The sequence below is a fragment of the Lactuca virosa genome, chromosome 3, assembly GCF_052849685.1.
Source record: "Lactuca virosa cultivar CGN04683 chromosome 3, Lactuca_virosa_CGN04683_v6, whole genome shotgun sequence".
Taxonomy (NCBI): domain Eukaryota; kingdom Viridiplantae; phylum Streptophyta; class Magnoliopsida; order Asterales; family Asteraceae; genus Lactuca; species Lactuca virosa.
Genome location: NC_136428.1, coordinates 433561722 through 433633307, shown reverse-complemented (window position 1 = coordinate 433633307; position 71586 = coordinate 433561722). Strand labels below are relative to the sequence as shown.

The window sequence follows — 71586 nt, the reverse complement described above, 5'->3', positions numbered from 1 at the left end:
ATGCTTACAAGTCAAAGCAGAACACCAAAAGCCTTACGGAACCCCAAAAAGTCTTAGTGTTCCTGTATGGAAATGGGAAGAACTGTCCATGGATTTTATTACCAAATTTCCAAAGACTGCTAGACAGCATGATAGCATTTGGGTAATCGTCGACCGCCTGACTAAAAGCGCTCATTTTCTTGCCATGCGTGAAACGGCTCCAATGGAGAAATACGCACAAGTATACTTGGATGAAATTGTTGCAATACATTGTGTGCCACTAAAGATCATTTTCGATCGTGATACTTGCTTCACTTCTCACTTTTGGGCGAGTATGCAACGTGAATTGGGATCTCGAGTTGCCCTCAGCACAGCTTATCATCCCCAGACAGATGTTCAGACGGAGAGAACAATCCAAACAGTAGAAGATATGCTTCGTGCATGTGTCTTGGAGTTCGGTGGTAACTGGGATAAATACTTACCTCTTGTCGAATTTTCGTATAATAACAGTTACCACGCTTCAATTAAAATGCCACCATATGAAGCATTATATGGTCGTAAATGACGTACGCCATTATGTTGGCGAGACATAGGACAGAAGATCCTTGAGGCCCTGAAATGATTCAAGACACCACCAACAAGATTCAAATTGTACGAGAAAGAATGAAAGCCGCCCATGATCGACAAAAGTCCTATACGGAAAAGAGGAGGCGACCAATAGCATTCCAGGTGGGTGATTTCGTAATGTTGAAGGTATCCCCATGGAAAGGTGTTAGATGCCGTTTTATGCATCTTATAGGGTAGTTTTCATTATTATTTTAGCATCATATTTTGTACATTTGCATGTCATATATTTAAATAATGTTCAGCTCATGTATTTCGTTAGAATTCCCGTACTGCTCATGTTTTTATGTCGATTTCAGATAGTTCGAGTGGAGCAGTGCTTTGGGAGCAGTTGGATGCGCGTTTGGAGCTTAAAATGGAGCTTGGGACTTATGAAGGATTATGAGGAATGTTTGGAAGATGCTTTGGTCAAGAAACATTGGATTGAATTGATCACACGAAGAAAGAATCTGCAATCTAAAGTTAAAGGATGTTGCTGGTAGCTTTGACCCCCTGTCAGTATTTTGACCATATGTCGAGAACCGTAACTTCGATTGATGCGATTCAAAATGATCTGAAAATTAGACGAAATTTCGGACGTCATAGACACAACCTGCAATCGCAGGTTGTCTCCTTGCGATCGCAGGTGACCCTTTTTGCGATCGCAGGTTGCCTTCGAGGTTCTTTTGTGCCCAAAATTCATCCGGGAGTGAAAACTCAATACCTACGATCGCAGGTTGTGTACATGCGATCGTAGGTTTGCCAAAAACTGTCAAAATAGCATCCTACTTCATTAAAAAGGCACCAGACGCGTTTATTTCAAAACCTGCGATCGCAGGTTGTGTACATGCGATCGCAGGTGCGCCGTTTTTGCTGCTGGACGTATAAATAGACCCTGATAGCATTCCTGTAACCTAAGTTGGCGATTCCAGAGGTTCCAGACGACGAAAATACGATTTTGGAGGTGTTTCTTCTCCGATTTCATCAATTTCTGAAGATCTAAAGACTGTGGATCATCTCCTACGTTTAGTTTAGTAAGATTTAGTAGTTTAATGTTTCTTTTTATTGTTTTAGATCAGATTTTAGCCATGTTTGGCTAAACCCTAGTTTTCAGTTCTGCAAAGACAATTACTTTTCATGTGATTGATCATTAGATCTGGTTTTTGATTTGTGTTTCTATCTAGATCCTTCAGTTTTGTTCTTAATGAATGTTTGATTTTGATTCTTGTTAGTTTGATCACCTAGCTAGGGTTTTATCATTCCAGTTAATCAGTTATAGAATCTGTAATTGTTCTAATTAATTGGTAATAAGTAACAAGTAATAAATCGGTTCCGTGTTTGGGATTTAACTTTATTATAAACTGTAAAAATCATACCTTTACGCTTCCGAGCTTGTGAGAAGTATTGGGTATTGCTGGGAATTTTACAAAGAACTTAATGCAACTTTTCTGATCTTAATTAAGAGCTTGTTTGATTAGACAGTAAAAAGTTAAGGTTAATTGAAGAGCTTGTTTTGGTTAACTAAATAAGGTAAAAGAGAAATTACTAGAGCTTGTTAGTTTTTCTCAGTACCAGCTTAGATAGAACGCATCTCAAATAATCAGATCTGGATCGGTAGCATGATTAGGAAAGTCACAGCAGAGTTGAAACCATTTTTATTATTGATTTTCGTTTACTTTATTATCACTGCATTTCTAGTTATTAGTTTTAATCAAACCCCCCCCCCCCCCTTTTATACTCTGTTTCTTGACTAGATGTGCCTGATGCAAAAAGGCATTGACTTTTAGGCTGTGTCCCTGAGGATTCGACCCTGCTTCCCTATGCTATATTTTTAGTGCAACCAGTAGTGATAAATTTATTTGTTTAATACGTGCGCGATTTGGAAAGAAAGGAAAACTAAGTCCTAGATTTGTTGGTCCTTTCAAAATCATCTAGATGATTGGTAAACAAGCATACCGCTTGGAATTGCCTGAAGATTTGGCAGGTATTCATGATGTCTTCCATATGAGCTATCTGCGCAAATGCTTGAGCATCTATGATGAGACAGTTCCATTATCCGAGGTGAAACTGGATAATAAGTTAACTTATGTAGAAGATCCTAAAGAGATCGTAAACGAAAGAACGACTAAGCTACGTAATAAAGAAGTAGAGTTGGTGCTTGTCAAGTGGAAACACCATCGAGGCCCGAACTATACTTGGGAGAATAAGAATGAGATAAGAGCGAAATATCCCCATTTATTTTAATCGATGTAATTTCGGGGACGAAATTCTCAAAAGGAGGAGGTATTTGTAACATACATGTTTTGAAATCGTGTTTTAAGTAAATAATATTATGAAATATTATGTGATATTGAGTACTGAGTTCTAACAGATATTTTTTACTAGAAATAAGGTAAAACTATGTTTAGAATCACTCGGAAAATATTGGAAGTCTTATGAGATTCCAATTAAAAGTTAAAATATCGAAATTTAACGAAAATATAAAATTTGAAATAAGTAAAATTTTATTACTGAAAGTTGTAGATAATCTCGTTAGAAACATTTAGGCGAAAACCTCATCGAAATCCGAGTTATAACGAAGAAGTTATGATCAATCGAAGATCCGCGACAAAACCGGCACGGCGCCGAATGACCTAAAAAGTGAGTTTTTGATAAACTACTTTTTAGCCTTAGTGATCTAAATGAAAGTCGTAGTATTCGTTAAACCGATAATTTTGATAAAAAGAACGCCAAAATCTGACTTCGTATGAGGAAGTTATGATTTTTCTAAGTTTCAGCTTAGCAGTAGACAGCTAAAAACTCGAATTTTAGATCGAGTGATTTTTAGCCAACACAACCTAAACAAGAATCGAAGGTCTCGTGAATAGTAGTACAACGGTAAAAAGTCTGACGAAAATGGACGTCGGATGAAGATGTTATGAATTTTTAACGGATTTTCATATCCCGATCTGTTAAAAATAATAATATTAAAAATAAAGTCAAAATTAGCCGACGAAGTCTAAACGAAAGTCGTAGAGCATAATTTTCCCTACACGTGCATATAAAGAACGTCAAAAACGGAGCCCGTATGCGTACGTTATGGATTTTAGAAGGATTGGGTGCAATTTTCAAGAAATTCGCATGGATTGGAGCCGGTCACGTGATTCTCGCATGCATACATCGTGCCCGAATCGCGTGTCGCTTGCTGATTCGACCGAGGGTGTGGTCCAATGACCTTCCGACGCGCAACGCTTCTGACTTGCCCCGTGTCCGAAGTGCTGGACCAATCCGAAGCTGGCACGCAACCATCTCGCATCCGAGCCTCGCCCAAGCTGCCATCTGTGCCGAGCCTCGCAGCCACCTGCCCTCTCCCTCTCCCCCTCACTTTGGATCCGAACCTCGGCCCTATATAAGGGGTGCGAGACCTCCCGGTTTTTGTTAGAATTTTTGCCACTTTTCACCCTTAACTTCATATTTCTACTACTTTGACATCCCCCGAAGCCCCGGTATTAATTTTAGCGCCCGAAACACGCCCCGAAGTTCCCGAGAAGCCCGAAAAATTTATCTTTTCGGTTTTGAAGCTCTACCTTCGCAGAGCCTGGTTTTTAAGAAAACTCTCGGTTTTCAACGAAGAAAGCTAATTATAGTAACGAAGTGCTGCCCAAATTACTATTTTAACCCCCGGTTATTTCACGGTAAGTTTAATATATAGGAACAATTGTATGTTATGTGTTATATGTGCTATGTGCTTTTCAGTGTTATTATTCCGAGTTATTTTCTCGTGTTATTTTTATTCGCTATTTTTAATAGCAAAAGAAATACCTTTGACCATGTGATCAGTGAAAGGACTTAGATTCATATTGTTACTAGTATGTAGCCTCTAGCCATGTAGAACATGTCTCCGTAAGAGAATGATTTCTATTCTATGGTATTGGCAGAAGGTTAGACAGGGCTATAAGCCTGAAATCTACCAAAATGTTAATCCGAAGTTGTATGTCTTCTGTGCCATTTAGGCCAAAGCTTTATTGATGTATATCAAGTATGAAAATTGTTATGTCTCATTGATTGTATATCTTTGAATCAAATCAATGATCGATATGGAAAGTTTGTCACATGATTCACATATGCCTTTGTTGTTCCTTGATCCTCTTTGCCTCTGCCATATTGAAGTATATATATGGCATAACGTTATATTGTATCTATTATTGAACTCACTAAGCGTCACCGCTTACCCCTCTCAATGTTTAACTAATTTGCAGGAGATAAGCATCCAGTATAGTTATATACTGATAGAAGATTTTTGAATAGTTTGAAACTATTGTATTGATAGAAGATTTTCGAATAGTTTGAAACTATTGTATTTTGCACTCTCATATGTATAAAACTATAGAATCCTGGGAAGTTATGTAATATATAACACTTTGAAATAGTTGGTTTGTATCCAGTAGTTTGTAATCACTTTATCAATATAAAATATTGTTTTTATGAATATGCATGTAGCATGTTTCGGAGTAACAATTGTCAAGTATGAAAGTTTGGGTCTTTCAGAAATACAAAAGTTTAGACAGTGTGGGCCTTTTAATGAATTAGACGATCAACTGAGTAACTCTGCCCTAAATCCACAACTAGACTAGGAACAGGAATTAAGGCGGAATCACTCACTCTATGTCTGCAAAATCTTAGTTATGCACAACCCTAATGTGTATACCAAGTCATCATAGCTTCCCTGAACGGATCTTTAGTTCTTTTGTGAATGTTGTGGCTTGTTCAGATGAGCGAGTTATTATAATTACTTTTAAATGTTTTCCCCAAGTTTTAATCTTATATAAATATAAATTAAATTTTAAAGTAATTTTATTTTGAAGACGTACCAAAATCTCAAAAGACGGGTCCTTCGATACTCCTTTATGTCAAGTCGTTAGATTCCTCCTTCTCCTCCATCACCTCTCTCTGTTGGGAATCTTTCTTGGCATGTCCCATGTCACCACATGCATGGCATACCTGAACTATACAAGCATCGGTGGTTGAAGTGATGTGCTGAGTTGGAGTTCCGCAGAAGCGAACTCCTTCGTCATTTCTCTCTGTTGGGCATTCCTTCTTGAGGTGTCCAAATTCACCACACTTGAAACAAACCTGTTTTACTTGGGAGATTGGCTGTGTCGACGCCCTGCAGAAACGGGCAGTGTGCCCCTTCCTGCTGCAATTGGTACATTGCATCTCTTGGCAAGTTCCGTTGTAGTGGTAGTTGCATTTGTTGCACTTTGGGAGATGTCCAGCATATCGTTTGACGGGGGTTGTAATGGCAGATGAAATGCCAGATGTTGTGACTTTTGTTGTGACCACAGGAGTAGTCACAGGCTGTCGTCTCTTGTTAAAACTTTGAGTCGACTTTTTCCCCTTTTTCTTTCATTTCTTGTTCTTAGGTTTATGGTCTGTAGTGTCCTTGTCAGCCGACACTCGTTGTTTCCCTTAATTGTTACTGCGATTAGCATAACCGGCACCGTTTCCGCTTCCGCTGGCGTTATTAGCATTGAAATGTGCCATGACGGCTGTCACAGCAGCTGTGACCGCAGCCTGAAAAGTAGCGGAGTCTATTTGCAGAATTGGTGCCTCGTCTGTTGGTTGGTTTCCTCCTTGTGAAGACATGATTATGTTGCATGGCGAAGAATGATCTCGTGAGTAATGATGGTCATCACTAGATGTATCCCATCAACCTAAATGTATTAAACAATTTCATGCTTTGTTGGACTACTCTCAATGTTTCTGTCAACATTTCTGAGATATGTCCATGATAGTAAGTAGAAGTGAGTATTGTACGAACGATATTTGAACTAAGTTATCCTTGTCTCCTAGTGTATCTGGTTCTGACTTTCATAGGGTTCTGGAAAATAATTCATAATGAAAGTCTATATATAAAATAAACTTCATGAATCAGAAGTGGTTATCCTCGAATGAATTTTTGTGAACTGAATATCTGTTACTGGCTGCAAGAAAAGTAATAATCTTAACACATAGTGCGAGTAGTATATTCACTAACTCACTAAGTCAATTAAGGTTATTATTTATTAGTGTGACGCATAGAATGTTTTAGTTTCTCTGGCTGATTCTTCTCTGAAAACTTCTCATAAATCTGTTTCTTGTTCCTCCTTGATTCTTCTGCTGACTGCTATGAGGAAGTGGTTACATCCATCTGGGTTTGTCGTGCGAGAATGGAAATGTCTAAAGAACTTATGAGTTCAAGTGTAACATTATGGGGTGATCCTTTCCAGGTCCTCCTATAATTGCGCAATGTATACAAGTTGTATATAATTTAAGATTAAATAGACCTTCGAATAAGTGATCTTACTCCAAAACCACAACCAAACAAGGAACAGGAAGTGGAGCATAGATCACAAATTCTAAGTCTATAAAATCTCAATTATATAAAACCTTGGAAGTATACATTCCGAAATCATAGACCTACCAGAAGGGTCTTTCAAATTCTCACATATGTTGTTTATAGTGCTTAAAATACTCCTATAGTATTTTAATGTATTGAATTTGGTATGTTTTAAATTTGTTGTTGCCTTATAGTATCATAAAATACTCCCATAGTATTTTAACTTTATGTACTGATCTAGAAATCCCTTGAATAGAGTTAGGTAAGTTTTAAGGCTGTTGCAACACCACATCACTCCCAAACACATGTCGGTCACATCTCAAATGAATATAGTTGATCAGGCTATATTGATTCCAGATGTGATTACATAACTGTCCAGGTTTGACCGCAGTGTTCAACCTTTAAATACTTATGTTCTGTTCTTCTTGTGATACTTGTTCTAGTACGTATAAGCATGTATGTATACTTTTATAAGGTATTGCTATACGCTTTAAAATATATTATTATCCAGAGCACTTCGGCCCCATTTTATTTATAGTTGTATATCTTTTATAGGTTGATATACTTAGTTCACTATAAACAATGCTCTGATACCAATCTGTCACACCCCCAAACCAGAACGGCGGAATCGTTCGAGGGTGGAGGACGTCATGTATAGTATCACAAGACATGTATCATAGTAATCAAAGTAACAAACAACCATTTTATTAATATTAAAGTGATTACAAAGTAGTGATTCACAAAAGATTGAATCCAAAAGTAAATAACAAAACAAGAAATGAAGCTACTATGCTCCATCTTCTGAGTCCCAGTATGCGTACATGTCTACTAGTTACCTGAGAATACAAGTTATTTTGAAAGAGTAGATCAACATTTAAGCTGGTGAGTTCATAAGTATTTTAGTGATGTAAAGTAAATTGAAAGTTCTTTTTAGAAAAGTTCGCATGTTCCTCCAGAACCAAACAAGGAACAAGGAATGAGGACTAAATGAATATAAGTTATATAGAATACAGATCAAACAAACAATCGATTGTGTGAATCTGCCCTAAACCCACAACCAAACAAGGAACAAGGAATGAGGCGGAAGTCACACATCCCATTGTTTGTTAGATCTTTACTGTATATAACCCTGGAGCATTCATTTGGTTCTCACGGAGTTAATTGTAATAGTTCCTTTATATTTGATGAAAACATTCTTTAAGAAAACCTTATTTCTTTTAATAAAAATGGTAACCATAATAGTTCCTTCTATAATCACTTAGTTTATACTAGCTATATATAATCTAATATCGAACTGATAGTTAATTGTGTGAATCTGCCCTAAATCCACAACCAAATAAGGAACAGTGAATGAGGCGGAAAGCACACATCTAAGTATCTATCGGATATTACATATATATAACCCTGATGTATAAACTAAGGTATTATAGAATTAACCACTTAAGGTCCTTTAAGTTGTACTGGTTTAATAAAATGGATTAAACCTTTCACTGTTAAGTTTCTAGTTTAGTTTACTCAATGTTCTATTTGAAAGTATGTTTTTGTACTAGAAAACGATGTATTGAATTTGTATACTATGACCCGATCTATACTTGGTACTCCTTATGATTACTTGGTGTATACAGAATATATATATATATATATATATATATATATATATATATATATATATATATATATATATATATATATATATGTCTTTTATATTAATGATCGGTACTTTGTAGATGTACCCTGTATCATACTCGTGTTTGCTAACCATGGTACGTTGTATTTGTACCTTTGTTAGTGTAAACTCGGTATGTTGTATTACCTCGTGTTTGCTAACCCATGTACGTTGTATTTATACCCTTGTTAGTAACAACTCGGTAAACTATCTTTTGTATATATTTATGTGTTTTATTTATTATTATCCGATACTTTGTAGATGTACCCTTTATAAATAATTCATGTATCATACCCGTGTTTGCTAACCCTGGTACGTTGTATTTGTACCTTTGTTAGTGACAACTCGGTATGCTGTATTACCTCGTGTTTGCTAACCCATGTACGTTGTATTTGTACCCTTGTTAGTACAAACCCGGCATCGTGTTTGCTAACCCTAGTACGTGGTATTCGTACCATTATTAAAACAAACTCGGCATGATGTATTACCTTAAATTTGTTATAGGTAATGAGTTAAAGATACAATCTCTTCCTAGGATACTAGGAATACTTAGTATAAGTGTATAATTCATGATTTGTTGTTCTGTTATAGTTATAGTATGTTCCTCCATGTACTAGTTATAGTATGTTCCTCTCTGTACTAGTTATAGTATGAACTCTCTGTACTAGTTATAGTATGAACTCTCTGTACTAGTTATAGTATGAACTCTTTGTACTAGTTATAGTATGTTCCTCTTTGTACTAGTTATAGTATGAATTCTCTGTACTAGTTATAGTATGAACTCTCTGTACTAGCTATAGTATAAACTCTCTGTACTAGTTATAGTATGAACTCTCTGTACTAGTTATAGTATGTACTGAATTCCAAAATTATACCTATTATAGTTTACTAGTATGTTTGTTTGAATTGTTACTACCTTGAAATAATGACTCATTTATCTACTAAGTTATGATTTCACTTTAAAAAACGGAGTTTTATAAACCATAAAGTAACATAACTTTTTAAAAGAGTTTTTGCAATGAATTGATCACTTAAGAACACATAAGCAATCCTTATAATGATGTTTATCACAAAACATTTACACAATTATCATTGTGTTCAACTTGTATTCCTCCCTTAAAAGCATTTAAAACATTTAAAAGATTGATTATAGGGGTATGAACTCACCTTATGTGGGTTATTCAAACGAATATGCGCGTAAGGATGAGAAGTTCCACGAATGAAGTCCCGAGACACAAACGAGTCCTAAATGACATATATGGCATGTATTGGCATGAATATAGTGTTTATAAGCAACTAACATGCAAGGAAGCACCCTTAGGGACTAGGAAACACTTAGACCAAGTGTTAGAATCACATGTGATTCATCTAAGGGATGTTTATGGCCACCAATTGGTGTTTACGGCCATGGTTTTACGGCCATGGAGATTACGGCCGTAAACTCATGGTAAAATGTGCACAAAAGGGTGATTGAATGATACGAAAGCTTGTGGGACTATGGCTAAACAAGAAGATGAGAAAAACTAACCTTTTGGAAGGTTTTGAGGTGTTTACGGCCACACCAAGTGTGTACGGCCGTAAACACTCCAAATGGTGTCATTTTGGGTCTTAAATCAAAGGGGTTTCAAAGGTTCAAGTGTTCTAATTGATAGCATGTGTCTAGAAGTGTTTAAGGCTCAAGATATGACCAAAACAAGGGTTTACGGCCATAACCAAGAGTTTACGACCGTAAACTCTTGAAGTTTATGAGATTGATGATGTTTCAAGACTATGATCTAGTGTTTAACATGCCTAACTAGATGATAGATGGAATACTCACACTTTTGAGGGCCTTTGAGGAGTTTTCGGCCACCAAGAACAAGTGTGTGTTCTTGGTGTTCTTGGTGAAAGATGAAGATTATGAAGATCTACCTAAAAAGACGATTTTCATGGATGGAATCAAAGGGTGATTCATGATTGAGAAGAATAACAAAAACTAGATGGAAGAATCACTTACGTTTTTGAAGATCGGGGATGAAGAACTCGATGATACTTGAGAGAGAATGGAAGTTTCTTGACTTGGAAGTGTGAATAATGAAGAAAAGTGAAGGAATATGAGACTTATGGGGGGAGTTTACGGCCAACCTTGAGTTTACGGCCGTAAACTCATGTGTTGTGGCCGTGAACTCCTTTTGGTGGTGTTTAAGGCTTGAATGTTGTACAATGACTCTAGCAGGTACTTCCTAACACTCATTCCTTGAATGTACTAGGCTTAGAACACTCAAACAGACTCTAAACAGTGTTAACAGATAGCAGGAGCGAGTCTGACTTAAGGTTGATTGTACTGACTTTACAAGGCAAAAAATTTCGGGTTGTCACATCATCCCCCCATTAGATGGAATTTTGTCCCGAAATTAGCTTTCTTAGCATTACTACTGGGGTTGCGCTCCTCTGATTGGCAGAATACTCACTCGTAGACTTGGCAACTTTGTCCTAGTGTTCATGATAGGATTCATACTGGGTCCATCTATCATTACCTCGTGTATACAAGTCGTATATAATTAAGATTAGTAAGACGGTCGGATGTGCGACTCTACCCCAGGTCCACAACCAAACAAGGAACAGGAGATAGGGCGGAAGCACACATACTAAATCTGCATAATCATAATCATATACCACCCTTGCGTATACACTGAATAGTGATAGGTGGGCTGTATTCGTCCTTAGACTCTGTGCTCGAACTTGGTCTGCTGGACGAGTGGTATTTCGTGACGGTCTGTGGAACATACGGCGGCAAGGCTTCGGAGGGAAAAATACTCTTCGCACGAGTACTTCGGGGTTTAGAATACGAAGGACAAAACTGAGGTCTAGGTCGGATTGTCGTTACGAATGATGAAGGTTTCGTGAATTTGATGGTCGAGGCAATAGAAACATATGAACTTAGTATGGTGAGGACCACGCCAATTCATGACGAATGATAGCAACAGACTCTTTACTGAACAAAGGTTTGGCCGATTTGAAAGAAACGTCTGTTATACGATGATGTACCCCTAGTGTGTTCGACAATGTACTATGTGTATACTTTCTAGTGCTTCGTGTTTTCTCTTTGATGTTAACACTTCTACGTATCGTACTGCGATGAGCGAGTACATACTGTGAAAGTGCTTTGATAATTAATGTCGATACTTTATAATATGATCCTCCTCGGTACCACTATGATCGCTTGTCATATACAAGTTATGAATAATTAAGATGAATTAGACAGAAGTTCCGGTCTCTATTGTTTCCGACCGTGATGTTAGGTTCACCTCCCGTTTCTGACAGAAGTTCCACGAGGAACTGGGCACGCGGATTCACTTTAGCATAGCTTACCATCCGCAGACCGACGGCCAGAGTGAGCGGACCATACAGACCCTCGAGGACATGTTGAGGGCTTGTGTCATTGATTTCGGTGGGAGCTGGGATTCCCACCTACCCCTTACAGAGTTCGCCTATAACAACAGCTATCATTCCAGCATTGGCGCCCCACCTTTTGAGCTGTTGTACGGGCGGAGATGTCGTACCCCGGTCTGTTGGGGTGAGGTTGGTCACAGGGTGATAGGACGGACAAAGGTAGTCTTGCAAACTACCGAGAAGATTCAGCAGATTAGACATCGACTGCAGACCGCTTAGAGTCGGCAGAAGAGTTACGCCGACAGACGCCAATCTGAGTTGGAGTTCTAGGTAGGTGACATGGTAATACTGAAGGTCTCACCCTGGAAGGGTGTGATTCGCTTCAAAAAGAGGGGAAAGTTGGGTCCCCGATACATTGGACCATTTCGGGTTACTACCAGGGTTGGCAAGGTTGCATACAGACTGGATCTTCCGGAGGAGCTCCGTCAGATACACAACACTTTCCACGTTTCCCAGTTGCGGAAGTGTATATTGGACGAGGAGACAGTAGTGTCACTGGATGATGTTCAGGTTGACGAGCGCCTGAACTATGTGGAGCAGCCGGTGGCTATTTCGGAAAGGAAGGTAAAGGTTCTGCACAACAAGGAGGTACCTCTGGTAAAGGTGCAGTGGCGAGATCGGAGGGGGTCTGAGTGGACATGGGAGCCAGAGTCTGAGATGCGGGAGCATTACCCGGATCTGTTTACCATAGCAGACTTCGAGGACGAAGTCTAGGTCAAGTGGGGGAGAATTGTAACATCCCGAGATTTTGCAGGTATTTCCGAATCCTCTCTTCTATTATTATTTTTTTCATTTGTAGTCCCTGGGGTTAGAAGAGTCAACCCATGAGAAGCCTAAGCGTTAAAGTTGCAACTTTGGGATCAAGAGAGCACGCTAAGCGTACATAAGGTACGCTGAGCGTACTAGGTACTAGGCGCGCCCTAGTACGTTGGGCGTACACTTGTGTACGCTGGGCGTACTCACGTCAGGTGGAAACACTAATATTTAGGGTTTGGGTGCAATATAAACAACCTTATGAGCTCATAACCCTCCCTTGCCTCATCCTCCACTGTTTTGAGCCGTTTTCCCCAAACCCTAATCCTTCCCTTGAGCGTGTGAGCTTATAGAGTTTATTTTGAGTAGTTGGAGAAGAAGGTGTTGCATCAAGAAGTTGGAGAAGGAGAGCAAGCTTGTAGATCTGAAGTTGTTTTGTGCCCTAGAAGCTCCAGAAGGTAAAAAGCTTCAAACTTTATGCTTGTATGATATAGATCATGCCTTTTAGCTTTAAGGAACCATTTCTTGTCCCAAAGTCCCCAAGCTGGTGCATGATATGATTTGAACGAAATAAGTTGTCCTTTCAGAACCTTAAAGAGGTCCTAAGTGATAAAAATGATGTCCTAATAGCTAAATGTGTCTCATGCATGGAGTAGGAAGGTCTTAATGGATTAAGACAATGTGTTAAGAACTTTTTGGACATCCAAAGTGATAAAGTTCGATACTTTATGATTCCTAGGCATATTTGGTCAATGGATCTAATGTTTGGGCTTAAGTGCTTAAGCCATTAAGCACTTATTAGAGTTTTGGTGAAACCCAGCGTACGCCCCGCGAAGTTTCTGTACGCCCAACGTACTGAGCTAACCACCCCGATGGTGGTCAATGCAAAATGGAAGTACGCCCAGCGTACCAGAGGAGTACGCCCTGCGTACGCCCTCAGTTGGGCTTTTGACATTTTGGGCTTCGGGATTGGGCCGCTTTTGGACTAGTTGGACTTGGGCCTTGATGGGCTCTCTAGATAAGAGTATTTTGGGCCAGTTTTGGTAGTGTGTCTTTGAAAGAGGCCCAATTTGGGAATTGGGCCTAATTTGGAAAATTGGGCCAATGTTGGGCCTTATATATGTGGACTTGGGGATCATGGATTTAGCATTGGGCCTTGGCCCAAATTAGGGCAAAGGTAAAATGGACTATGATTGGTTGTAGGACTCTTGGTCAAGATTGATATTCCCATTTATTGACTTAATATTCGTTATTTGGATAGTTCGGGATTTTTGGTGAGACAGCGATTCGGGAGCTCGATTCTTCAGTTCAGATCGATATTGTGAGGTGAGTTATCCTCACTATATCAACAGGGTCTAAGGCACCAATGTCGACCCTTATCGGATTTGTATCCGGGTTTATTGCATGATATGCTTATTGATTTACATCCTGGTAGTTAGGATGGTGATATGCTTAGTAACCTGGTTAGGTCTGTATCCTGGTATATAGGATGATGTTATGTTAGTGACAGGTTAGGTCTGTATCCTGGTTATAGGATGTTGCTATGATTGATGATCTGTTAGATCGGTTTGAATGTTATATATGCTAGTATATGATATTATGTGCACATGTTTGTTTGATTGGGGTTTGGGTTGAGGCGGACCTGCTTTGTGCTGAAGGCCAACATACCCTAGGCGGTCCGGATAGACTACAGGCCCAAGAGGGCATGTCAGTCAGACCGAAGGCCCGAAGAACAGTTCGGATAGGCTGTAGGCCCTGCGAGGCGGTCCAGACATGCCGAAGGCTCGGAGAGCGGTCCAGATAGGTTGAAGGCCTGCGAGGCGGTCCAGTCAGGCTGAAGGCTCATTATACATGCTGTTTGCTTATATGTTTATATGATATGGTTATATCTGTATGGCGTTGGTATTTTGGGGGTAACTCACTAAGCCTTCGAGCTTACATTTATCGATTATTGTTTCAGGTACTTCTGACGATCGCGGGAAGGTGAAGGCGTGATCGTACCGCTCCTCACATTTTATAACTATGTTTCTGGGATACTCTGATATAGAAATATTTTGAAAACAAATGTTTAATAACTGTTGGTTCCTAAATGTTTTAAAAAGTTTAAAGTTGGCATGATTTTTATGGACGTTGCACAACTTTACGTGGTATCTGCACTAGGGGAGTTTGGATCTGGAGTTTGGGACCTTATATCCCACTGAAAAGGGCTGAACTTGGAAAGGACTGAAGGAACTTGTCGAGTCCCTTAGCTGACTCGACAAGTCGGGGTAGGGTTTTCCGTTTTTGAGTTTCTGGATGAGTGCAATGAAGGATTAGGGTTTTGGTCCGTTCAGACTTTAGTTTTCTGGACATATGATGAACTTGACGAGTCAATAGGGTGACTCGGCGAGTTGAGGCGGGACTCAGTGGAATGGACTCGGGAGGAATTCGACGAGTTAAAAAGGTAACTCGGCGAGTTAACGAGTCATACAGCTAGCTCGATGAGTTGCTGGATGCATTCAACGAGTTAAGGTCAACATGGACTGTTGACCTTGACTTTGACCAGGGTTGACTGTGGGGGTAATTATGGGATTATGACAAGTTAATCACATGTTGGTTATAGGCAGTTGAGGAGAAGTGGTGCGTGGGATATATCTGATCTTAGCTTGACAGTTCAACACACGAGAGGTAAGTCTTCTCACCATACCAATGGGTCTACAGCACCAAGGCCGGCCTATTTTATGATATGTGGTACACTAGCTGTAGTAGAGATATGGTATGATAGTTAGCTTTATGCTAAGTGGTATGCTAGTGATTATGTAATATTTGCATGGAAGACCCTGGGGTGAGCCCATGGCAGTTGAATATAAGACCATGTGGGGGAGCCCATGGCATTCCTAGGTAAAGACCATGGGCGAGCCCATGTCATGATGGTGTAAGACCCTGGGAGGAGCACACGACCTCCTTATATGTTTATGTATGAGTTATGTAGTATGATAGATACTTCTGTGATATATGATATGCTAGTTGATTATTATGTTATTGCATGGAAGACCCCGGGGGGAGCCCGTGACAGTTGGATATAAGACTATGTGGGGAAGCCCATGGCATTCCTAGGTAAAGACCATGGGGGAGCCCATGGCATGAAGGTATAAGACCCTGGGGGAGCCCACGACATCCTTATATGTTAGTATGCATGTCTTATGTGATATGTGTAGCTTTTATAGCTAATATGATATGTGTTATGTGGATTGTGTGTGGGGTATGCTCTGGGGGACTCACTAAGCATTAGCTTACAGTTTGTGGATTGTTTCAGGTACATCTGAGCCCAAGGGCAAGGGCAAGGCTTGATGGCGCGGCGTGCACTCTCTCATGCATTTTTATGGGACACTCTGATATTTGGAAATGATGTTGTCTTGGATATGAATTTGAAAACAATTGTATTGAGATTTTATGGTTTATATTAAAGTGCTTTGACTATTTAAAAATGAAAATTTTCTTTGAAAAATTGGGTCGTTACAATGCTCAAGATTGACATCCGTCAGTTTGTTGCTACCCAGCGATGTGATACTTTGCTAGAGTTACAGGAGACCGCTAGGCGGCGTGAGTTGGAGATTGAGCTGCAGTTGAGGGAGCAGCGGTAGGCCTCGGCACAGTCACAGCCGGCACCAAAGCGGTCTAAGACTGTTGATTCCAGGTCAGGGGGACAGCAGGGCCGCACTTGTGGCAAGTGCAGGAAGGGTCACTCGGGGGTTTGTAGATCGGGTAGCAGGTGCCGAAAATGCGGCAAGGAGGGGCATTTTGCGATGGATTGTCGCCAGACAGGCCCAGTTCAGGATATGAGGATCTCCTACCACTGTCATCAGGTTGGTCACGTGAAGACCAACTGTCCACACAGGTCGGCGCAGGCTCCAGCTGTAACATCCCGTTTAAATGAAGTAATTAAATAATAAATCAGGAATCCCGGGAAGTAATCTTATTATAATTTTATATTATTATTGTCCAAAATCAAATAATAATTAGTGGGGTGTTGACTTCGAGGTGCCAAATGATATACTTTGATTTCCGAGGATTAAAGAGCAAGTATCGGACTTATTCTGGGAAGGGTTCTTTAAACAAGGGAGAAAATGGTAAATGTTGGGATTTAAATTGAAAGGAACAAAGGAGGAGGGGCTGAAAGTGACTTTATGGGCCAATGTTTGAGAGGGCACGGGATTTATAACCCGTCACTCCCCTCGTCCTAACCCTAAACCTAGCAACGTATTGTAGCCGCCACCCTTATACCTCCATCTCCATTCTCCTCCAGCCGCCATCACATACCAGCCCCACTGCATCCTCCGTCGAGTTCGATACCACTGATGTTGCTGCCGACATGAGTGAAGACCGGATGAGCCAACGTTTCGACTGTGGAGTCGGTCGGAGGAAGCAGGTTGCGGTTGGTTGTTTGCCGGTTGGGGTCCTAATATCCTTCTCCTCCGTTCTTCTATTGCAATGTCGTCACCGGACCACCGCCCCTCCACTGGTGAACTCGGAAATCACCAGCCAAGCATTTCCGCTACACCCACTGCCGACGATGTGACTGTATCTGCTGCCTCAGCCGTCGTTGTTCTGTTGTGGCTGAAGGGGACCGACGATGGGACGTCGGGGGAGATGAGGGTCAAGCTGCTACCGCCATTAGTCGCTGCTGTGATCGCGATTCATCATCAGTCTCGCCCGCCACCAATGGCCGCTTCTGTCGCCGTTTTCTTGTGCTACCGCCTTCGCCACCCACCTCAGTGGGTGTTGGGTTTAGTTTCCAGGCAATATGGGTGTGTGTGTGTGTGTGTGTGTGAGTTTCAGCGTGTCACACAAGCTCGGATGTCTCGGGTTGCTGCTGTCGGAGAAGAATCAAGGAAGAACCACCATAGCCGCCGGCCATGGTGGCTGCCGCCTCAAGACCGCCATGGAGGGTGTGTATGTTGATGTGTGTTTATTAGTGTTGTGTGTGTATTGGAATATGGCATTGTACTGTGTAATCCATCGTAATAGTAAAGAAACCCCTAACCACCACCGTGAAGTGGTGGTTGCCGCCACCAGTCGTCGTGTCGGGTGGCGGTGTGCTTTGCATTGTGGTATCGATTCGTTGGAATGCTTGGAACCCTAATGGGCCTAATGAAACTCTAGTGGGCTTAATGGGGCCCAATAAAGCCCTAATTGACCTAATAAAATCTTAATGGGGCCAATGAGGCCCAAAGTGACCTAAAAGCCCAACCGGTTGACTAATGGGCTAGAATTGGGTAGGAAACCCTAATTTGGGTTTGGAAAATCCTAATGGCTTAAAACCTTAATTTTGAGAATTAATCGGGGCACACACGAGATTATTTAATAACTTGAAATATTAAATAATAATCATTGGCAAACTAACTTAAGGCAATAATGGACTTAATGGATTAAGTCCTTAATGGGTTAAGTAGAAACACTTAACCCTAATTGTCATTTTATGTTGAGCCTTAAGTTGGGCTTTTCCCATTGGGCCTTGGTGATGGGATTACTAATGGGCCATCCAAGAATAATCATATGGATTAGAATATGCTGTTGGGCTTTAGGGTAAGGCCCATATGAGAGTTGGGCCCAATTTGGAAATTTGGGCCATAGATGGGCCACAGTTTGGGCCTTAATGATTACATAATGTTGGGCCTCAGAATAAGACCATGTATAGGCTTGGGCCCAATTTGGAAAATTGGGCCATATGTTGGGCTTTGGCCAATTACTTGACTTTTGGGCCTTTGGTGTGTGAGTTAGACTTTGGACTTGGAACCAATTGTTAATTGGGTATTGTTTGATGTTGACAGTTCGGGAAGCTGTCAACCAGCAACTGGAGTTTTACCTGCAGGACTTCAGCAGTGCCAGGTGAGTTCTCCTCACTATATCAGCAGGGTCTAAGGCACCAATGCCGGCCCTTATCAGATTTGTATTCGAGTTTATTGCATGATATGCTTATTGATTTGCATCCTTGTAATTAGGATGGTGATATATTTAATGACCTGGTAGTTAGAGTGTTGTTATGATGTTATGCTCTGCTAGAATGGTACCCTGGTAGTTAGAGTGTTGTTATGATGTTATGCTTGTTGGATTAGTGTCTAAGTCCATAACTATTATGGTATGTACTTGACCCGATTATGAGCATGGTCCTTTTGGGTTGCCTTCACCATAGCAATATGTAGGATGAATTAAGGAGAGAAAGGTTTAATTATGATTTATTAATATATTATAAGAATAATATATTAAAGGAGAAATCATAATGTTTAATTGATATTAGTCAAGAATTAATTAAGAATTAATTTTGTGGCTAAAAGAGATTAATTAAACTTAAGGGACTTATTATGTAATTATAAGATAATTACATAATTGGGCTATGGATCACCTTGGAATAATAGGTTGGACGAATTCTATGGGGAAGCCCATTAGAAATCGTCCAAGGCATGTTCCAGAAGGGGTCCATGGGCTGCTTAGAGCTTAAGCGGTCAAATTAGGGTTTCCTTGATAGATAACCATAATAGCCTACCTATTTAAGGAGCCCCTAAGCCCCAAAAATGTGGACAACTAATCCTTTAGGGTTTCCAGCCGTTTTGGTGCCTCCTCTCTCTTCCCTCTTCATCCAAGTTGCTTAGTGGTGTTTGTGACTCCATTAGAGGTGCAACACTTGAGGTACTAAGCTTTCTGAAGCCAAGGATTAATTGTTATTGCTATATAACAATCAAAGGTAAGATCTAAACCCTAATTTCAGTTATAGTTTATTAGATCTAGGGTTTATAGCTTTGGATATTCAATTGCACGTTCATTAGACAAACTAGATCCAAAAGCTATTATGGTATGCTTGTATGCTATTATGATCTGTTAGATCGGTATCCTGATAGATAGAATGTTGTATGCTATTATGATCTGTTAGATCGGTATCCTGGTTATAGGATGTTGCTATGATTGGTGATATGTTAGATTGGTATGACTGTTATATATATATATATATATATATATATATATATATATATATATATATATATATATATATATATGCAAGTGTATGATATTTATGTACACATGTTTGTTTGATTTGGGGTTATGTACACATGTTTGTTTGATTTGGGTTTGATTTGATTTGGGCGGTCTGGATAACCTAAAGGCCCTGCAAAGGGATTCAGTCAAACCGAAGGCCCGACGAGCGGTCCGGATAGGCTGTAGGCCCTGCGAGGCGGTCCAGACGTGCCGAAGGCTCGGAGAGCAGTCCAGATAGACTGAAAGCCTGTGAGGCGGTCCAGTCAGGCTGACGACTCATTATGCATGTTGTTAGTATTGGTTATATGATATGATTATGTTTGTATGGCGTTGGTATTTTGGGGTAACTCACTAAGCTCTCGGGCTTATAATTTCAATTTATTGTTTCAGGTACATCAGATGATCGCAGGAAGGCAAAGGCGTGATCGTACAGCTCCTCATATTTTATGGTTTTATAAATTGATTTTGGGGATACTCTGATGTCTAAACTATTTTGAAAACAAACTATAATAACTTGATGGTTTTAGAATGTATTAAAAAGTTTTAATTTGGCTTGAAATTTTTATGGGTGTTACACCAGCGCCGACTACATTGAGGATTACTGACGGGAGTCAGGGTCGAGCAACGCCCCCGAGGGCTTACAGCAGAGGAGGCCAGGGCAGCACCAGGCGTGGTTGCTGGTATGTTTTTATCCCTTATCTTACTAATTATATCTGTTTTATGCTTATATGTTGTACCTGTGATTAGGTACATTTTTAGTGCACTCCTTACCTGCTTTGGTATTATTCGACTCAGGGGAGAGTCGGTCATTTGTTTCTCAGTCTTTCAGTAGGGAGTTCGGGTTGCCAGTGGGAGAGATAGGGTGTCCGTTGCGAGTCTCTATCGCCAACGAACACGGGATTTCCGCTTCTTCGGTCTATCAGGGTTGCGTATTGGAGATCTTCGGGGTATCTTTCCCGATAGAATTGATCCCAATTCCCATGGGGGATGTATGTGTGATTGTGGGTATGGACCGGCTTAGTCGCTTCGATGCCATCATTGACTGTGAGGGTCAACGGGTAGTAGTTCGAAACCCAAGTGGAGGAGAAGTGATTGTTTACAGCGAGGACACCAGATTGGGATTAGGGTTTTGTTCGGCTGCCAGGGCTCGGCAGTACATTCAGCACGGGTGTGCGGGTTATCTAGCGTATGTGGTGGATACGCGGGTCAGGGATCAGACCTCGGTTTTAGAGGTTCCATTAGTCAGGAAGTTTGCGGACGTGTTCCCGGAGGAGTTACCAGGAATTCCTTCAGAGAGGCAGGTCGAGTTCAGGATCGAGCTTGTGCCAGGTGCGGCCCCTATCTCCAAGGCGCCATATCAGTTGGCACCACCAGAGATGCAGGAGCTGTCATCACAGCTGTAGGAACTACTGGACAAGGAGTTTATTCGTCCGAGCAGTTCTCCATGGGGAGCGCCGATTCTCTTCGTCAGGAAGAAGGATGGTTCACACCGGATGTGCATTGACTACCGGGAGTTGAACAAGTTGACGGTGAAGAACCGTTATCCACTCCCGAGGATAGATGATCTTTTTGATCAGTTGCAGGGAGCATCTTGGTTCTCCAAGATAGATCTGAGGTTCGGGTACCATCATGTCAGGGTTAGGGAGGAGGACGTGGAGAAAACTGCTTTCCGAACTCGTTATGGACTATGTGAGGCTCCAGTCTTGACTCTTTCGGAGGGAGTTGAGGATTTTGTGGTGTTCTGTGATGCATCCCTCACGAGACTGGGAGCGGTCCTCATGTAGAGAGGACGGGTGATAGCCTATGCATCACGGCAGTTGAAGCCGCATGATACGAGATACCCTACTCATGATCTGGAGTTGGGAGAAATGGTATTCGCTCTCAAGATTTGGAGACATTACCTCTATGGGGTCTGCTGTACCATATACACGGACCACAAGAGCCTGAGACACATCATGGTTCAGCCGAACCTGAACATGAGACAACTCAGATGGATGGATGTAGTCAAGGACCACGACTGTGAGATCCTTTACCACCCAGGTAAAGCGAACGTGGTTGCAGATGCTCTGAGCCGCAAGTTAGCTGGATCTTCTACTCCTGTGACATGTATGAGGATTTCAGTAGATTCTTCCTTTATGGGCTGATCAGGGAAGCCCAGGAAGAGGGTATGCGTCAGGAGAACTGGAAGCTTGAGAGGATTATGGGTGAGAATACTCGGTTTGTGCAGGATAGTCAGGGATTATTGATCCGTTGCGGTCGGGTCTGGGTTCCGATGTCTGGTGGGGTCAGACAGACTATATTGGAGGAGGCTCATAAGTCTCACTTCTTTATTCACCTGGGGGCTACCAAGATGTATCGGGACTTGCGATTGAGTCACTGGTAGCCGTGCATGAAGCGAGAGATCGCTTGGTATGTTAAAAGGTGTTTGACCTACAGGATGGTCAAGGTCGAGCACCAGAGGCCGCATGGAAAGCTGCAGCCTCTAGAGATTCCCATGTGGAAATGGGAGCAAATCACGATGGACTTCATCACCAAGCTGCCAAGAACGGCAAAGGGGTTCGACGCTATTTGGGTCATCGTGGATCGATTGACCAAGAGTGCTCATTTTCTGCCCATTCGGGAGAGCTCATTGGCCGAGAAGCTGGCCGATGTGTATATACGCGAGATTGTCGCTCAACATGGGGTTCCGGTCTCCATCATTTCAGACTGTGATGTACGGTTCACCTCCCGCATCTGGCAGAAGTTCCACGAGGAACTGGTCATGCGGCTGCACTTCAGCACAACCTATCACCCACAGACGGATGGCCAGAGTGAGCGGACCATACAGACTCTCGAGGATATGCTGAGAGCCTGCGTCATTGACTGCGGTGGGAGCTGGGACTCCTACCTACCCCTTGCAGAGTTCTCCTACAACAACAAATTTCACTCCAGCATTGGTTCGCCGCCTTATGATCTGTTGTATGGACGGAGATGCCGCACCCCAGTCTGTTGGGGCGAGGTTGGTCACAGGGTGATGGGTCGGACTGAGGTAGTCCTGCAGACTACCGAGATGATTCAGCAGATTAGATAGCGACTACAGACCGCACAGATTCGGCAGAAGAGCTATGCCGACCGGTGCCGATCTGAGTTGGAGTTTCAAGTCGGTGACATGGTGCTCTTGAAGGTCTCACTCGGGAAGGATGTGATTCGCTTCAGGAAGAGGGGGAAGTTGGGTCCCCGATACATTGGGTCATTCATGATCGTTGCCAGGGTTGGCAAGGTGGCTTATCGACTAGATCTTCCGGAGGAGCTTAGTCAGGTCCGCAACACTTTCCATGTGTCACAGTTGCGGAAGTGCATATCATATGAGGGGGCAGTGGTATCGTTAGACGATATTTAGGTCGACGAGCGCCTGAATTACGTGGAGAGGCCAGTGGTTGTTCTTGATAGAAAGGTAAAGGTTCTACGGAACAAGGAAGTACCTCCGGTAAAGGTACACTAGGAGCACATGAGGGGATCCGAGTGGACGTGGGAGCCGGAGGAAGAGATGCGGGAGCACTATCCAGGATTGTTCGCCGCAGCAGACTTCGAGGACGAAGTCTAGTTCAAGTGGGGGAGAATTGTAACACCCCGACTCCCAGGTACAAGTTTTAAAGCATTATATACATATTTATGGACCTACTCGACGAGTTGGTTGCCCCTAACTCGTCGTGTAGAGGCGGATTAGCCCGCGTGGATTATTGGATCTACTCGACGAGTCGGAAGACCTGGACTCGACGAGTAGGAGCTGGGAGATGAAACTCTAATTTTTAGGGTTTGCACCCTATTTAAAGGACCTTAAGTCCTTTCCTCCACTCCCTTATCACCCCCTTGACGGCTAGAAGAAACCCTAATCGCTATTAACCTTGTTCTTGACTGTTGTGAGGCTAAAGAGTGATTTTTGGTTCATTTTGTGAAGAAGGTGTGAAGTATAAGAAGCTTAGAGCAAAGAGGAGCTTGTGGATCTGACTCTACTTCTTCTTGGTATCATTTTGAAGGTAACAAGTCGTTACCTTGGCTTATCTTTAGCTAGATCCCTTCATGGTTGGGCTTAAGGCCATCTTTAGCACATTTGGGACTCATTTCGAGTATTGGGGTAAGATTTGAAGTTGCAAATTCAGATTTGGACTCCCCTTGGTCCCTTTAGCCATAAAGTTATGAGATTTGGCAAGCTTGGGTCCTTCCCTTTGAGTTAACCTTTCCCTTAGTCTAGTTTTGGCATTTAGGACCATGCATGCACGTAAAGTTTGCAACTTTACATGGAAAACATGCCCTAGGAGGTTCGATCTGCAATATGGAGCTTTGGGGTGGCTTAAAACATCTGTATAAGAAATGGACTGCATGAACTCGACGAGTCGCATAGACGACTCGGCGAGTCCGATGAAGATTTACCGTGGTTGGGTTTGCATGGACTCGACGAGTCAGTAAGGGGACTCGACGAGTCAGTAAGGGTTTTCCCCAACTTCTGGACACGTATGGACTCGACGAGTTGGTTGGAAACTCGGCGAGTCAGTTAAGGTTTTATGACTTTCTAAGTTATTAAGGAACTCGACGAGTTGCTAGCTGCACTTGACGAGTTGGGTCAACATGGGCTGTTAACTTTAACCGTTGACTTTGACTTTGACAAAGGGTTGACCAGTTTGACTTCTGGGGGTATTTTGGTAATTTGAGAATTTATGGGAGAGGATCATCGGTGGATCTAGGTATTGGACTTGGAGCTGAATTTGGTGGAGTTTGACTTTATCACTTCGAGCTACTTGTGAGGTGAGTTCTCCTCACTATACCAACAGGGTCTAAGGCACCAATGTCGGCCCTTATCAGATTTGTATCCGGGTTTATTGCATGATATGCTTATTGATTTACATCCTGGTGGTTAGGATGGTGATATGCTTAGTGACCTGGTAGGTCGGTATCCTGGTTTATAGGATGGTTACTATGTTAGAGATCTATTAGATCGGTATCCTGGTTATAGGATGGTTGCTATGTTATTGATCAATTAGATTGGTATCCTGGTTATAGGATGGTTGCCATGTTAGTGATCCGTTAGATCTGTATGACTATCTATACTTGCATGCTGGCGTATAGTCAGGCCGAAGGCCCGACGAGCGGTCCGGATAGGATGAAGGCCCTGAGAGGTGGTCCAGACGTGCGGAAGGCTCAGAGAGCGGTCCGGATAGACTGATGGCCTGTGAGGCGATCCGGTCAGACTAATGGCTCATTATGCATGTTGTATTTGTTTATATGTTATGATTATGATCGTATGGCGTTGGTATTTTGGGGGTAACTCACTAAGCCTTCGAGCTTACATTTATCGATTATTGTTTCAGGTACTTCTGATGATCGCGGGAAGGCGAAGGCGTGATCGTGCACCTCCTTATGTTTTATGATTTGATTCTGGGAAACTCTGACTTCGAACTATTTTGAAAACAAGTTTTGTAATAATCATTGGTTTTGAAATGCTTTAAAATTTTTAAATTTGGCATGATTTTTATGGATGTTACATGGATCCATTGTATATTGGCATTTTGCCTGGGGTATTCCATCCCGGGGATGATCGGACCCGACATGCTGTTGTATATGTTATTTTTTATGCGATGGTATTTTAAGGGAAAATCACTAAGCTTTGTGCTTACAGTTTTAATTTATGGTTTCAGGTACTTCAAAGGACCTTGGCAAGGCGAATGCATGATCGTACACATCCTGATTTTATGTTGTTGATCTTGAGAGACTCTAATTTTAAATAATGTTTTGGAAACAATGGTTTTGTAAACACTTTTATTAGTCAGTGAGTTGTTTTGAAAAGTTTAAAATTTGTTGTAATTTTTGGGGATGTTACAGATAATCTAGGGTTTCTAGATTATCCCATGTCAATAAATATGGAGTTGGATAATTACCAACTTGAAATATTATTATGTTCAGATTAGGGTTATCCAGGGCTTCCTTGTACCACTATATAAAGGACCCTAGCCCTTCATATTTCGGCCACTCATACTCTTGGAGAGATAGTCGAAATTTTGCTCCCTCCCTCTCCTCTCTCCATAATCTTCCTCTTGCTAGTTGGGTGTGATTCCATTAGAGGCACGACACTTGGGGTGCTTTCTTCCAAGAGATCAACAAAGGAGAATTCTGGTTGTATACTATAACAACTAAAAGGTATGTAACCCTAAACCCTTTCTTTAGTAATTTCGAAAATTACCTAGGGTTTCTAGGGTTCTTATTTTGATGTTCTTAGTTATAGGTTCAATAGATAAAACATAGATCTTGTTTTAGGTTGCATGCACACTTAAGAGTTTTAAGTTTGTTTTGTTATGCCTAAAACCCACCACCTTCATCTACATCGTTGCTTCCTTCATAATTCTTCATGCTGGTGCTAGTGAAACGCCGACGCTGATGAAAGTCAACGTGACCTAGTTTTACTTCATCAGATTCTAAGGTTCAACCTTACACGTTATTTAAAGCACCATCTGGTATTATTGATGATATTGAAAAGATAAGAAGACGATTCTCATGGGGTAGCTCGATGGATAAGAAAAAAATCAATTAGATTTCATAGGGGTAGGGTCGCTTAAAACACATAATATTGCACTGTTACTAAAATGGTTGTGGCAACTCAGATCTGAAAAATAATCCTTGTGGTGTAAGGTTATATATGGACTACATGATCTTGGAAGCAAATTATGGGGATATCTCGCAAAAAAAACATTACTCAAAGTTTGGCAGAATATCAACAAGGTCATAGTCGACCTAAGTAGCCTTGGAATATACATTACCCAACATGTACTTTCCGATAATAACACATTACTTTCGATCGAAAAATGGTTGGGCTCAAATACACTGCAAGATCAATTCCCCGAGTTGTATTCTCTTGAGACAACTAAATTATATCTTATATATGAAAGGCGCTCCAATTCAAGATTCTTATGGGCATGTAGAACTCAGCCCAACCCCCATCGGCCCAACAGGAGTCGATTGCATCTGTAACATCTCGAGTCCCAGGTATATTATTTAATCAATTTCATTCATTTTGGTAGGGCAAGTCGACGAGTTGGATGCCCCAACTCGCCGAGTAGAGGAGTAATTGGCCGTGTGACTTTAGAGTCTACTCGACGAGTCGAAGGACCCCGACTCGACGAGGAGGAGCTGTGTGAGGAAACCCTAATTTTCCGGGTTTTTTGTCCTATTTAAAGGACCTTAAGCCCTTATTTCCGCCACCATTGTCACCCTACTACATTGTGAGAAACCCTAATCGAGTTGTAACCTTGTGTGAGGGAAAGAGAGGCTAATTTTGTGGGTTTTTGTGCATTCTTGGAAGAGAGTTGAAGAGCGAGAGGCCTTTGACGAGAAGGAGCTTCTGGATCTGGTGTTCACTCATTCTTAGCCACTGTTTGAAGGTAAAAAGTCACCATCTTGCTCATTGTTTAGTTAGATCTCGTTTTAGGGAGTTTAGGATATTTTTCCCCATCCTTCCTTAAGATCTAGAGTGTTATGAGCTTGTCATGGAGTTGAGACTCCAGATCTGGACATATTGAGGTCCCATGAGCGGATGAGCCCAAAGATCCAAGCTTTATCAAGCTTTGGACAAGTTTCCATGCATGAGACCTCATAAGGAGCTTGTTTTGGCATTTTGAGCCATAAATGCCATGCATGAACGTAAAGCTTGCAGCTTTACGTGATAAGTGAGCCTTGGAAGGCTAGATCCAGAGTATAAGACACCATTTCTGCCCAAAATCGTCTGAATGTGAAAAGGGACTGAAGGGACTCAACGAGTCGGTAAGCGGACTCGACGAGTCGGTTAGGGTTTTCCCCGACGAGTCTGGACACATGTAACTCGACGAGTTGATCAGACAACTCGACGAGTTAAGTTGGACTTTCGCGACACTTCTGAGGAAACAAGGGGACTCGACGAGCCACATAGATGCACTCGACGAGTTGGGTCAACAGGGACTGTTGACTCGAGTGTTGACTTCTGTTGAATTTTAGGGTTGGTCAAGGCTTGGATTATGGAGACCATGGAGGGGTAAAATGGTCTTTTACCCATTATGGGAGTTAGAGAGAGGGGTTAGCTTAATGTATTTAGAGTTGTGGTTATAAGTGTTAATTAGAGATGATTATGACATGTAGGCGGGGATTTGACCGTTCGAGGGGCACGAGGTTTATTTGCTTACTTACGAGGTGAGTCTTCTCACTATACTTACCTTGAGTGGTAATTTGTGTGACCGAAGGGTCTTGTATGCTATTATTGAGTATTGTGATATCCTGCATTATGTCTTTGTGATTTATGTTGGGTATTATTCTGATCTTTACTGAGTTAGGACCGGAGGGTCCACCCGAGTTGTGGGACCGGAGGGTTCCACTGAGACACATTGACCGGAGGGTCTTATTCGAGATATAGCCATGAGAGGCTAATGAGATGTGTGTGGTATTTTGGGGAACTCACTAAGCTTCGTGCTTACCGTGTTATGTGATATGTGTTTCAGGTACTTCTCAGGATCGCGGGAAGGCGCCGGCTTGATTGTACACACGAGATGGAGTTATGTTTTAAGGATCCTGGATTTTTATTAAGCAATTATGGATTTGTGTTTTTGATGATTTGACACCTTGGGGTTTTGTGAACTGTGTTAATGAGAATTATGTGATTTTAAAATGAAAAATTTGTTTGAAAATTTACAGTGTTACAGCATCAAACTCAATTATCAGTAATTATAATTTCTTGCAGAGTCATGATAAATTCAGATGCAACCTTAGTCCGGATAGCGAGTTCACTGTGGATATTATACGACGAACAGTTGATGCAAAAATCATGTTGACAGGTGGCGAACCAATTGCCTGATCAAAAGTAGTCCCGTTAAAAGTGTCTTGCTTCATATGGAGTGCAACGATTGGAAGAATTCTCATCTCAGAGACTGCTAAAAATGAGTGTTCACATCACTTCGACTAATTGTTGTTTTTACGATATTGACAAAGAATCGGTGGATCATGTACTTATAAGGTGTGCGTTTGTCCAAACGACATTGGATTGGATCCTCAAATGGTGCGGGATCCCTCAGAGGCAATTCACGAATGTGGTTGAGTTTATTAACTTTGATGTAGGCTGGTGTAACTGCCCAAAAAATACAAGATCCTCTTAGCTATTTTTGATGGATTTATATGGCGGGTATGGTAGACGAGAAATGAGAAAGTTTATAAAAAGGTGGTACATTCCCCTACTATTGTGGTGGATGATGTAATTTCAAATACATGGTATAAACATAAAGAGATTCATGTCAAACGAGTTCTTGAAAAACAAAAATAGATGGGACTAATTGATGTTCTCATTTTATTTGATTGTAAACTGTACTTATAACCTTGTTTCTTCTACCTATCTAGTTCCTTGCTAGCAGGGGGTTTTAATATTTAATTCATCATTTCTAAAATAAAATAAAAAATAGAAATAGAAATATCACATTATCACCTACCACAGTGTATATATGTCCAAAATCCGAAACGGTGTCGTGGTCATTTACCTGTGTTCCGCAAACCAACATTTTTTTCATTTTTATGATTATCCATGAAAGAAATACAAATAAGTATTTAATTTGCTTATATCTCCTCGACTCCTCGGCACCAATTTGGGCCAGATTGTAAAGCGCCAAAAGCCCATCTGATCGGACTCCGTTTATTTTTGTCAATTTATGCCTAAGCCCACCTTCGGACGAATACGCAGTGAACGGAAAAAATCAGGATCCTTTGTTTGTTTGAGTAAAAGACGAAGAGGAAGAAGAAAGAGGAAGAGGAAGAAGAATGATTTACAGGAAATGGAGTTTGATAACGGGTCCAGCTGTTTTGGTTGGCGGCGTTGCAGGCGCTGCTCTTGCCCTAAATTTTATCTTCAAACAAGTAAGTAATCGTAAATCTCTTCTCCTATCAAATGACTACTTCAAACCCTTGATTTTTATACCAATTATCGCATCTCGTTGATTTCTCAAAATTATGTGGTATTTGAATCACGTTAATCTGTTCGTATTTTGCTTGCTTTCAATTTGAAATCTCGATAAGAAATGTTGTTGATTCGTTTTACCTAACCAGAAGGAAACTTAGGGATTTATGTTCTATTGGATCATAACATAATCCAGGTAAACCTAGGTTTTTGATGCCGACCGGTTCAGAGATATTGTGATTGTAAACTTTTGTTTATGATGGAAATCCATGATTATACTCTCCTTCACCTTAGGTTTTGGATCCGAAATGAATTAATTAGCAACTTCCAAGATTCGATTTTTAACATGCCCGTATGAATTTGCATTGGGAAGTTCTAGGTTTAAATGGAAGAACGAATTTCTTAACGTAGAAGGGGGTGTTGGGATACGCATTTAAAGTTTTAAACAGATTATTGCTGATGTATACCCATTCTTACACTTTCTATATTTTCTGCATATGCAGGATCCCTTTGCTAAACCACCAGAAAAGAAGCAAGGCAAGTAGAAGAAGATGTTGAGAGGTGAATTCACATCCTTTAAAATGATGCTATGCTTCCTTTTGTTGAATGTTTATTTTGGTTCTTAATTTGCACATGTGTTCTCAAAATCCGACTCTTTTTCATGAATAAATTTTGATAACTCTTTGTGGGCTGCATATATATGCATGATTAATTTCATTTTTTGCTTTCCCGTTTCATAATCAAAGTATTAGGGTATGTTTGGTTTCACCTATTCCGATTTCTGATGTTATCCAATGGAAATGGAATCGAGATTCCAGTCTATGACATGTTTGGTAGCTAAATGGATGGAATTTAGTTTCGTTGGAAGATTTCTAATTCCATGTTTGATATATCATATGTTTAAATCTTAACGTGATTTTTCCATCATCCATCTTCTCGACTAAGTTGATAACATTATTGTTGCAGAGCATCATATGAAATAACTTTGCTATCGTATATAATAATTCGGTTGTTAAAAAATCATATAAAACAGATTAATTGTCATAATCCACACTTAGCTTGGAATTTGCGTACACTATTTCTCCGTATTAAGATTGTTCCTTGTGGCTCTAACATTGTCTTTATCTTAGAAACCAAGATTGTCTAGATTTGGATTCTATATAAGATTGTTTTTCTGCTTTGCAAGATTGTGATTGTTAGATCGAATCGGGATAGTAGGATTCTACAAAAATCAGTTTTAAAACATAAAAAATATTTTTTTTTTCATTCGTTACTTAACAATAAATAGTTTAAAACATGAAAAATATTTCATTCAACAATAAATAATTCAAATGAGTTTTTCTAGGGTTCATATTTGTTTCACTTAGTTCAAGACAAAATATTTGAATTTAAAAAAAAAAATAGTAATGATCTTATGATCTAATCGTTCGATCTTACCATGGTTTTATCCAAAAACGATCCTGTAGAATCGGAATCAATTTACTGATGGAATCAATTTACTGATGTGGTATCGTAACATCCGATTTTAACAATACTTTTAGAAAAAAAATATACATTGAAGATATTTTGCTTTGGATCGATTGGGGGCATTGCAATACGTAAATAAAATTATAAATAAAAATTTGAAACACTTTTTAATTTTTTCCATTCTATTTTTTCTCAACCAAACACGCCGACAACTTTCTTATAATATCCTTCATTCTCCATTTTTTTTTTATAAATTCCATTATTGTTTAAGAAAATCTTAGGAAAGAAACATTTACTAATACATAAAATATGATCATTACTCATCATGCATTTGGTAAATGATCTTCACACGTTTATCGATGATATGAACTCGAATTAAATGAACTAATTTGAAGTCAAGCATAAGTAGCCCGGCTTGTATTATATAATTATAACCCTACCAACAAACGAACTTAGGAAACCATAGTCAACTACTATATAAACCGTTATATACCTTCATCTTCAGTAACGAAGACATTTCTGGTTTTATCCAAATAAAAACCATTGATAACACCTCACTACTGTCTTTAACCTCTAAGCAACATGTTCATAAGTAAATCATTCCATGAGTCAATTGGGCCGGGCAAACACCAATGCAAACAATCATTTTGAACTTCACCATTTGTATCCGGATGGAAAGCCCGGTAAGGACCCGGGTGCCCATCAGGCCTCAGCAAAGACAAACGGGTCGTATCAAAAAGTTTCAACATCGACCCATTTCCTGACCCGTCCATAATCCGAACCGCCTTCTCAAATTCTTCCAATTCAATCCCTCTCATTACCATATCAATATCTCTCAATTCTATATCACCTTCTTTAAACGGGCTCGTCCGGTTACAATACCCACCTGTGTTCCACTCCCCATTCTCAAAATGATCAGGTGTCGTGGTCCGAAACAATGTGTAAACTTTATGGTCCGATTTCGTAATAAAACTGAGAGTCGTCTGTAAAGCTTTACGGTACGCATAATAAAACCCTAGCTCGGGTACATTCTCTTTTTTACAATTATGACACCCGATAATCTCATTGTTCTCAAAGTAGAATGTCGTTTTCAAAAACCATTTCCCTGCACCGATTTCGATATAGTCAAAGTTATGAAACTCGTTGGCCCATTCAGGGTCCGGCTCGTCGAGTCGGGCTTGTACATCACTTGAGGCATGCCCGTCATTGTCCTCAAAGATTTTGGATTCGATTAAAAAAGGCGACCAAATCACCGAAAGTGTAAACTTATGTGATTTAAAAAACCATCTTCGCGTTCGGTATTCCTCATCGTGGTACACCTCTACTGGTTTCTCTACCTACAAAATTATAATTTTTGTTCCATTGACATCAGTCTCATGTGTTTTTTTTTTTTTTTCTTTTTTAATTAATGAGTTTAATTGGTTAGATACTTCATCTAGACAGCTATATATGTTTATTTATTATTTACTTGATCTTGATACAATAACTTAATTGGTTAAATGGAAGAAACATGGTTTTATCGTATTAAGATATTAACCCTTTACATATTTGTCTTTTTTTTTCCTTCCAACTTACCTTCAATTTAGCTGTTAAATTAAATTTATATTCTAAGTTCGTTTTTAGTGTAAAATAGTCATATTATATTTTAACTCCACGACTCTAAACATACATTATTACCCCTTCAATCATTTTACCTATCAGTTTTAGACAAAGTTGCCTTGTTATACCTGAGAAAGAATGCAGAGAAGCGATTGCACATGGTTGCGGGAGATTGAATCACCGATGAATGCCATTGATTTTTCTCTCATGAAATTAAGAAATATTTTTGGGTCGAAAATGGGTAAATTGCAATTACGTGGCTTCCACCTCCAGTAGATGTAATCCATATCTGGGCGGCCGTTTTTCATACAATTTTGATGATGTTCGATTGTGTTGCAACTATTGTTGGTGTATCGTGGGCCGGTGAGATCTTGAACCCATTTGCCGGTGAAAATATCACACTTTAGCGAACCTAGGCACAGCCAAAACTAAGACAACATTATTCCATTAACCATTTTTCTACATAACAACTAAACTTGTAATTACATCTCCTCCACGCTCTATTTTTAGAGTGGGAAAAAAAATAAAGTTAATAGTGATTCATTAAAACCATACTTTATTTTTCACACCCAAAAAAATATTCCAAATATATTATTTTTCTCTATGTATTTTAGATTTTCGTAAACACCCTTCAATTTACAATGTTTTTACATATTTGTCAGAAATATTTTTGTTACTTTGAAGTTTTATTAATTATATCATCATGTGATATTTATTAAAAAGTATTACAATTTTAAATACATTTGATACAATTATCATATTTAAAAAATCTAACAATATAATTAAATAACTTCAAAATATATAAAGTAAATAAGTGGAACAAATTAAATAAACAATATATATATAAATTCAAACTTGAAAAGTTAATAAAACAAGTAAAACTCGCACTCTATTTAGTGTAAATGAACAATATTGCTTCAAATTTGAAGTAATACCGTTCACAATTATTTATAATATGTAAAATAGAATTCCATTAGAGAACAAATACTAAATTTTATACTCTATTCATAAAGTGACATTGAAGATGCCCTTAGAATAATAATCAACTAACTATCTACAACATTAATTATTTTGTTGTAGCTTATTATTTGATATTAACCTTGAACTTTGAATAACAATTTAAAGCACATCCAAAAAGCCCCTCAAATACAGTATGTTTTATACTTTCACTGAATCATTTGATTTTAAAAAATATATTTTGTAATTTAAGTTTATAATGTGCTATTTTTAACAATGAAAAAGATGCCAACCCCACAGACCCAAGTAGCACGCATTTTAAAAATTATGAGCTTTAACGGACAATCATTATAACCAGATATTAAACATGAGCATTGCCTACCTCTTACAAATTATGGTTATTTTTTAGCATCTTAAGAAAGAAAAAAAAAACAATATTTTTATTTGCAATCATCATATACATGCGTGTAAAGCAAGGGAACTAGACACGTACTAGTATCATTCACCGGAACTTGACCGGAAAGTGTGAAATTAGCCTCCACCACCGACGGTGGCGTCGACGAGCTGTATCCATCGCCAAAAACCACAATCACAGGTCGAATCTGAACATAAGTTGAGAAATAGAGTCGATAAGCAAAACCCATCAGAATCAAACAAACAGCGATCTTAACAAACATCTTCATTTGCTTGTGCTTCACTGGAATTGAGGAATTGTTCATGTCATAACTCATTTCCTTCATCTTGTCAGAATCTCCGGCGAGATCTCTGTGTAAACCATATAAATCCCACCGCCTTTTGTATGTAGTAGAAGTGGATGAATTGAGAAAGAAAGGAAAATGATGGTTTTTGTTAGTGAACTTGTGTGTGTTGTGGGGCATGTTTTATTTTATGTGGTTGGACTTTAGTAATTGTGGCATTTAACATGGAGTGGACCGGTGTAGGGTATGAACTTAACTTCGGTCTTAAACTATCGATATCAAAATGATTGCTATTTGCTAAAAATACATTGCTAAATTTTAATAATTTAACTTTTGTTTTTTCAAATATAAGATGTATGAGATTGTAAAATATTGCTGATTTTAATGTGATATATCTACTTTAATAAATGAAGGTTTTTTTTGTCACATGTCCTCTTCTCCTTTATTTGGACACATGTCATTTTCTAGAATTTTTAAATTTTCTATTTTCCACTTGTCATTTTATTGTATTTTTCATTTTATTAAATTAAAATTTCACATTTAATATGTAAGGTAATATATATGTAAGGTATTTATTAGAAATTGTTTATATATGTAATGTATTCAATACATTAAAGCCTTACTAATTTTAATAATTTAAATTTTTTCGCATTTTTCTTATAAATTCAAACTTTTTCAAATTGTTAAAATTTCATATTTAATTTTTTTAATTAAACCCATATAATACATGGGTCTCACACCTAGTGTTTATTATATGAATAATTTGTTATCATGTCATGGTTGTAAGTCATAGGCGGTCGACCCCTTCCTTGATATCAACGTCCTCGGAGTTGGTATGATTCTTAAAGTCATATGCGGTAGCTATGACGATCAAATAGTTGAAATTCTCCTACTATTAATAGAAGGCTCGTTATATCGAGTTTGGATACAACGCATCTCACATTTCTTGTATTCATTGTAGAGGTGATTAGGTGAATTTGATTGTCATGATCTTATCTCATTTAAGTAGATAATAATCTTTTTTTAACGGCTGGTAAATTTTTATAGAAAAAAATAAGAAGCTAAAGAAAAAACAATCAAAGCAACAACAAAAACAAATCAGTCCAAACCAAAGTCAAAACAATACAAAAGAGTTAACCGAAACTTTTCAAACTCTTCAAAACTAGATCATCAATCCAATCCTTTCATATTAGTTCACCTCCTTTCTTCTTCCTAGCATTAGCATTAATCTTTGGCCCGACCCTAATATTTCGGAGGCCTTGTGCGAAAATCAAAATAAAGCCCCATAAAAATTTCCTTGTACAATATTTGTAACATCCAAATTTTCAAACCAAAATTTTCATTTTTAAATGAGTAAATTACACGAATGGTCTCTATGGTTTGGGGTAATCTGCATCTTTGGTCCCTAAGTCTTTTTTTTTTAACTCGGAAGGTCCCTAAAATGTATTTTTTTTACTCGCTTGGTCCTTACCAGACCTAAAAAGACTAAATTACCCTTCTTTATTTTTTTTCTAATTTGTTTATTCTTTATTTATTAAAAATATTTATTAAATAAGGTGGGTCCCATTCACACCCCTCTCCTTCACCTCGCCCAAAAACCTATACATTGCAACCACAAGAAACTGTGTTTGATTTCTAGTCCGGTCATTTCTCCCTCGCCGGAAAAAGTTGCAGGCGACCCGCCCCTTACATCCATCTTTACCTACCTTTTTTCCTCATTTCCCTTGTTTCCATCACAACTCAAGTAGATGAACAGAAGAGAGAAAATCACCACCACCTGTACATCGGGCTAAATCACCACCACCTCTACTATCGGAAAAAAATAATATCCCATCTGTAACATTCCAAAATTTAAGACCAAAAATTTCATTTTTTTAATATAGTGATTCATAAAACAATTTATAAGAAAACATCATCAAGTAATTTATCTCATAAAAACCATAGATCACGTGTCTCAAAACCATATAATCAAATAGTAACAATGTCAGAGTACAAATCCCAAGAATCTCGTGTGTGGAAAATCATGGGTGTGATGCGCTACTACCATGCCGACTCCTTTCCCTTCGAAGAAGAAGGACCTGAAACAAAAACTAAAAACTGTAAGCACAAAGCTTAGTGAGTTCCCCCATCATACCGCATCCCCTAATCTAATAAATAAGAGCATTTTTGCTACGTGGCAATCTCTTAGCCCCCTCCCCTCGATTTTTCCTGCTTCTATCATCTAACTGATTTTCCGATATTGCCCCTGCTTCCTCTTTTATCTTTCATTCTTGAACTCCTCTGATTCTGCATCTATTTGAAACTAAATCAATTCCGTCAACATGAAATTAAAAGATGAATATCTCCACTTATCGCCACCGCTCCTACTCCACTACTGTTCTTCTTTTCTCTACGAATACCGGTGTCATCATCATTCCTTAAATCTCGCCGATCCTTTATCTTTCTTCGTTATTTCCTCTTTTAAACCCTAATCTTCTTTTTTCCAGTCCATCAATAGTTGTGTTGCGAGGAACCAGTGGCGTCTCTCCAAATAAATGCCACCCAATTGGAATTTCAAATATTGACTTCTTTGGCTTCAAATCGCCCAACATCCGACAGTTTTTCTTATTCAGGTTCGTTTATTGGAGTTTTATCTTAATGTGCAACTTCTAGGTCTCTGTTTGTTGGAGTTTTATCTTAATGTGAATGTTCCATTTTCTTGATTGTAAATTGTTGTGATTTTCTTTAATTGGTTTCTTTATAACAAGTCAGAAATTAATCAGATGGTTCCTCTATTCAACCTCAACTCATGGTTTAGCGAGGAATCATTGAAGCGGTATCTTGTCTTCCATCTCTTTTTTGTTTTGATTTTTAATGTATAATGTAGCACCTGGTTCTTGGTACGTATTCTTTTATTAAATCTTTAAAATATTTTGCATTTTGGCCTTGGACTCGGCGAGTCAAAGGCTCAACTCGCCGAGTAGAAGCGGGAAGGGGCACGGGGTTTAAGTCGTGGACTCGCCGAGTCGGGTCCCGGACTCGGCGAGTAAGCTGCTGTTTGGACAAAAACCCTAATCCAGGAGTGTGCACCCTATTTAAACACTCTAACTCGGCCTCCCTTGTCCCTAACACTTCCAGAGAGCTGTAGAGCGAAACCCTAGCCCCCATATTGTCCTTGTGAGTGATTTTTGGCTTTGTGAAGGAAGTTTGGAGCTTAGAAGAAGAAGGAGGAGGTTGGAGGGTGCAAGGAAGGGAAGTAGATCCGAAATCTACACTATGGGAAGCTTCTATTCAGGTAGAAAAGTTCCTACCTTGATCACTAGTTCTTTAGATTCCCTTTTTGTCCCTAAATTGTGGTTTTCAAGCCCTAAAACCTCAAACTCCATGTGTTTATGCTCTATGTTCTGAAAGGACTTCAGATCTGGACCTTATGGACATTTTAGAAGTGTAAAGTCTCTGTGGTTGAAGTGATTGAGGTCCCTATTGAGTGTTTGACCTCATAAAGAGCTTGGAATTGCCTTTTGGAGCTCATAGGGCCATGCATGCACGTAAAGTTTGCAACTTTACGTGATAAGCATTCCCTAGGAGCTTAGATCTATGGTTTGGAACCGTTGCATGTCGTAGATTTGGTCTGTATGGGAGAAAGGTTGAAGGGACTCGGCGAGTGCCAAAGTGCACTCGGCGAGTTCTATGAAGATGGTCTTAGACTCGACGAGTTGGATGAACAACTCGGCGAGTCCTATGAAGATTGCCTGGAACTCGACGAGTTGTTCTTCAAACTCGGCGAGTCATATGAACTGTGACTGAGTTAAGAGGGGTTTAAGTGTAAAGGGTCCAACCCTTCGTAGCTGCACGTGGAATTAGCAATTTAACGTGTAGCAATAGTCCTAGAAACCCAAATCCTCAAAATGGATGCTCTGGTGAGGATTTAGAAGCGAGTAGGAGATCTGCTCGTAGGGACTCGGCGAGTTGTTCTCAGACTCGGCGAGTCGGATCGCGAGTCAGTCTAATCGTCCCAAGTAGTGAGTTAAGGGTGACTCAGTGAGTGGGAAGAGGGACTTGATGAGTTAGTACTGGGTTAGTAGGAGAGGGACTCGGCGAGTCTGTGCCAGGACTCGGCGAGTCCAGTCAACTGGAAGTTGACTTTGACCAAGGAGTTGACCTTGGACTAGGGGTAGGTCAGTCATTTGACCTAAGGGTATTTATGAGTGTCTAATCTATGTTTGTGGATTCGTAACCGAAGGATTGCCGGTGCAGCAGTCAGACGTCTAGCAAGCAGACTTTCAGCAGCTACTTTTCGAGGTGAGTTACCTTCCAGTAGGGGTGGGTCTAAGGCCACAATGCCGGCCCACCAATGAGGAGTATTTAGAAAATGATTGTATTTGTGATAATTATCTTGGTCTGATTATGTGTTTGGTTATGAGTTATATCTGTATGATATGTTACGTGCATGGTAGGGATAGTTTCCCTGATATTGGTCCTTAGGACCAAGGGGTAGGTCAGTACCCGGATATGCCTGACTGTATGTTTATATATCTTGCTTTTGTATGCTAGTGGTAGGGGGTGGAATAGTCCCCAGTTAGCGGTTGAAAGATACCGATGATGATTACCGGTTGAAAGATACCGATGGTATTGTATGGTATGTGGTATGATGGGGGGACTCACTAAGCTTTGTGCTTACGGTTTCAGTTTTTGGTTTCAGGTACCTCTTCGTCTAAGGGGAAGGAGCCGGCGGCGTAGCATGGCATCACACACACATCTGATTTTCCGCACGGTGTTTTCTGGGATTGTACTCTGATATGATAGTTGTTTATGTTGTGGGTTTCAAACATGATACTTGGTTTTATGAAGTGACGTGTTTATACAATATTTTCTAATGACTGTTTTATGAGCTAACTAATGAAAAATGAAATTTTTGGGCTTGATTTTTGGGATGTTACAAGTTGGTATCAGAGCCCTGGTTTGAGGGATTCGGACACACCCTCGGGGGTGTCTGGACTCAAACTGAGGGGCTAAGAGATTTTTTTAATAAAATGGTTTTCTAAAAATCTAAACGGAAGGATTTTAAGAAAGACAAGGTGTGTGATGCATGCGACCGGCCGGGCTCAAGTAAGTTTTCTCCAAGATACCCATACTTGTTATGTTATGCTATATGGTTTTGATTCAGAGAACTGCATGCTAGAATAGGACTAAGGATCTAGGAAGATGCCTTGTGTGCCTGATATATGATTCTGATAATTGCATGTTAGTTAGGGCTAAGGATCTAGGAGGATGCCTTATATGCCTGTTGTATGAGCTGTATGCTAGGACTATTTAGTCAGCAGTAGGATGGCCTGTATAGGTTATGCCTGATTTGGTTACTCGATGCACGAATGCTGCTTGCTTTGTGCTATGGGGGTTCTGGCTATTTCCAACTAACTAAGGAGCGGATATGTAACAGTGCCTGCAAGTTAGTTAGGGGGAAGTAGTAGGGGCTCCTAATGCAGATGATGGCGGAGGGTAGGTCGGAGAGTGCCCCAGGGGAGCCTAGGATGAGGTCAGTGGAAAGGGTAATCGGTAAAAGGGACTTGGTGAAGTCGAAGCAACCCTTGAGGAAAGTACATGTAGATGTGGAAGGTAGTATGGGCCCGTACTACTGAAAGCAGAGGACCCGTACTCGAATCAAGGAGGGCCTAGATGGAACCAGGGACCTTGGAGAGTGTGTATGATCCTGACATTTATGCGTGTATTTTCAGTATGGTGACCACACGACATGGAGCAGGAGGTTCCGGATCAGGATCGGGATCAGGCTCGGGTGCAGGATCCGAGCAGGTCGATGACGGGCTGCGCGAGTTCATCGCGTCTGAGATCACGAGAGGCATCCTTGAGTTGACCCCTATCATCTTCGGGTCGATCAAGGAGGGGATTGTTGAGCTGATGGAGGATCACCTCCGAGCATTCAGGAGTGATATGGCATCTATCCAGGTGGGTACGCGCACACTGTCCTTTAAGGACTTTCGTGGGAGTGGTGCGTCGGATTTCCATGGGGTGAAAGACCCCATTGCTGCGAGGAGATGGATCGCAGACATTGAGTCTGTGCAGCTGACGAGCTTCTGCCCAGAGGGGTCGAAGGTGAGATATGCAGCAGGATGCTTGCGAGACAGGGCTAGAGATTGGTGGGAGTCTGTTGGTGACTCATTGGGAGCCTCGGCTGTTGAGGCTATGACATGGTCAGACTTTATGACCAGATTCAGGGCGGAGTTTGTGCCAGCTGTGGAGCTTCAGCGGCTGGCCAGGGAGTTCTTAGATATGAGGCAGACTACGGAGACTGTGGCGGAGATCACCGCCAAGTTCTAGGAGAGGGCATTGCTGGTGCCCCAGTATGCGGGAGACGAGGATATGAGGAGGACCCGCTACCACGACATGCTACGAGATGACATTCGGGAGCACGTTAGTTTTTCAGCTTGCCCCACCTTGGATTCCATGATTGCCAGGGCTAGGGAGAGGGAGATCGATCTGGAGCACATCCAGAAGAGGAAGGCAGTGGAGAGTTTGACGACTGGGGCTTCGGGGAAGAAGCCCAAGGGATCTGATGGTAGGCCGAAAGGCCAGGCAGGACGGGACCGCTGTGGGAAATGCGGTCGGTCACACAAGGGAGCTTGTCGCACTGGGCCGGGTTAGGGCTGCTATAAGTGCGGAAAGGTGGGGCATTTTGGCAGGGATTGTACTGCCCCCGCCCCCACGGTACAGATGACAGACCTGATTTGCTTCCACTGCAATCAGAGGGGCCACAAACGGGCCAATTGCCCGAGATTGACAGCAGCATCAGCAGCAGTGCCAGCAGCGGCGCCGGTCTTAGGGACAGCGCGAGTTACAGATGGCCGGAAGGTCAAGCCAGAGGCTCCAGTGGTGCGGAGCCGAGCATTTCAGCTGACCGCCGAGGAGGCACGCGCTGCACCCGATGTGGTGACGGGTATGATTCTTTCCCTCTGATTTATTTTTTATGATGTTTATGTTATTGACATGTGCTCTGTTTAGGATCGTTCCATGTGAACGGCATCCCGGTTCAGGTGTTGTTTGATTCGGGCGCTACCCGATCGTTTGTCTCTCTTGCGCTTAACAAGAAGTTTTATGAGTCTTTGGGCATGTTGGATTGCCCTCTAGAGGTGGAGATTGCGGATGACCGATCAGTGCGAGCATCGACGGTATTCCGAGATTGTGTGCTGAGATTATTCGAGGAGCAGTACCTGGTGGATTTAGTTCCCATACCTTTGCGAGGGAACAAGGTTATTATTGGTATGGATTGGCTAAGCCCCAATGGGGCAGTGATCGACTGCGCGCAGTAGTTGGTGCGGGTCAGGACCCCAAGTGGAGGAGAGCTGGTAATTTCGGGCGAGAGGCCGCAGCGAGGACCAGCATTATGTTCAGCAGCGAGAGCTAGACGTTATCTGCAGCAGGGTTGGGCAGGTTATGTCGCCTATGTTACGGATACCCGGGAGGTGGGTAGGGTGACGGTGGGCGATGTGCCCGTGGTACGAGAGTTTGCGGACGTATTCCCCGAGGAGTTGCCTGGGATACCTCCGGAGCGACAGGTAGAGTTCAGGATCGACCTAGTCCCTGGTGCGGGTTCGATAGCTAAGGCACCGTATCGGTTGGCTCCTCCTGAGATGCAGTAGTTGTCTACACAGCTGCAGGAGCTGTTAGACAAGGGTTTCATTCGACCGAGCAGTTCACCCTGGGGAGCCCCGATTCTGTTTGTGAAGAAGAAGGACGGGTCGCATCGGATGTGTATAGATTATCGGGAGCTGAATAAGGTAACGGTGAAGAACCGCTACCCACTCCCGAGGATTGATGACCTCTTTGACCAGCTACAGGGAGCATGTTGGTTCTCCAAGATTGATTTGCGTTCGGGGTATCATCAGATGAGGGTCAGAGAGGAGGATGTGCAAAAGACTGCGTTTCGGACGCGTTATGGCCACTATGAGTTTGTGGTGATGCCATTCGGGCTCACCAATGCTCCTGCCACATTCATGGACCTCATGAACCGCGTATGTAGACCGATGCTAGACCGGTCTGTGATAGTGTTTATCGACGATATCTTGGTTTACTCCAAGACGCGAGAGCAGCATGAGGAGCATCTGCGGGAGGTTCTGGAGACTTTGAGGAGGGAGAACTTGTATGCTAAGTTCTCCAAGTGTGAGTTCTGGTTGCGCGAGGTGCAGTTTCTTGGGCACCTTGTCAACCAGAACGGGATTTCGGTAGATCCGGCCAAAGTGGAGGCCGTGATGAGTTGGGAGGTTCCGAGGTCTCCATCTGAGATTCGGAGCTTTCTAGGATTGGCAGGCTACTATCGGAGATTCATTCAGGACTTCTCCAAGATAGCAGTTCCGCTCACCCGACTGACTAAGAAGTCGGTGGTGTATCGCTGGGGGCCTGAGCAGCAGGCCGCGTTCGAGGCACTGAGACAGAGATTGTGCGAGGCGCCAATCTTAGCCCTGCCAGAGGGCATGGAGGATTTTGTTGTGTACTACGATGCATCCATCGCAGGTTTGGGCGCGGTATTGATGCAGAGAGGGCATGTCATCGCCTATGCGTCGAGGCAGCTGAAGCCTCACGAGGCGAATTACCCGACTCATGATTTGGAGTTAGGGGCTGTTGTATTCGCCCTCAAGATTTGGCGTCATTACCTATATGGGGTTCGTTGTACGATTTACACGGACCACAAGAGTTTGAGGTATCTCATGGACCAGCCAAATCTGAATATGAGGCAGCGTCGGTGGCTTGATGTGGTAAAGGATTACGATTGTGAGATCCTCTACCATCCGGGGAAGGCCAATGTCGTGGCCGATGCGCTTAGCCGCAAGGCAGTGCCGATCAGGGATATCTGTCTGAGGATGACAGTGGTGACTCCGCTTCTGGAGCGGATCCGGGAGGCTCAGCAGGAGGCTATGAAGGAGGAACATCGGAAGAGTGAGCGGATTGTGGGGCAGGTTTCCTCCTTCGACTATGATAGCCGAGGGTTATTGAATCTTCACCGTAGGGTGTGGGTCCCTTATCATGGAGGCGTGCGCCAGGTCCTGATGGAGGAGGCGCACAAATCCCGGTTCTCCATTCATCCCGGTTCTCCAATCATATCATTAAATTATGCTGTTGGGCTATGGAGAGTTAGTCCATGAATCATTCTTATCAATGTCTTATTCTTTCTAAACTTTCAGTTCAAAGATGCCTCCACGTAAATCAACAAGACGCAACCCTCCCCCACCTACTCCTCAATTTGATACAGCAGCCCTCAATGCTGCTGTAGCTGGGGCTGTGGCAACGGCCATGGCTCAATATCATGCCTCAGGTTCCACTGGAGGAGGAACCCCTGTTCCGACCATACAGATTGATACCCCTGTTCAGTCCATTCAGGTTGAAACTCTTGTGCGCTCGAGGGAGTGCTCATACAAAGATTTCACAAGCTGCAAGCCATTGTCCTTCAAAGGGACTGGAGGAGTCATTGCCCTCTCGCAATGGTTCGAGAAAACTGAATCGGTTTTTGCAATCTGCTCCTGCCCAGAAGGGAGCAAGGTGAAGTTCGCAGCTTGCACCTTTGAAACAAAAGCCCTAACATGGTGGAATAGCCATGTTAAGTCGCTATCTCTTACAGTGGCTAATGATATGGGCTGGGATACCTTGAGAGAACTCATGATTGAGGAATACTGCCCGAGGGGCGAGATCCAAAAGCTGGAGGAAGAACTTTGGCGCCTAACCATGAAGGGCTTCGACATCGTCTCATATACCGCCAGGTTCTGTGAACTGGTGGCCCTCTGTCCCAACATGATTCATACAGAGGGAAAGAAAATCGAGAGATATATATGGGGGTTGGTGCCACCATACCAGGGAAATGTTTTGTCATCACGTCCCACTACATTTGATAGTGCCAAGCGATTGGCACAGCAACTAATTGACCACGGGGTCCGTACCCCGGCTGCAACAACCACCCTGGCCATCTCAGAACCAGCCAGAACCACTGATTCCAAACGAAAGGTTTGGGAGGAAAAGAAAAAGAAAAAGGCTGCCAAGAAGCAACGGATCGTGGCAGTTCATGCTGCGATAGCACTTGCCACTGCTGCTGCTGCTCCGACAAGGCAGTACTCAGGAAGTTTGCCTAAGTGCAATCAGTGCAACTTCCACCATGTTGGAGCCTGTCGTGAAATGCAGTGCTTTAACTGCAACAAGAAGGGGCACACTGCCCGTTTCTGCAAAGCCCCGGCGAAACCAATCACCCAAGTCCCCGGCACTGGAGTGGGCCAAACTTGCTACAACTGTGGCGATGTGGGCCACTACAAAAGGAACTGCCCCAAGGCAGGGAATACCGGAGGAGTAGGAAGAGTTCTGGCTATAGGCCATGAGGAGGCGGTTGCCGACCCCACGGTGGTCACTGGTACGTTTCTCCTCGACAACTCTTATGCATGTATTCTATTTGATAGTGGGGCGGAGAGGAGCTTCGTGAGCCAAAAATTTGCTCATTTACTTAAGCAAAAATCACGAGCACTCAAAGAACCGTTCACAGTAGAAATGGCTAATGGGAAGACAGAGAGCACTAGCTGCATATTCATAGGATGTACCTTAACTTTAGATAGCCATTCATTTTCGATCGATCTCATGCCAGTCTCAATTAAAAGTTTCGACGTCATCATTGGCATGGATTGGTTGAGTCTTCAGCGTGCCGACATCATGTGTTACGAAAAGGCTGTCCGCCTTAATCTTTCGTCTGGCGAAACCCTAGTAATATATGGCGACAAACCCGGCACGAACCTTCGTATCATCTCGAGCATTCAAGCTCGGAAATTCTTGCGAAAGGAATGTCGCGCATTCCTTGCTCATGTGGTCGATGTGAGCCAAGAAACGAAACCTATTCAGAACATTCCAGTAGTAAGCGACTTTCCCGACGTCTTTCCAGAAGAGCTACCAGGATTACCTCCGCAACGACAAGTCGAGTTCAGAATCGACTTAGTTCCAGGGGCTACCCCCGTAGCCAAATCGCCTTATCGACTAGCACCTGCAGAGATGCAAGAACTATCCTGTCAACTTAACGAGCTGCTCAACAAGGGCTTTATAAGACCAAACTTCTCACCCTGGGGAGCTCCAGTCTTGTTTGTCAAGAAGAAAGACGGATCATTTCGTATGTGCATCGACTACAGGGAGCTCAACAAATTGACCGCCAAGAATCGTTATCCTTTACCTCGGATAGACGATCTATTTGACCAACTTCAAGGGGCGAACTTTTTCTCAAAAATCGACTTAAGATCCGGATATCACCAGCTACGAATACTAGGGGAGGATGTTCCGAAGACGGCCTTCCGAACTCGTTATGGGCACTACGAATTCGTAGTGATGCCGTTCGGATTAACAAACGCGCCCGCTGTATTCATGGATTTAATGAATAGGGTGTGTCGTCCTTACTTAGATCAGTTCGTCATCGTCTTCATCGATGACATACTCATCTACTCTCGAAGTAAGGAGGAGCATAGTCAACATCTACTACAAGTCTTAGAAACCCTGCGGGCGGAGAAGCTTTATGCGAAGTTCTCAAAATGCGAATTTTGGATCCGACGAGTCGAATTCTTAGGGCACGTGGTTAGTAAAGAGGGAATACACGTGGACCCATCCAAAATCAAAACCATTGAGAGCTGGTCAGCACCGAAGACGCCTACAGAAATTCGTCAATTTCTAGGCCTCGCTGGCTACTATCGCAGGTTCATTCAGAACTTCTCCCGCATTGCGAAGCCTCTTACAACACTTACCCAGAAGGGCGTATCCTTTGACTGGGAAGAGAAGCAGGAGAGAGCGTTCCAAACGCTCAAACGAGCCTTGTGCACCGCACCAATACTATCCCTTCCCGAAGGAATAGAAGACTTCGTTGTTTATTGCGATGCGTCCAATAAAGGACTCGGATGTGTTCTGATGCAGCGAGGTAAGGTCATCGCTTATGCCTCGAGACAGCTGAAGACACATGAGGTCCACTACACGACCCACGATCTTGAACTAGGAGCAGTAGTGTTCGCTCTGAAGATCTGGAGACACTACCTATACGGTACGAAAAGCACAATCTTTACAGACCACAAGAGCCTGCAACATATATTCGACCAGAAGGAGCTCAACATGAGACAACGACGGTGGGTCGAGCTACTCAGTGACTATGAATGCGAAATTTGTTATCATCCCGGCAAGGCCAATGTAGTAGTTGACGCCCTAAGTCGGAAGGAATATTCTGGTCGTAGAGTCAAATCTTTGACTATGAATATCCATTCACACTTATCCACACAAATCCAGGCGGCTCAGCTCGACGCTTTAAAACCTGAAAATGTGACCAGTGAATCCCTTCGAGGGATGGATAAGAACTTGGAAGTCAAAGGTGGCGGAGCTTATTATCTCATGGACCGGATCTGGACCCCGAAACTTGGTGGTTTCAGAGACTTGGTCATGAACGAGGCGCACAACACTCGTTATTCCGTCCACCCAGGTTCAGATAAGATGTATCTGGATCTTAAAAAGTTATACTGGTGGCCTAACATGAAAGCAGAGATTGCTACCTTCGTAAGTAAAATGCCTTACTTGCGCCAAGGTCAAGGTCGAGTACCAGAAACCCTCAGGTCTTCTACAACAGCCTGAGATTCCGGAATGGAAGTGGGAGCGGATAACTATGGATTTCATAACCAAGTTGCCCAAGACAACGGGTGGACTTGATACCATATGGGTCATCGTCGACAGATTGACCAAGTCCGCGCACTTCCTACCTATCAAGGAGACAGACAAGATGGAGAAGCTTACAAGAACTTACATTAGGGAGATTGTACGACTGCATGGTGTTCCCATATCCATTATCTCGGACAGAGATAGTAGGTTCACTTCTAGGTTCTGGCAGTCGCTACAAAGTTCCTTAGGAACTAGGCTGGACATGAGTACAGCCTACCATCCGCAGACAGACGGGCAAAGTGAGAGGACTATCCAAACCTTGGAGGACATGTTGCGAGCCTGTGTGATCGACTTTGGGAAAGCATGGGATACTCATTTACCCCTTGTGGAATTTTCCTACAACAACAGTTATCACACAAGCATAAAGGCTGCTCCATTCGAGGCCCTCTATGGCCGCAAGTGCAGATCCCCTCTGTGCTGGGCTGAGGTGGGAGATACCCAGTTAGCTAAAGGACGAGTTCCTGAGAGCACTCTCACAGGTCCAAAGATCATACGGGAAACGACGGAGAAGATCGTTCAGATTCCTGAACGACTGAAAGCCTCCAGAGACCGACAGAAAAGCTACGCTGATAAACGAAGGAAACCGTTGGAATTCCAGGTGGGCGACCGTGTTCTATTGAAGGTCTCACCCTGGAAGGGCTTGATACGCTTCGGCAAGCGTGGAAAGCTGAATCCAAGGTACATTGGGCCTTTTGAGATTCTCGCAAGAATCGGCCCTGTAGCTTACAAACTTAACTTACCGCGTGAGCTTAGTAACGTACATTCTACCTTCCACGTATCGAACTTGAAAAAGTGTCTGTCTGACGAGACTCTTGTAATCCCACTCGACGAGATCGAGATCAACGAGAGCCTCAACTTCGTGGAAGAACCAGTAGAGATCATGGATTGGGAGGTCAAGCAAACGAAACAAAGCCGCATCCCGATAGTGAAGGTTCGCTGGAACGCCAAGCGAGGACCTGAATTCACTTAGGAGCGAGAGGATCAGATGAAACTGAAATATCCTCGTCTTTTTACTTAGTTATTTGTAACTACTTAATTGCTTAAATTCTAATTTCGGGACGAAATTCCTTCTAAGGAGCGGATGATGTGACAACCCGAAATTTCTATTATGTGCAACATGACAAGTCAATAGAAGTCAGAACAGTTGCTGTTAATTTTCAGACTTTTTGGAATAAGTTTGAGTATTTTTGGATTTATACTTTAAGAGATATCAGGAGAGAGGATGCCCTAGGGTTTATTGTGCAACAATAAAGTCCCGACACTTTAAAATTTTAGAGTTTACGGCCTAAACCTGGAGTCTACGGCTGTAAACCCTAAAGAGGAGGGGTATATAAGTGGCACTTAGCCATTTTTATCACTTTTCCAACTTTCCAAGAACAAATATCCATTTTCTCTCAAGTATCATCCAAGCTTTCTTCAAGATCTTCGATCTAGTAAGTGTTTCTAGCCCTTTTATGTTAGTATATCACTTAATCGAGTGATTTAACACACTTCTATCCGTTAGATCTTTCCAAAAGTTCAATCTTCAAGTTTCACCAAGAACACCAAGAACACACACTAGTGTTCTTGGCATTTTGGCTCATTTCAAGCTTCTATATTGTAAGTACTTCTATCCTAGAGTATGTTTAAGCTTGCTACACTTCCATATAACATGAAATCACCCAAGAAACACCAAGAACAAGGTGTTTACGGTCCAAGAACATCTTGGACCGTAAACCCTTCTTAAAGGGGCCAAAGTGTCCCTAGTCCCTTCCTAAGCCTAGGTAACTATCTTGGATCCATGCCTTGATGTGTTAAGGACTTGAAAACATCAAAATACCATCATCCATAGGGGTTTACGGCCGTAAACCCATAGGGAAATGGTCCTAGGGCCGTAAACTCCATATAGGAGTGAATTGGTGCCCTAAACACTTCCATAGGCTTAAGCATGAAGAGGGGATACTTCTAATGGCTTGTTAAGCTTCAAAACAACAAATGGTCAAAGGAACATGAGTTTACGGCCGTAAACTCACGTGTTTACGACCGTAAACCCATGGGGTTATAGTCACAAAACCGTAAACTCCAAGGGAGTTTACCCTTGAACCCCAAACTCAATGGCTTGTTCCTACAACACTTAGATGCACTTCTAGGGACTTATAACACTTATATAAGGTGTTTAACTCGTCTTAGGATGTCTTAACTTTGTTAATTTGTTGTTTAAAGACTAATTGAGTACATATATGTGTATTTATATGTTAAATAGGATCATTGTGTGTGTACAAGTCTTCACTTGACACCTAGCAATCCTATCTCTTCAGTTCATCCAAACCACTCACTACAGGTGAGTTCATACCCCTTAATTAACCTTTTAAATGTTTTTAAATGCTTTTATGGGGGGAATACAAGTTGATCTATTATAGTTATTATATCAATCGCATGTGATTAATAACTACCAAACAAGTGGTTTTCTTACTTTTCAAACTGTTTTACTAAACTGTGTTACTTCGAATGTTTTACAAACTCTTTTATAAAACAAATGCTTTTACTTAAACTCTTTTACTCTTATATCATGTCAAATGCATGCCTGTATATGTATAGTTATATAAGAAATGTTTAAAGGACTTAGAACGGCTAGCTCGCCTTGTTTCCTTTTCCTTGTTGGGATGTGGCTTTAGGGTATCGGCTATCCGTCCGAAGGTCGTCTAAATATTAGTTATATATCAAGTATACATATATAGTCATAAAAGTTTCTTTCAGTCAATTCAAATACCCTTGGGTAGCAAGGGTACACATCCTCGTCATATTACTAGTAAGCTACTATAGGTATAGCTTAGGGAGTTCTAATACTATTACTAGAACAATGAAATACAACGAGTCAGTTCATACATGAGTCAATACATGCTAGATAGAGAGAGAACACACATTACAGCTAGTACACAGTACATTACAATACAATACAGAGTGAGGAGAAACAAAACATACAGGCTATACAGAGGGATAACATACAATACAGCTAGCACATTCATTACACATACATTACTACAGTTATGTGAGCCACGTACGGGTCATGGCACTACCTGTCATGACCGTGCATGTATCAAGAATCTCCTTAATTCGGGAGCGTATGAGTTTGCGTATAACTATACTGGATTGACTATCCTACACCTTGTTGCTCGCTACAGTAGGACTTAAATGTCTATGGGTGCCAAATGTCATTTTTCTCCGACATCTTACATTGTCGCGTTCTATAGTCGGTAGCAGGATTACAGGCCGATCACATGGTACTTTAAATTATAAATTGATTTAAGGTAGTTAGTACAACAATAGTTATTCATTATAATACTATAGTACTATTCATTTTCCCATTGCATTCACTTTGTGATTTTCACACAATAGGCAGAATTGCTAAAACTATATTTTGATAAATGATAGTCAGTTTTGGGAAAATACACATTCTTACAAGAGACACATACACATACTAGATGCCTTGGTAGAATGCTACTTTCAGTAGGAAACATAGGGTTTTCTAGGATATTCAAAACTTTTACATACTCACACTACAAATTCTTACAAATACAGACACTAATATACTTATGATCTCACCAGATTTAAAGCTGATAAACTCTTTCAAAATAACTTGTATTCTCAGGTCACCAGTAGATAGGTACAGGTGCCAGGTTTTGAGAAGTTGGAGCTCGTTCAAGACTCCTCTTTTATTTTTGATGTATATTTTGGTGTCTATATAACTTGACAGAACACACATGTATGAAATTATATTATTAATGCAATGGATGATGTTGTTGCTTGTTTACTACTATTCATTGTTGTGATACTGTACATGACGTCCTCCACCCCAGAACGTTTCCGCCGTTCATAGGTTTTGGGGGTGTGACAGTCTGTGACTAACTGTGGGGGTCGAAGGGATCAATTGCACACGAGGATGTCAGTGAATGAGTTATTAAATGATAAATGGCAAGTATCTTCAAGTGGTAACTGGTTGATTAAAGGGAAACCGACTACTTGGCAAAAACGACACATTAAATGCAAGTTTAAGGCAAAAATGGACCTAAAATTGAACTTTGGGCAAATCCGTCAATTTTGTGCAAATTCGAGAGTTTTTGTGCCATTAGCCCATTATTTAACCATTGATAGAAAACCCAAATATGATATCGAGCACGTGGCAATATATTCTAAACAAATAGGCGACTTGGCCATGGGTACAACAACTCCGTCGGTTGTTTTCCAAGACTTTTTTTTTTTTGCATAGCTACATAAGTTATTATTTATTTTTTTTAGAGAAAATTGCAAATTTGGCCAAATACACTAATTACTTTGTGAAAAATTGCAAAAAAAAAAAAAAAAAAATCATAATTGCATTTTTAGCCACTAAAATCGCAGATGGGTATAGTCCATCTGCGATTTCGCCATGCCATCTGCGAACGTACAAGTGACTAAAGCACAAACATGCTTTAGCCACTTGTACGTTCGCATGTGTTTTTTTATTTTTTTTATTTTTATTGTTGCTGTATATATACCCCATTTTACAGCCTAAAATCGCAGATGGACTATGTCCATCTGCGATTTCCTCTCCTTTTGACCTGCGATTTTGTAATTTTTTTTTTAATTTGTTATTTTGACTACGAAATAACCTTATTATATATAAAATTTTTCTAAAAATTATCATTTTTGTTGTTATTTTTTTGGAAAATTTGTTTAAAACTTCTCTAAAGAAATCGTCAATGATATCATCCATGATAGCTCTAAGTAAATCGCAGAGAGAGAAAGTTTCTCCAAGAAAAAAAAGTTAAAAATGAAAAAAAAAAACGTTTTTATACTAGATCCCACAAAATCACAGATGGACTTCACAAAATCGTAGATGGACTTTTCCATCTGCGAACGTACAAGTGCCTAAAACACATCTGTGCTTTAGGCACTTGTACGTTCGCAGATGGAAGGGCAAAATCGTAGATGAGTTTAATCCATCTGCGATTTTAAGGGTTATTTTTGTAATTTAGGTTTTTTTTGGCTATTTTACATAAAGTAATTAACCTATTTGGCTAAATTTGCAATTTTTTTTAAATGTCTTCTAACTAGTATTAAAGATAAAATTACATTAATACCCTCAAAACCTATACCTCGTTCACAGCTCCCCTCGTTCAGATAGAGCAGCCTCCACGCTTCTTCTTCACAAGCACAACTGCAATTTCTCTCCCACCTGCACGGCTGTACGGCTGCACTGCACCGCCGACACTTCTCCTATCTCTGCCTCCAGACCTCCGCTCGCCGGCGCGACCAGCTACGGGCTCTCCTCCGATCTCCTGGTAAGTCACTTTCTTTTTTCTGGTTCGGTTCAAGTGTATGCTTGTCTGATTAGATGAAGCAGCTGAAATTAGTTGTTCGATTAGTGTCTAATCTGTGTGCTTGTTGTTACAGACCTTATATATGATTTCTGTGTTAATATTGTATGATATTGATATATATGTGTTTTATGTTGTTCATTATGTGCAACCCGAGTTGGCAATCTATCAATGATGTCAACTTCTGCTCCTTCATGTGCTTTCAACATCTATTAGTTTATTGTCAAAGTAATTTTACATCAAAAAACTGATTCATATTAACTTTAAAGACAACACATTGACACTACCTGAGAACAAGTAATACAGTTCATATACTGATTTATGAAAGAGAAGCTTAGTACATTTGGAATAATTAGAATAATACAAATTCTTTCTGTTCATAGTACCAAGAAGTTCATGTGTGTAGTGTTTTCAATTGTTTTAATGCAGCAACAGTTTTTTGAGAAAAATAAACTGGTAAACAGCCAAATCTGAATTCTTGCTGGTTGTAAGAATGAACTAAACATTTTTTACAAGTTACAAAAAGCCAAGACAGATTGAAAGAACAACCAAACATTAACAACACTACAAATTTATAATTTACAAGAATTACATCATTAACACATCAATAACAAATGAGTTATGGAGGACAAGAGGATAACAAGCAACATGAGCAATAAGCTAATAAACATTTTTTTTTTTATCAAAAAGTGCTTATTTGGTTAAATAAGCAATCCCAAACACCCCCTTAGTGGTTAGTGGTTGAGTTATATATATATATATTGGTGCTGTTTTTTTCAGCTCAAATGGAGATGATAGGCGATAGCAACATGATCATGATGACACAAAAGAAGAAGAAGAAAAGTAAAGAGAGAAGTTTGAAGCAGGTATGCCCTAGTAGTAATTTGTTTTCAATCATCCTTACATCTTCTTTCACAAGATCTTAATGGGCTGATAATTTGCCTTTTGAAGGGACCTCTAAAGTCAAAGAAAAAGGAAAAACTTAAACCAAGCAACTCCCAGAAGAGAAAGCTGAGGAAACTTGAGGTTTTTGCTCTGGCTTATGTTTTTGATCCATTCGTCCTGCTTTCTAAACTTGTTTCTTGCAAATGTGACTGATTTCTTGTTGTATGCAGGAGGAAAAGGAGAAATCTGCTATGTTATCTAAAAGCTTAGAGACATTAGAGTATGTGAACTTCTGTTTGATACATGACCCATGTGTATGTTTCTATTTTTTGACTGCATTTGTTTTGGTTTAACTTTTCAGTAAATACAAACTTCAAGAGGATGCTTATTCACTCATGTGGTCTTCACGCAATTTGGGCCAGGTTTGGGTTTTGTCCATATCTTAAAAACTTTTTTGATTGGAATTGATTGATTTACTAGAAATTAAATGAATAGAACTTGGAAAAAAAGGAATACAGTGATAAACCTGGCATTCTAGAGACCAATACTCTCCCAGAACTTTCGTCAACTGAATTCAATTCTAAGATCCAAACTTGTCTTTACACTAACCTAAACCACCTAACTATGAGAATGACCAAATTGCCCCTCATTAACTCCTTAAGACCACTGAGATGAGTGAGTGTAATACTTGGTGATTTGTGTTTATTTGTTTTGTAGGTAGAAACTATGCGTGAGAAACGCAGAAGAGAAGTGCAGTTTGCCAAGACAGGTTTGGTACTGCAACACAGTGATTGGCCTTCAAAAAGAAGATGCAGCAAAAGTGATACTTGTGATTCAAGTGTAATTCATTCCTCTAATGAGGATGTCTCTACTCGACCCATGAACACAGATATTGAAATCCCAAATATCAGACCACAACCTTCTCCAGAAGCACCATTTACCAAAGGAGCTGAATCAGACCCTAAGAGTGTTGTTGATCATGAGCATACCGACCCATCTATGACAGAAGATCATGAAGATTCATTGGCAACAATTAGCTGTCATAGAAGCATGGTATGCTTTATTAAAGTTTTTAAAAAGAATCTTGATTTTAAAGTATGAAATCAAGATTTTTTATTATACCTTCTCTTTTTTATGGATATAGTTACAGGAGGTAGATGCAAAGGCAAAGGGTGTGGCTCCTTCACGACCGAAACATGTAGTGGTTGGTGTATGCAGGCCGAAGGAGGTTGAAAGGAATAGGATGGATCTTCCTATAGTGATGATGGAGCAGGAGATTATGGAAGCGATATATGAGAATATCAGTGTCATCATATGTGGAGAAACAGGGTGTGGTAAGACTACACAAGTACCTCAGGTGAGGTGAGGAGCTCTTGTTTGATTCCAGTAGTAGTCTATATCATATATTTTATATTTTATATTTTGATTGTTGTTGTTGCAGTTTTTATATGAAGCTGGATTTGGTTCAAAAAGCAGCGGTATTATTGGCGTTACACAACCGAGGCGTGTGGCTGTGCTTGCAACTGCGAGGCGGGTGGCATTTGAGCTTGGGCTTGGTCTAGGGAAGGAGGTTGGTTTCCAAGTTAGGCATGACAAGAGGATTGGGGACAACTGCTCTATCAAGTTCATGACTGATGGAATATTGCTTCGAGAATTACAGGTTTCCTACCCTTCCTCAACAAAAAAAAAAAAAAACAAAAAAAAGCCAAAGCCTCTATTTAATACGTTGACATGATCTTTTATGTTGCAGAATGATTTTTTGTTGAAGCGATACTCAACCATAATATTGGATGAGGCTCATGAGAGGAGTCTGAATACAGACATACTTACTGGGATGCTATCTCGCATCATAGTCGAACGCCTGGTAACTATTCTCTCTCTTTCTTTACACTTTGCTTTTATACGTTAAATAATTGCTTATTATGAGTCATGATGTTGTGTTTAATGGCAGAAAATACATGAGCAGCAAAAAGCATATGAGGCTTCGACAGGAAAGACAATTAGCCCTGAAAAGAAGATCTTCCCATTGAGACTGATACTGATGAGTGCCACGATGCGGGTTGAGGAGTTTGTGTCTGGGGGTAAAAGTAAAATCTTTGCTAATCCGCCACCTGTAATCCAGGTTCCAAGTCGACAATATCCAGTGACTACACATTTCTCAAAGAGAACAGATGTTGTGGACTACATTGGGCAAGCATATAAAAAGATTTTGTCAATTCACAAGAGACTCCCATCTGGGGGAATACTTGTATTTGTCACTGGACAAAGGGAAGTAGAATACTTGTGTCGTAAGCTGCGTAAAGCATCTCTTCAGATCACCAATAACTCCAACTCCAACTCCAACTCCAACTTAAATTTAAATAACAAAGTTGTTGTCTCTCAAGACTTTGACTTGAAGGAGATCGATGAAGCATTTAAGATGGAGGAACAAACAGATAATGATGAAGGCGATGATTGTGATTTGTCAGATGATGATGATGATGATGAATCTGATGAAGAAAGCGATTTGGATTCTGTTAATGATAACGATGTGTTAGGGGAAAATGAAAATTTTGCTTCACTGAAAGCAGCTTTTGAAGCTTTGTCTGGGAAAAAAACAAGTTGTGAATCTGATCCGAAACAATCAGATTCAGAAAAGGAAAAGGAAAAGAAGGATGATGGGTCCCGTAAGGGTCCTGGTGCATTGACGGTTTTGCCCCTGTATGCGATGCTTCCTGGATCTGCACAGCTTCGTGTGTTTGAAGATATGAAGGAAGGAGAGAGGTTAGTGGTGGTTGCTACTAATGTTGCTGAAACGTCTCTGACAATCCCTGGGATAAAGTATGTGGTAGATACAGGAAGGGAAAAAGTTAAGAATTATAATCCTTCAAATGGGATGGAAACATATGAGGTGCAGTGGATAAGCAAAGCATCTGCAGCTCAGCGTGCTGGAAGAGCTGGAAGAACTGCACCTGGCCACTGTTATCGTCTCTATTCTTCTGCTGTCTTCAACAACATATTCCCTGACTTTTCTACTGCTGAAATCTTAAAAATTCCGGTTGATGGCGTGGTTCTTCTCATGAAATCCATGGGCATTAAAGAGGTATTCTAAATCTACTTTTCATTTTCATTTTTTTTGGTTAAACCATACAGAGACATGTTTGTTACCAACTCATTTGTCCTAAAAAATGTAGAGCATTGAGATTCTTTTTTTATTTAACTTGTTTCAGATTACAAAGTTCCCGTTTCCTACTCCCCCAGAAGCTAAAGCATTGGTTGAAGCAGAGGTTTGTTTAAAGTCTCTTGAAGCCCTGGACTCTGATGGGAAGTTAACGCCTCTAGGAAAAGCTATGTCACATTATCCGATGAGTCCTCGTCATTCGCGAATGCTTCTTACAGTCATTCAAATCCTGAACAACAAGGGAAGAGGTTCATCAACAAGACAAAACTTGATTCTAGGTTATGCACTTGCAGCTGCTGCAGCCTTGAGCTTGTCAAATCCTTTCGTAATGCAGTTTGAAGGAGGAGATGGCAAGTCTAGTGAAAATGTTATCATAAGTAAGGATGATAAAAAGAAGAAAAAGAAACTCAAAGAAGCATCCAAAACATCCCGTGCAAAATTCTCCAACCCTACGAGTGACGCCTTAACTGTAGCTTACGCCCTTCAGTGCTTCGAACAATCAGAAAACCCGTTACAATTCTGCGAGGAGCACTCGTTACACCTTAAAACCATGGAGGAAATGTCAAAGCTGAGAAAGCAGCTTCTCCATTTAGTGTTTAACCAAAAACCATGTGATACTGATACACAATCACAATCGGATCTTTTGTGGAATCACAGTAGTATAGAGGATGTAGAACACGCTTGGATGGTTTCTACTAATCCCAACAATAAGCATCAGCATCAACATCAGCATCCATTGATGTTGAATGAAGAGGAGCTTTTGGGGCAAGCGATATGCGCTGGGTGGGCCGATAGAGTTGCGAGACGTGTGAGAGGGATTTCAGGGTTATCAGAGGAAGATAGGAAAGTGAGTGCAACAAGATACGAAGCTCACAAAGTAAACGAAACAGTCTTCCTTCACAGATGGTCGTCTGTTTCCAGAACTGCCCCTGAGTTTTTGGTTTTCAGTGAGCTTGTGGAGCGTAAGCGGGCGTATATACATGGAGCCACAAGGGTAAAACCGGAATGGCTTGCGAGATTTTCTACCTATCTTTGTAGTTTCTCTGCTCCACTTACAGAGCCTAAGCCATATTACGACCCTCAAACCGACCAAGTCTATAATTGGGTGAATACAAGTTTTGGTGACCACTTATGGCAGCTCCCACTCCACAGTTTGCATGTGAAAGACGAGAGAGTTGAAGTGAGAGTGAGTGTTTTCTGTTATGCTTTGTTGGAGGGTATCGTGTTGCCATGTGTGAAACGGGTGTGTGAGTTTATGGCTGCTGCACCTTCGAGCGTGTTGAAGCCGGAGACTGCAGGGCATAAGAGATTTGGGAAAATTATTTATGAGTTGAAAAAAAGGAACATTCACAGTTGTGGCATGCTAAGGAAGGCCTGGGATGAAAATAGAAGAATACTTTATCAGCCGCTCTTGGATTGGTTTCGGGAGGGATTTGAGTTTGATGATTTATGGGAGGCCATGCAGCGAGAGGTACGTTTAGATCCTCAGGAACGCTTTGCCAAGAGAAAAAAAAGTATGTTGAAGAGATAAGTTTTGTTGTTTAATTATTAGGTATTGATTTATCAGTATAACAGACAATTTTGATAAAATATGTTTCCCAACAACCAGAACCTCATCTTTATCTTTTTCACAATTTTTTTTTTTTTTTTTTTTTTTTTTTTTTTAAATAAATAACTTTAGATGTGAATGATAAAAGGAACAACGAAATATATTCATTCATTGTTCAGATTAGAAGATCAGAAATCTCAACATATATATATATATATATATATATATATATATATATATAAATGACTGTGTAGTCTGTTTGGTAATTACTTTTATACAATTTGTACCTTGATGCATGCATGTGTTATGAACAGGATTCTAAGAATCGATCCAATAACACAAACAATCAAACGATTTTAATATTGTTTGAAAACACTCAATAATACCAAATGATTACAAGAATGATGATAGTTTAGTTGATTCGAGATAACCAATCTCTTAATAGGAATGAATTCCAAATTTCACACAAAAGATAGATACCTCACTCCCTTGCCCACTACCCCCTCTTGTAATATCTGACATAACAAACTAAAACTATAAAATGCCTAAAATGCCCCTAAAGCCCTGACATAACAAACTAAAACTATAAAATGCCCCTAAAGCCCTTGAACTAATAAGATTCTCTTTATTATGTTGATTTCTTATCTTACCCCTTTTTATAAAGTTGTACGTGAGTGAATGCATAACAATATCCCACCCTAAAAGAACCACCTTGTCCTCAAGGTGGATAAAAGTGAAGGTGTAAGGAAGTCATGTGTGTTCCATACACTAAAATAGTAGATATTGTTTATGCATCAATAACAGAACATGCAATATAGTTATAGTAGCTGCATGCCTAACAACCCGTCTTTAAAGATCAATGAAGTACTTAGGTATCTCAAAGCATCCATCCATAACTGCTCCATTCAAGTTCTTCTCACTATCTTTCACCACAACTACCTTTTCTTCTAATGCCTTTGGGAGATGTGGCATAAGGAAATTATTATGAAATAACTTGAGGAGTTCAGCTGACGGGGCTGCTTTTGTATAGCTAGAAAGACCTTTTAGGGTTTTGACCCCGGTTGACTTAAAGATTTGTGTGTGCCTTACTAGAAGCTCAACTACCTTATGGATTTGTATCATTTGCTTGCATACCCTACCAACATCATCATACCCGATTTCATTCCAGTGATCCTCCTTTTCCCTTCTAAAGGGCTCACCTTCACTAAAAATTTCCATAGATAGTGCAACTACACAATAATTTGGTGGGTTGGTTTCAATAACCTTGAACCATACACTTCTCATTCCTCCCCTCACAAGAAAGAAGTCACCCTTTCTGAACTTGACACCATTCTCTTGGTAGAGTTCTTCGTAATCCTGGTTTAGTGAAGCAGTAAATAGCCTTAACAAAAGTTGATTTTCTAGAAACATGATGGTTGTGTTAAGATTCAAGCCAACAACAGCACAACAAAAAGAAGCCACATAGTAATCATTCACTGTGCTATGTATCGACGTTCCTTGTATCAAACTTATTTGTTCCTTGAATCCTTGGCGGGTCCTCAACAGCTTTAGACTTGATGTTCGACTTTTAAATGGATCATTCACTGTGCTATGTATCGACGTTCCTTGCATCAAACTTAGTTGTTTTAGCTATAGTATCAGTCTCAACACGACTTATTGGTACGATTCCAATATCAACAACCTTGTAGACATCCTGAAGCGGTAGACGGAGTGGCTTGTTCGGTGGTTTCTTAAGCTTTTTGCTCTGATCAAGTGCTTCAAGAAGGGTTAGTCCTTTGAACCAATGAAGGTTGGTTGACCTCTCATTGATGTTATCTTCAAATCGAGAGACCGGGACAAATGAGATTTTGTCATGGTTGTATCCCACTTCCATCATGATTTCCTTATACCTAGATTTAGAATAATGGGGTACGGTGGCGTCCATCTTGACTCGGTTTTCTTCACAAACAAACAACCTTAGAGGCTTGGGTATTATTGTTGGTGATGGCCCTAAAAAAGCTCCAAGAACCAATTTACTGTTGTTATTGGAGTTAGGTTTCAAGGCTGTGGCGAAGTGATACGTACCCATCCCATACTAGGCCCGTATCATGCCATAAGCCAATGTCGAACTGACTCCCAAAAGCCAGTAGTTTTAGGAGGAGGGGACAGCTAGACTTATTATAAGCCACCAACTTATAGTATTTCAGCCAATGTGGGATCATAACACGAAGTTGGTGGAAGACAGAAGTTCAACATTTATCCCTAGGGTTTTGGAGGTGAAATTGGAAGAAACTGATGTTGTTGACTCCAAAGCGGTTGGTGCGAAGCTTGAGGAAGCGATCATCAATGGTGACGAGAGAGTCCGTGCTGGTGAAATCATCGGTGTTTGTGAGACTTCTTGAGTTACCGTCATTTTAATTTCATCTGGGCATAATTTCTTATCGGCCTTAATAGTTTAATCCCAAGCATGTAGGCCCAACTCGCTAAATTCGACCCATTCCTTGCTTTCCAGCCCATTTCTTCAATGACCTAGGTACCCTTCTTCCGTTACTTCGTTTAACGGAGTCGTCATGCTAGGTCTGTGCTCTGCCTTAGAATACGCCACTAGATTCCGGCGATCCCCGACAACTCCTTCCTAGTTAAAAATCGAGTCCATCTTTCCCTTGTTCCTTGCTTCAATTTCCGGGGATGGCGGCAGTGGTAACGAGGGTGGTCTGAACTTACGACGAATCAAACTCTTCATCTCTTCATAATCTCTAATGGGTCCCCTCCTATGCTCCCATTCATACCACAGTAGGGCGTCGCCTTGAAGAGCCATCAGTGCATCATCAAACTTGTATTCTTCTCTCAATCGGTTAAAAGAAAAATACCATTCAGCCTCAAGGATCCAGTCATCGGACTGACATCGATCAAGGGCATCTCCAGCTCTTCGGAAGGTAGCTTGGAACCTTCTGGGATTGGAATTGCACTCTTGCTGCTGTCATGGTCGGAATCTACTAGGGATCCAAACTGAGAATTCGTCAAAATCTGTTCCGTTGTGTCGTTGGAAGATTTGAACTGCCGACAAATTAATCCTTTAAGCTCTTCTCAGTCTCGTATGGGTCGCCTCCAATGCTCCCATTCATAGAAAAGTAAAGCTTCGCCTTCTAGAGACCTCACAACAGCTTTCATCGTTTCTTTATCCTCATACGAGAAGAGTGACCTTTCCACATCAAAAATCCACCCCTCCGTGCTAGTTCCATCAAACAAGAACATTTCACGTTTGTGAAATCTCTGTTTAGTCCCTCCTTCCTTAAGAACCGTTTCTCTATTCCTTTTTTTAGGCGGCGGCGGCGACGACGGTAGTCTATAGTTGTTGTCTTTACCTATTTTCTCTGAAAAAATGGAACAAACCCTCTCGTTTTCACTGGCCATCTCAGTCATCTTCTCCACAAGTAGAGAACACTGATTGTTCATCAGTTGCTGCAAATCAGTTACAACTGATTTCACTCCTTCCCATCCTTCTTCTGCCACATCTATTCTTTGATCCACAGTAACCAGGTTCATTGCTCTGAAACCAATTGTTATGAACTGGATTCTAAGAACCGATTCAATAACACATAAACAATCAAATGATTCTAATATTGATTGAAAACACTCGATAATAATGATGATAGTTTAGCTGATTCGAGATAGCCAATCTCCTAATAGGAATGAAATTCCAAATTTCACACAAAAGATAGATGCCTCGCTCCCTTGCCCACTACTATCTGACATAACAAACTAAAACTATAAAATGCCTAAAATGCCCCTAAAGCCCTTGAACTAATAAGATTCTCTTTATTATGCTGATTTCCTATCTTAACCCTTTCTATAAAGTTGTACATGAGTGAATGCATAACAACATGCCATCAAGAAAGAATACTACTTATCATATAAAATTTATATCAACTTAATTTGTAGTTTTCCCCTTCCCGGAATGAAACATGATAATATTTTCTCTTCTTATTCAAAATAATAGTACAATTTTTGTCCGAATGAAACAAACAAAAATCAACAACATAGACATAGTCACTGGATAATGGAGCAGTCTGATTCAGACCAATATATTATTTGGAAAATCATACTTCCAAAGTAGCAAGTATTAGAAAACATGTCATGTTTTGTTAACCGTGGGGATTTTTGGATAAAATTCTTAACCTTGTATCAGGAGGATTCATGTCATGCCAAAAAGTCGGTAAAACTACATAATTCTTATTGAATATTCTAAGTTCCAATTAAAGTTGAATCTTTTTTCTTTTCTTTTTATCATTATTATAGAAAGAAATGCAAGATAGAAGTTAAAGCAGGGGCGGATCTATGTGGTAGCTGCTACCCCTAAAAAATTCCCGATCAGTATATGAATCAAAGATGCCTATGCTGGAAGAACATGTTTTGCTACCTTAAAAATATGATGTGCTAACCCTCAGCCCAATAATTAAAGCCCAAAAGGCTAAAATCCCAATAATTAAAGTCCAACTTACTTTGTAAATCAGTGTATTTGTATGTGCTCTCAGCCAAATGCGATACTTAACTGGAACGAACGTGTGGTGCCTCCGTTGGAAGAAATCGGTAGAATCTATACGTTAGAAACTTAGAAATCAAAGATTTCAAAACTCAAATCATGAAACAACTCAACAAGTAAGTTTCCTATTTTTCTTTGAAGTTTGAAATTCGGTGTGTAACTGATGAAAATCAATTTTTAGACCTCCGTTGAAAACGTGAAATTAGGTTTCCATTGAAATAAGTTGTTTTCAAGATTGTCTTTGTATTCGTTAGATGTTGCTGACATTGATTGTTACGTTTTTTTATATCTTCAAGTTTTAGGGTAACTAGAATATGCGATTGGTTCTTTTTGAAACATTGTTTATGTGTGATTATGTTCCCAAACAAATTCACGAAAGAGAAACCAATTCATAATATTTATAAGCCTAGAACTCAATGGTTATGTATATGTTAATAAGTTATTTCATAGCTTCCTTACAGAAAGCTAAAAAGTATGAACTAGATGATTTTAAGCCTATTCTAATCCTGATTCACAAGAAGGATAACATAATGCAACTATAAGATTGTTTTTCCTTGTCACAAGCATGAACAGAACCCATGTTTCAGGAACACTAATATAATAAGATGCTAGATGACATCTACTTATAACACTAATACTCAAGGGGCATCATTTAATTAAAGATGAATAATTCAAGAAAAAGGAGAGCGAATCTTTCATTGGTTATCTAATCTTATTGTTGACTTCCTAAATTAAATCCCATGACTTATAACTTGTATAAAAATTAATTTGTGAATCAGAAGCTCCAACGGATCGAGAGAAGAGGGGTCCGACAGTTGGCGCTCCAACGTTCTTACAAGGAACATTTTTTTGGTTTAAATTGGCCTTAAAAAGGCAAAAATTACGAACCCGTTTAACCCGAATTCGAAAAACCGAACCCGTTTAACCTGAATACAAAAAATCATATTATATAAAACGGGGTAAAATATTTGTGCTACCCCTAAACTTTTGTTCTGGCTCCGCCACTGCCCACAAGAATCTCCATGTGAGCTTCAAACCTGTTTTGGGGAACTTTAATGGGCAAGATGAGGTACCGAAGTCCATTCTCCAATTGTCCCTTATACAACTTGGGATGTGATGGAAGTTCAAAACCCAAAAAAAACTTTAACTCCCTGCTCCATTCAATGCTTTATGTGTCAAACAATAGCTCAAATGATTGCTATTCTAAAGCACTCTCTGGTCATGTTGTACTTGATGCATGTTGCTGTAACGTCCCGACTCTCAGGTAATAATTTTATGGCTTTGATTTTCATAAGTTGCAAGGAATATAGCTTTTAATTAATTATAGTAACGTTATTAGGATCTTATAATAATTATTTGGGCTATTATTATGAGTTATATAAGTGTCGTTATTATATCTTTTTAACTACTCGCGGTACGGGGAATCTAGTTTAAAGGGCCGCATATGGTTGTTGATTTCAGAAGTGCTATATGCCAAAATGGTCTTGCCCTCCGGTGTTTTATGTCTGGCCCTTGTCTGTACATAGTGGTTGGAAAAATTGTTTAAACGCTTATATAATAATAATAATAATAATAATAATAATAATAATAATAATAATAATAATAATAAGACTAATAATTAGTCACGGTAAATATTAGACTAAAATCTAGTGGTAATAATACTAGGTTTCGTCGAATGAAATTATTTTTAAGAAGCGAAGCGCTGTCTGAGTTCGGAATCACCAATTTTTCAGGTGAGTGCATAGTCACTTTCATCTTACACGTAGATATGAAATATTTTATATAAATTTTGTGCTATGTGTGCATAATATCTTTATACTTTCTATCTATGTTGGATGAACGATTTTTATACATGTTTTAAATGATTTAAACTGTATATGTATTTTATATCTACAAAAATGTTGGGGTAAAACATGGGTAGATGTAATAGACGATGTGTGATAAAATGATGAGAGGCCTCGATGTTGTTGTTGTTGATTCTGTCATCTAGCGGAGTATGGATGACGACCACAGACTTTTCTAGACAGTCCAGTGGAACACTAGCAGGCTCGCAACCTGTAGGTGTTTGTGAACGATGTGTTCACCGGTGTACTCCATCCCCCTCATGGTTGCCTTAAGGACATTTATTGCTGAGGAGTCCCCTTAGCAGTAGTGTCCATCCCGATGATGATCCTTAGGCTAGGTCCCTTATGATAGGTGTTTAGGGACGTAAAGTGAGGATAACGAGAACGGGTAATCGGGTTATTGTTGGTTGATGAAATTAAATAACTTATTTATTGTGGGTTGAAAACCCTATGTGCTCACCAGGCTCCCAAGCCGACCCACTCAGTTTCATGTATTACAGGTAGTGGCGTTCGAGCATAGATGTGATGTTTTGGATGAGGGATTACGGATATAGGCCTGTAGATATGAATAAATGTAGTAAGGCTTATATTGTACTGTTTATGCTTTTGATCTGTATCGAACATAACATCCCGAGGTTTTTAATGAAATACATTTCTACGGAAATGCTTTGATAAATCTTTATCATATTTTATTTTGGGAACAAATTTCGCAACACTTTTATTTAAAATGTTACTCTGATTTTTAAAAAAAGCATAAACAAAATCGGTCTTTTCTGGCCGTGGAAATGGGGATGTCACAATCGGACCATAGTCCGGAACTACTACTAGCTAAACGGGCCGGCCTTGGTGCCTTAGACCCGTTCCTACTGGAGGAAACTCGCCTCGAATGCTAGCTGTGAAATCTCGTGTGAGGAATCTCTGACGGATGCTCCAACGACTCCCCGGCTATCAATTTCACAAAAACACTTAATCAAACATCTGATAATTCTTCTTAGGGTAAAATGACCATTTTACCCCTGGTCAAAGTCAACGTCCTAGTCAAAGTCAAGGTCAAGGTCAACTCCCAGTCAACCCAATTCGTCGAGTTATCTCTTAACTCGGCGAGTTCCTGTACTACTCAGACTCGTGGTCAACCGAGTCAACCGCCGAGTCCCTTCACAGACTCGTCGAGTTCTACCTGGCATACAATCGGGACAACCCGGCTTCAACTCGTCGAGTCCCTTACTGGACTCGTCGAGTTCCCCTGTCTGTTTGGGCTATAATAATGGATTAAGCCCCTACACCTCAGATCCAAGCTTCATACTTCACATAAACCCTTAGAATGCCCTTTTAAGGGTAAAGTTTCTGATTTTACCCCTTAATACCACTTCTTAAAGGGTTTAGCTCAAACCTTAATTCCTTGGGACCTAGAACTTGGTCCTTAAGCCCTCCATACACCAAACTAAAGCTTACAACCTCAGATCTAAACCCCTAGCACTACTTCGGCACGTAAAGTTTCCACCTTTTCCCCACATGCATGTCCTTTTAGGCTAAAAAGGCCAATATGATACTCTATGGTTTGCATGGGGGCTCCAATGGCATAAAGTTTTCACCTTTATGTCATAACATCCCCTCTAGGTCCTAGATCTGGAAGATTATACACTTAGGTCGTCCATTCTCCAAAGGTTATCATTCTTGGGCCAAAACCTTCATAAAAGGGGAAGGAAGATATTTAATGAACTAGAGGTCAAGAGAGAAACTTGATTACCTGAAAATGTAGCCAAAGAAGTGTGGTTTCTGGATCTACTCTCTTCCTCTTGAGCCTTCTTACTCCTTCTTCTTCAAGCTTCAAGAACACAAAAGATTGCTTACAAATGGCTCACACACTCACAAGATGCTCTAGGGTTTCGTGGATTAGGGTTTGGGACAAGGAGGCTGTAAATGAGGCTAAGGGGTGGGGGTTAAGGAGCTTAAATAGGGTGCAAAACCCCGAAATTAGGGTTTCATTCTGGCCGATATACTAACTGAGTCGAGGGCTCTTGACTCGTCGAGTAGGTAGCTCATACCCCGCGCATATTCTGCCTTCTACTCGACGAGTTAGGGCCACCAACTCGTCGAGTCCCTCTCTTAAAATGAATAAATAAATAAATTAAATGCATACCAGGAACCAGACATTACAATTCTCCCCCACTTGTCTTAGACTTCATCCTCGAAGTCTGCTGCATCCGAAAACAACTATGGGTAGTGCTCCCTCATCTCCTCCTCGGGCTCCCATGTCCACTATGAACCCTTGCGGTGCTGCCACTGCACCTTCAATAACTGAACAACCTTGCTCACACGGTAGCGTAGGTGCATGACTTGGTGAGGTTGGGTCCCTTTTGGGTAGTTAGATTTTATTTAAGATGCCACTTGAACACGTTTTGTTTTTATTGAGTACTTTTTTCCGCAACAATTAGATGGTTTGATGTTTGTTTTTGAAAGTAGTAATGCATGGTTTCTTGATAAAAAAAGGTTTTAATAATTAGATAAATTCTTTCGTTGCATTTTCCGTTAAATAGTTTTAACATAAATGAAAAAAATGGAGTAAAAATCACGACGTTATACTTACAACGCACTTTGTTGTATAGGTTTGAACGCGAAACTTCAAATAATCATAACTTGTTCTTAAGAAGTCAGCTTTAGGCATTCTTTTTATGTACGAAGTCACCATCACGGCTACTATAACTTCCATTTAGATTATTTTTCCTAAATGATCTTTTTTTTATGTTTACTTTAGTTCTAATTTTTAGGCTACTTTATAAACATTATATACACATAAATCACATATACTCAAATAATTCTCTTTTATTTATTCGTAAAAAGATTACAATTGTTGACCAATGTAGATATATCTTTTACAACTAATACCTAGTTAGAAACACGGATGTTACACAATGCAAAATTCTTGTCGAAAATGCAAAAAGACTTGAGGTGGAGGGGCTTGCACCCTTTGTTCCTCATGACCAAGTCACTCTTCTCAGCTCGCCTAATGTGTTGGATCAATGGATCAACTTAGCCGGTCAGAGGCTTGTTCATTTTGTCAGACATGAAATGGATGCTTATCGACTCTATACGGTAAACCTCCACATTCCTCTTTATATATACACATGTTCTTATACATCTACATGATAAAAATTTTGTAGGTGGTTCCTTACCTCTTGAAGTTCATTGATATATTTTATTTACTGACAATTTGACTAATATATATGTAAGATTCAATCGCAAAGGACTGAAATGTCGCACTAGAGAAAACGACTTCAAAACTACACTTTCAACTCTCTACTATGTATGTTTTTTATTTTTATTTTTAACTCAACACCCGTAATTTGTTCTTAATTTTTTGATAACGGACTATAAGTTCTTTTAATTTTTTTGTAAGGCAATCGCTCCATTCACACCATTCTTCCTTGAGGTTCTTTATCATAACTTGCGAAAAGTAGCCAGTGGATTAGAGGAAAACATTCACTTTTATTGTTTCCCTGAATTTACTTCGGGAAGGTACTCTCGGTTCTTGTGACACAAAATATCTTCTCGTACAGCCTATTCTGCATAGCAACATAGTTTCCTTTGGTTGTATATCATAGCATCATACTTTTGATTTTTTTTTATTCAACATTTCTTTGAAAAATCTATCATGTTATAACATTTTACTTTTAGTTAATATTAGGACACTTTAGTTTGGAAAAATCTAGTGATAGTTGTTTATTGTTATAATTGAGTAGGGTTACAAAGAAAATGTTATAATACGTAGAAAGGAAAGTAGAATGTTATAATAAACAAATAAAATGTAAGTATGTTGCTATATTTTTAATTTGATTCCTAACGATGTTTCAGGGTGGGATCTGTATCGAACAAAGTGTTCACATAATGATGACAATCATCGGTTTGGCACGTAATGTTGGCGAGTGCCAAAATAAATCTCTCAAAACTCTACTCAGGTAGAGTGATTATGACACTTTTACAAAATTCTCCTTTTCTTTATAAATGAGACTGAATTACATATATGGTTTTGGAGAGATGATTGTTATACATCCAGATGTTGAGTTTCTTGATGACATTGTCGACATACTGAAAGAGGTCAGTTGTGATTGTTTTTCTTTATTGTAACCTAGTTTCACACATATTCTACCTACTTACTCCAAACATTTTTTCCACTCAACTTTTATTTTTGTTGTATTATTATGATTTTATCAACTTTTATTTTTGTTGTATTTTTATAATTTTGTTTTTTTTGTTGATGTGGACATATTAAATAATTCCATTAAATAATGACCAAAACTTAATCATTTCACTTGTATATTGAAGTTTTTTTTTTCCTTTGCTAATATTATGAAGTGCTTCTCATCTTTAGATTTTGCCCAATTCCGTTTTTTGTGATTGGTTGAATTTGCATTGCAATATGTGTTAGAGGAGGTCATTGTTATATATGTTGCGCCCATCAATGATCCTTTAAAGTAATCTTCTTTACGTGTTGAACCTCTTGCTGAACATGATTCTTTATGTCAGAAACAACAATAATTTTATTAAGACCACTTGAGAAGAAACTACATTTTGATTTTTTGGATGTTTAGGAGCAACTAAGCTTCACAGCTATTTATAGGCATTTTAGGAAATTTGTAGAACATTTTACCATGACCTTGAGAGGTATATAATGCTCCAATGTATTTCTAGAATGTCCAATAACATTCCACAGTCTTCCATTTCGTTTTAGAGTATTTTAGACTCCTTTGATATATTCTAGTATCTTTTATAGTCTTCCATAATGCTTCAGAATTTTCTATAGCATTTCAGAACATGCTAACTTCTACATAATAGTATTGATTCTATTTGGCTAGTGATGATATTTTAACACTTGTAAGATATTTATATTCTCTTTTTATTTTTAGCTTTTGTTCTTGTCACAGTATAATACACTTACATTCTAAAAATATTTTTTTTTGTCGTAATCGTGTTTTTGCTTTAATGAGCTTTTATTACCATTATTGTTAATACAAAGTTCATCCGTTATAATTGAATAATCCATAGGGTATTGTTATGGAATGTACGCCTACCACCAAACATAATCCTGGAATTTAATGACTTATATCATTCACTCGTAATTCCAACCAAAATGACCCTTAGCTTTATCGTATTTTACATCTTTAATATATGAATCCTATTATAAATTTAATGTATATATTTTTACATATCAATTGATCCAAATCTTTTATATAGGCGTTTACCAATTATTGTTGTTAGAATTTAACGTTGTAGTGTGTTACGCAAATGACTGGGCAATGTTACAAGAAGAAAATTTATGTTTTAAAAGGAAGAGGGTAACGTTGGGTTTTAAGAAAATGATGGTGATGAATTGTGTTTTGGATATTAAAACGATAGAGAGTGTGTGTGCAATGTATCCAACGATAAGGGCAGCAGCTCCAACGAGAAGAGCGACGGTCCGACGTCTGGTAAATAAATTAACATCCCTCCTAAAAGTGACAAATATAAGGAGCATAATGAAATTTTTAAGTTAGAATAATTTACATGAATCATCCCTTGTGCAAGTGACAAAAAAATATGTTCAATCCATATTTTTAAAATCTAACTTAGACCGTCATTGTTTGTTTAAAACTTTCACACCTCATCCTTCCTTCCGGACATAAAAAAAAAAAGACTATTTTTCCTTTAATAATTTCTTTTTTATTTTTCTTTTATTTATTTATCATTTTTAGATAAATAAATATAAAAAAAGCCGCAATGACCCATCATTTCCCCTTCCTTTTCTATTTACCTCTCTTTCTCACTCAATCCCGACAACTAGGGGCGGACGCAGGAATTAGTAGTAGGGGTTGCACAAATTTTTTTTCCGGTCAAATATAATATAAAACATTAAAAATAAAATCCGGTCAAACATAATATAAAACATCTAACACAATTTTTTTTCTGGTTAAACATAATATAACAACGATCTATTAGAATTTAAATTTGTCATCTTCGTGCAGACATCTTTTGAAACCGCTCCATTACTTTTTCATTCTCAACTTTCGCAAGTGCTTCGGTCTCGACATTACAAAGCAATGCGTCGTTCAAAAATTCATCGCCAATTTTGTTACGCAAGTCGGTCTTCAAGAGCTTCATCTTTGAAAAATATCTTTCTACACTTGCGGTTGCTACGGGTAATATCAAAGCCAACTTTAAAAGCTTATAAACCAAAAGATAAGACTGATGCTTCCCTGTACTAACCATCAAACGAGAAAGGTCGGAAATTCCTTTCAAACTAGTGAAGCGCTCATCTTTGATGCAAGAGTGATAAAATATCTCAAGTTGTCCTTCAAGGTCTATCATATCCGAATCATCAAAGTCATACTTGTATAACTTACCCAACTTCAATAACTTTGATTTGTCAAATTGTGCAAATGAATCACAATGGCTCAAAGCACCCATGTATTCTAGTAATTGGGTGTTTGTTTCACTAAATTGACCCCGATATTCTGTAAGTTGCATATCTACCACCGTGTTGAAGATTTCAACCTCAAAATGAAACCTATTAGTCTTTGTAGTCCTACGTTTTCTCGCACCAATATACAACTCTTCCATATCTAAAGTATCAATTTCGTGTGTTTGACAAAAATATGATACTTTTGGCAAAATGCTAGCAAACCCTATGTTTCTAAAAGATTGCAATGCCTCCATTGTCCCTCTAACCATCGAAGCCGCTTCTAAAATGTCTAGATCTTTTCTTTGAAGTTGCTTTGACAATGTACCCGTGAGGTGTAAAATGTCATACATCATATGTAATTAAAACACAAACTCATATGATTTAAAATATGCTAAGATTACAGATGCTTGTTGACGGTTTGCCAATGACAATATAAACAATATGCACTATTCTTTTTCACACTATATTCCAACCAATCAAAGTCATCAAACCATGAAGGAACGAATCTTCTAAATCTATCACCTATTTTTTTTAGGAAACTTATGTGCCCTTACTTGACACGGCCCTTGAAGCAAATATGCTCTTCTTACATCATCTCTTATATTTGGTTTGTAACTTGTAATCAATGGCCTATCCGCCGGGTCCTTTGGAAGATCTTTCAAGTCAACATTATCATTAGGTTGGTTAGAGCATGGTGT

At 40.1% G+C, this 71586-nt stretch overlaps 5 protein-coding genes across 11 annotated transcripts; 3 read left to right on the top strand and 2 right to left on the bottom strand.

Annotated features, from left to right (window-relative positions):
* The first annotated feature begins 29492 nt into the window (after positions 1 to 29492).
* On the top strand, positions 29493 to 30431 carry SDH8 (succinate dehydrogenase subunit). Its single transcript, XM_079082085.1, has 2 exons — positions 29493 to 29696; positions 30240 to 30431. Exons 1-2 carry the CDS (start codon positions 29601 to 29603, stop codon positions 30279 to 30281), a joined length of 138 nt encoding a protein of 45 aa, XP_078938211.1. The 5' UTR covers positions 29493 to 29600; the 3' UTR covers positions 30282 to 30431.
* A 1152-nt stretch (positions 30432 to 31583) lies between these two features.
* On the bottom strand, positions 31584 to 34648 carry LOC145167869 (protein trichome birefringence-like 24). Its single transcript, XM_079087134.1, has 3 exons — positions 34253 to 34648; positions 32931 to 33214; positions 31584 to 32540 (listed from the first exon to the last, which is right to left on the bottom strand). The coding sequence occupies exons 1-3, from the start codon at positions 34635 to 34637 to the stop codon at positions 31770 to 31772; spliced, it is 1440 nt and encodes a 479-aa protein (XP_078943260.1). The 5' UTR covers positions 34638 to 34648; the 3' UTR covers positions 31584 to 31769.
* Positions 34649 to 52280: 17632 nt separating this feature from the next.
* On the top strand, positions 52281 to 58264 carry FAS4 (RNA helicase family protein). 2 transcript variants are annotated; one of them, XM_079087133.1, is made up of 11 exons: positions 52281 to 52456; positions 53273 to 53358; positions 53444 to 53518; positions 53608 to 53657; positions 53739 to 53799; positions 54095 to 54430; positions 54528 to 54734; positions 54819 to 55037; positions 55128 to 55241; positions 55329 to 56459; positions 56587 to 58264. In XM_079087133.1, exons 2-11 carry the CDS (start codon positions 53278 to 53280, stop codon positions 58066 to 58068), a joined length of 3756 nt encoding a protein of 1251 aa, XP_078943259.1. In that variant the 5' UTR covers positions 52281 to 52456; positions 53273 to 53277; the 3' UTR covers positions 58069 to 58264. The 2 variants fall into 2 exon arrangements, with proteins under 2 accessions (XP_078943259.1, XP_078943258.1); XM_079087132.1 differs by having other exon boundaries at positions 54522 to 54734.
* Positions 58265 to 60512: 2248 nt separating this feature from the next.
* On the top strand, positions 60513 to 68739 carry LOC145167866 (isoleucine--tRNA ligase, cytoplasmic-like). Of its 6 annotated transcripts, none has more exons than XR_013741495.1 (7): positions 60513 to 62277; positions 62365 to 62724; positions 63388 to 63872; positions 67317 to 67545; positions 67684 to 67756; positions 67850 to 67968; positions 68305 to 68739. XR_013741495.1 is itself a non-coding variant. In XM_079087128.1 (6 exons), exons 3-6 carry the CDS (start codon positions 67517 to 67519, stop codon positions 68336 to 68338), a joined length of 255 nt encoding a protein of 84 aa, XP_078943254.1. In that variant the 5' UTR covers positions 61391 to 62724; positions 63388 to 63872; positions 67317 to 67516; the 3' UTR covers positions 68339 to 68739. The 6 variants fall into 6 exon arrangements, 4 of the variants coding, with proteins under 4 accessions (XP_078943257.1, XP_078943254.1, XP_078943256.1 ...); XR_013741496.1 differs by adding an exon at positions 64274 to 64341 and having other exon boundaries at positions 60519 to 62724; XM_079087128.1 differs by having other exon boundaries at positions 61391 to 62724.
* Positions 68740 to 70437: 1698 nt separating this feature from the next.
* LOC145165085 (uncharacterized) lies at positions 70438 to 71238 on the bottom strand. Its single transcript, XM_079083713.1, has one exon. The coding sequence runs from the start codon at positions 71236 to 71238 to the stop codon at positions 70438 to 70440; it is 801 nt and encodes a 266-aa protein (XP_078939839.1).
* Between the last annotated feature and the right edge of the window lie 348 nt (positions 71239 to 71586).

Excerpts from the sequence above, each read along its gene's own strand:
- LOC145167869 (XM_079087134.1), bottom strand. The coding sequence starts at position 34,637 with ATGCCCCACAACACACACAAGTTCACTAACAAAAACCATCATTTTCCT. Across the intron at positions 33,215-34,252 it reads AGTTCCGGTGAATGATACTA|GTTCGCTAAAGTGTGATATT; the intron begins GTACGTGTCTAG and ends GGCTGTGCCTAG. Across the intron at positions 32,541-32,930 it reads TTCTCTGCATTCTTTCTCAG|GTAGAGAAACCAGTAGAGGT; the intron begins GTATAACAAGGC and ends ATAATTTTGTAG.
- FAS4 (XM_079087132.1), top strand. The coding sequence starts at position 53,278 with ATGGAGATGATAGGCGATAGCAACATGATCATGATGACACAAAAGAAG. Across the intron at positions 53,519-53,607 it reads GAAAGCTGAGGAAACTTGAG|GAGGAAAAGGAGAAATCTGC; the intron begins GTTTTTGCTCTG and ends TGTTGTATGCAG. Across the intron at positions 54,431-54,521 it reads TTAGCTGTCATAGAAGCATG|TTACAGGAGGTAGATGCAAA; the intron begins GTATGCTTTATT and ends TTATGGATATAG.
- LOC145167866 (XM_079087131.1), top strand. The coding sequence starts at position 67,517 with ATGAAATGGATGCTTATCGACTCTATACG. Across the intron at positions 67,546-67,683 it reads ATGCTTATCGACTCTATACG|ATTCAATCGCAAAGGACTGA; the intron begins GTAAACCTCCAC and ends TATATATGTAAG. Across the intron at positions 67,757-67,849 it reads CACTTTCAACTCTCTACTAT|GCAATCGCTCCATTCACACC; the intron begins GTATGTTTTTTA and ends TTTTTTTGTAAG.
- SDH8 (XM_079082085.1), top strand. The coding sequence starts at position 29,601 with ATGATTTACAGGAAATGGAGTTTGATAACGGGTCCAGCTGTTTTGGTT. Across the intron at positions 29,697-30,239 it reads TAAATTTTATCTTCAAACAA|GATCCCTTTGCTAAACCACC; the intron begins GTAAGTAATCGT and ends CTGCATATGCAG.
- LOC145165085 (XM_079083713.1), bottom strand. The coding sequence starts at position 71,238 with ATGTATGACATTTTACACCTCACGGGTACATTGTCAAAGCAACTTCAA.